The following is a 72,089-nucleotide window of genomic DNA, read 5'->3' as shown; positions in this document are numbered from 1 at the left end:
GATGTAATAGATCCTTCCTAAATAGCACCTCCTTAAATACAAAAAGTGATTTTCCCCTTGTTTTCATTGAGGGCATATGTAGGAATAAATTTGGACTCAAATGATTTGAATGAGAGTATATAAAGATTTATTTAAGAAGTCATGTGTTGTGGTAGAGAGCACACTGACTTTATAGTCAGGAAGACGTAGCTTCATAACGGCCTTTTGATATTTCCTATTTGTGTAAGTGTGAACAAACAATTTCCTGTTATAGGATCATAGATTTTATATTGTGTGTGAGGAGGGTGGGCTGAGACTCAGAAAGAGCTTGTGAATTGTCTAAGGTCACATAAGTAGTAACTGATGAAGTCAGGATTTGAACCCAGGATCTGATTCACTAGATCCAGTACTTTTTCATTCTAATGTGCTGCCTTCCTCTTTAAGCCTCAGTCTCCTTAGCTATAAACTGGGTCCTGTAATGCATACTTCACAGGTCTATTGTAGGTTCAAATGAGCCCTCACAAGGGGCTGAAATGAGATAGCCTTTGGAGAGTATTGCACAAATCTTAAAATGCTACATAAATTTCAGTTATTAGTAGTAGTTGTGTGATCTTGGATGGGTCTCCAAATTCTGGAGCCTCAATTTGCTCATCTGCAAAATGGCGATGATGTAATTTACAGTATCTATTCCACAGGATTGCAATGAAGAAACTCCTTGGTACATCATAAAGAGCTTGTGTATATGAAAGCTCTCATCCTCTTCCTCTTTCTCTTCTCCTCATTGTTATCATCACTAATTCTCTCTACCATACCAAATATAAAGGGGCTCTGCTTCATAATATATCCATTTCTCCCCATGCCCAAAATGAAACTCTTCTTACCTCTTTTTACCAGTGAAGTTCATTAAAATATTACATGCAATTTGCTCTATATCAAGTACAAAATTCGAGTTAATGATTAGTGTCTCTGGATCAGAGCTGTGCCCAAGGTTAAGGAATGTGAGTACTCTACTAAGGAATAATACATGGGAGAGGGGCATAATGAGGGTCATTTAAAAATGTTCCTTTTTCTAAATAAATACAAATATTTAATACTATGAAAACAGAATTTTAAAGCTTCCTGGTTATTTTCTGTCTGTTAAGTTACCTCTTATATAATACAGTGGAATATCAAAGGCTGTGATGGACAGAAGCACACAGAAGGATACAGTTTTTAGACCTTGCCTAAAACCTTCATATGCTTCCCCTTGGCTCTGCTATATTTTCTACTTCCTACAATGTGTCATTTTCTAATCTTCTTTCATTTTTACCCTCTATCAGATATCTGGCAAAACAGCAGACATCCAAAATATTGCCACATATTAAGACTAGGTGAACAACAATTTCCAGACCCTTTGTCAAACTGGTCACCATACTCTAGGAGCTTTGCAACTTATAAAATTTCTCATATGGCACCAGATAAGAGTTTAATAATTGCTTGTTGATTGATTGATGAGAAGTCAAAGGCAACACTTCAAGCAGTTTATAGCTCAGTGGAAGTTTTTCCTCTTTAACCCTGCATATTTGGTCAGTCTTAACCCACAATCACATTAGTTTGGGGGGGTTGTCCTATTGAATATTTGACACATAGCAAGATTTCATTCCAGTAATAATCCTAGATCTTTTTTCAGATGTATTTATATCAAGCCATACTTCTTCAATTTTATACTTTTAAAACTGATTTCTTTAACTCACATATACAGTCCTCACCATCCGCAATGATATGAAGTAGGTAATTCAGGTATTATTAAACCTATTTTTCATAAATGAAGAAAATAATTTGTGAAATATTAGTAGCTTTGTCTTGAATACCAGAAATAATGTTTCTGAAATGGGAAATGAACATAGATTTCTTGATTTCAAGTCCAACTCTTTAAACCCCCACTCTTTCATGTTGTTTCTTAGAAAGAAAAAGAGTTGGACTTGAAATCAAGAAATCTATGTTCATTTCCCATTTCAGAAACAGTATTTCTGGTATTCAAGACAAAGCTACTAATATTTCACAAATTATTTTCTTCATTTATGAAAAATAGGTTTAATAATACCTGAATTACCTACTTCATATCATTGCGGATTTTGAGGATTTCAGGACTATAATGGTTAACCAACGTATGCATTCAGTATCCCATCTATGACTTGGTGGCTGGACCAAAACATACATTGCCCTACAGACACCTCATTGATGGACATTTGAAAATATGGCTTCTCTAGTCCTCAGATAATAGACATGCATTTGATTCCTGGATCTGTACTTGAATTCTTTCTAGTTAAAGAGTATCTTAAAAGGTATGTTTTCCATTGGCATAACCCTCAAGAGTCCAAGGTTTCATAAAAGGTTGGCTATAGTTAATGGTCAGGGGTAGCTAGGAGGTGCAGTGGATAAAACAATGGCCCTGGAGTCAGGAGGACCTGAGTTCAAATCTCACCTCAGACACTTACTAGCTGTATGAACCTGGGCAAGTCACAACCCCAATTGCCTTAAACATTCAGGGTTATTTCCAGTTATCCTGATGCATATCTTGCCACTGGACTCAAATGACTCTGGAGGAGAGAGTGAGGCTGGTGACCTTGCACAGCCCTCCTTCACTTAAATCCAATTCATTGCAAGCCATGACATCATCTCCTGGACATCATAATGTCCTCTTCTGGAATGAAGGACAAATTAGTGGCTATCACCCAAACTATAAAGCGTTAGGATATTTCGCTGACTCATCAGGGCACAAATAGTAGGAAACCAGCCTCTGCTCACTAGAAACAAAATGTCTCATGAGCAGGGTGTGAGTATTGGGAGGATAGAAGAAAATGAAGTGAAATCAGGATATGATTAGCTATTTAGTGCAAGTATGTAAGAGTAGCAGTTCTGGAAGTTAGTAGGATGTCAGTGGTCAATGGGATGAGAGTCGGTGTGAGAAAGAAAGGTCTCTTCCTGCATGAAGCACAGAGCAATATGAGAATGTCCTTCAAGTTATCAGAGATGGGTTACCAGAGGATTTAAATTGTTCCATCATACCAAGTTCTGTTTAGGGAATAAGGTGGGTAGGAAAGAATGTGTGAATCAGAAGGCAACACATAATAAATCCTGAGCCTTCACCTTCATCTTGAGGTTATATTGATGTATTATCATTAACATTTACTTTTTAGGTATAGATAAAAGATTTGAATTTGTATATTCTTTGTTCTACATTCAATATTCAAGTTATTGTTACATGGAGCCCTGACAGGATCTTAGGTCTTATTGCTGATCCCCATGATTCAATTCAGTATTTTGAAGTCAGTCACAATGAATCCTTAGAAGGCAGAGATATCTGATTGGCATGACTCTGAGCCTTCCAGTGGTCCATGTATAGAAAAACTTTATTACCCAAGGTAATGCAAGATGACTCAGAGCCAAATACGGGATTCTTTATATATGAGTGGGGCTGTTACTATTTCCTTCTGCTCTTTCTCTGTAAACAATAGAATAGTGAAGGGAAAATATTTCAATTTAGAGATAAAATAACCTGTCTTCAAATCCTGGCTCTGTCACTTAATTTCTCTGACTAGGAATTTACTACACCATTCTGAGTCTGTAAAATGAAGGGGGAAGTGAACTACATAAGAGCTGAAGTCCCTTCTGAGTAAGAATATATAATGCTATGAATTTTTACCATTGGAGCCAGTGAAGACCACAGTTCCCCTGGCCCTTACTAGTTGTGTAACTGGTTTAGACACAACTTTTTCAGTCTTCAGTCTCCTCATTTGCAAGATAGGAATAATAATATCTATTGTATCCAGCTTATAAGATTGTTTCAGGGATCAAAGCAATCAATGCATGATTAGAACATTATAAACTTAAAGTATAATACAAATGTTAACTCTCCTTTCCAATGTTTCTCATTATTTGAAATCCAATGCCAATTACCATCATCTCCATGAGTCCTTGCTTGACCTTCTCTACCTCAGTCATGTTTTGGAATAGAATTCAATGAAATAAACAACCAAAAATATCACCTGTGAGCATCATCGTAATAACCACAAATAGCCAAAAGGAAAGGAAATATTTCAAACCTTTTTGCATAAAAACACAATTACTTTCTCTTCAATGCTCAGCCTTCATTTTTCACAGACATCCCCAAAGGATATATTCACAACCTATTATTGAGTACCTGTATTGTAGGTCTTCTGCTAGATGATGTGGGAGATGCTGAAATAAGGAAGCTTCAGGCCCTGATGTAAAGAACAATCAGAGTGAATACACTGAAAAGCAATATGTTGTGCATACTTTTTGAATAACAGTAATAATCAATCTTATAAGAATACAGGGACAGCAGAGTTCTCTTACACTTAGTTAAACTCATGGGAGCTGATGAGGTCAATAAGAGAAAGAGTGCAAAGAAATAAGGGAAGAGCATCCAGAAGAGATCTTTGAGGAATATCCACAGTTGTGATTATGATAGTCAACAAAGGAAATTAGAAAGGAGAAATCAGGAAAGCAAGAGAAAAACCAGGAGAACATCTTGGAGGCAAATAGTTTTGAGGTGGATTTTGAAGGTAAGGTAGGATTTTTAGAGATTGGAATGGAAGTAAAGGGAGTCTAGAAGAGAAACAGCACAAAAGAAAGTATGGAGGACTGATCTGTAATTAACAATTTTGGGAAACTGGGCAAGTAGCATCACATGTTCCTGAGAAAAAATGGTGTTAAAAAAGTTGACTAAGCCTGGGAGTACCACAGAAAAAGGACAGGGAATGCATCCCCCCTCACCCAGAGTGCACCAAATGGAAGTTTTTTTAAAAAATTATTATTATTATTATCATCATCATTATTATTATTATTATACATATCCAAAAATTGTGTTAAACTAAATTTTGGAACACTGGGGAAAAAGCTAGCCACCTTAACCTGGTTAAAGTTCTGTTAGAGACAAATCGTGAATTAAAGACTAACAATAATAAATACCATTTATAGTATGTTTAGTGTTTCTGAATGTTTCCCCTGTTGCATCATGTGATCTGCACAACACTATGAGACATTTATTTACATGCATTATAATTCCCTTTTCATAGAATAAGAAACTGAATCTCATAGAACTTCAGCGTATGTAGTCCCCCAGCTAATGTGTCAGAAACAGAATTTCAATCCAGGTCTTCTTACCTCTAAATCCATTCCTATGTTCACTATGTCATGGTTCTCTGGTTAGATTTGAAGATAGTAGAGATGGAAAAGAGATCACAAAGGATAGGCTGAGGAAACCTTTGAGCTTTGCAGTTCCTTTCAGTTTGTTTGGGCCAAACTAAAGTTGAGCTCTTCACAAGAACACATCGAGCAAGACAAACCTAAGAGCAGTGATCAATGAATGCATGATCCTCCCTATTTCCTTTGGTATGTCTCAAAGGGAAATACTTAGACTAGTCTTTTGGGAACAGCTACTTAACCATAAACTCTCCGGATTGCACTAGGTTGGATCTTGTGCTCCCCAAATGAGCGCGTGTGTTTTGAATATGACATCAATTTTTGTCATTAGTCATGGATCTTTCTGCAGAGTATCTCCATTCAAAGATAATTGAAAGATGGATTTCCTCTCTCTAGGAAGGCTGAAATACTAGCAGGTTGCCTTTAACAGAAATTAATATTCACCTTAGCATGGTCAAAAATACATTTTTAGGGGCAGCTAGATGGCGCAGTGGTAAAGCACCGGCCCTGGATTCAGGAGTACCTGAGTTCAAATCCGGCTTCAGACACTTGACACTTACTAGCTGTGTGACCCTGGGCAAGTCACTTAACCCTCATTGCCCTGCAAAAAACCAAAAAACCAAAACAAAACAAAATACATTTTTACCTGAAAACTTACTGAAATATGTGCACTCCTTGTAAGCCAGTAGTATCAATTTTTTAAATTTTTATTTAATTTTTTTAACTTTTTTTTTAGCAACAAACATTTATTTTATTTTCTAGTTACATGTAAGGGTAGTCTTCAACATTCATTTTCATAAGATTTAGAGTTCCAACTTTTTCTCCCTCCCTCCCTCCCTTTCCTACCCCCTCCACAAGATCACGACCACGTTATATATGTACAATCCACAAGTGTTCTTTTTATCAGTTCTTTCTATAGGGGTGCATAGTAAGCTTCCTCATTATTTCCTTGGGATTGTCTTGGATCATTGCACTGCTGAGAGTAGGTAAGTCATTCACAATTGCTCATTGAACAATACTGCTGTCACTACATACAATGTCCTCCCAGTTCTTCTCACTTCACTATACATCGATGTTCATTCGTCTTTCCAGGTTTTTCAGGGATCATCCTGTTTGTCATTTCCTGTAGCACAAGTCCATTCCACTACAATCATATAACACAGCTTTTTCCATCATTCCTCAATTGATGGACATTCCCTTGATTCTCAATTCTTAGCCTCCACCAAGAGTTGCTATAAATATTTTTTGTACAATTTTCCCCCCCTTTTCTCTTTTTCATGATTACTATTGTTACCTGTTTCCCTTCCATCCTATTCCCTTCCCCATGATATTTATTCTATTGTCCATCTTCTTTCATCCTATCACTCTTCAAAAGGTATTTGCTTCTGTCTGTCCCCTCTCCCACTCTACCCTTCCTTCTTTTGCCCCTCTCTCTTTATCCCCTTCCCCTCCTATTTTCCTGCAGGGTTAGAGAGATTACTCCATCCAATTGAGTGTGTACATTATTCCCTCCTTGAGCCAATTCTAATGAGATTGAGGTCTTTGAGCCAATTTTGATGAGTGTTAGGCTCATTTACTGCCCAGATTAAATAGATTACTCCACTCAGCTGGGTGTGTCTATTAGTCCCTCTTTGAGGCAGCTCTGATGAGTTTAAGATCTTTGAGCCTTTTCTAATGAGTGTAAAACTCATTTATTGCCCTGCTCCTCTCCCATCTCTTCCCCCACTCCATAAGCCTTTTCCTGTTACTTTGATATAGGATTTCACTTCTGCCCTTCCCCCTCCCCCAATGAATTCCCTTCACCCCTCAATTTAAGCCTAAAGATGTTATCATCTAGCTAAGTGACACAGTGGACAAATCATCACCCCTGGACCCAGGGGGATCCTAGCCAAAACCTGGCCTCAGACACAAGACAGTCACCCACTGTACGACCCCAGGTATGTCCCCCAGCTCCATTTTTTTTTTATGGTTCTCTAGGGTCTTGTATTTGAAAGTCACATTTGCCATTCAGTTCAGGTCTTTTCATCACAAATATCTGAAAGTCTTCCTTTTCATTAAAGTCCCATTTTTTCTGCTGAAAGATTATGCTGAATTTTGCTGGGTAGGTGATTCTTGGTTGTAATCCCATTTCCTTTGCCCTCTGGAATATCATATCCCATGCCCTCCAGTCCTTTAATGTATAAGCTGCTAGATCTTGTGCTATCCTGACTGGGACTCCACAGTACTTGAATTCTTTCTTTTTGGCAGCTTGCAGTATTTTTCTCCTTGACCTGAGAGCTCTGGAATTTGGCTATAATATTCCTAGGAGTTTTCCTTTTGGGATCTCTCTCTGGAGTATCATTGCAGGAGGTGAGGAGGAAAAGGAAAGGGACAGCAAGAAAGAGTAGGGAAGAATTGAGATGGAAATTGAAAGAAAAGAGTTTTCTGAGAACCTGAGGAAAAGTTTCTAAGTTGAATATATCTTCCCATTCTTTTCCTTCTCAAAGTCCCTGCACTTCCTGAAATTAATATTTCACTGTTTGATTCTTTGTAACCTCAATGTTATCTGGGCAAAGTTGAGATTCCCAAAATATTCATCAACATTCATGGACATGGGCATCAGAATATCTGTAAAATGATGGAGGATTATTCCCCCACAGTTTCAACTGCTAATGTTGGGGCTCAGTTTGAGTTCAGGGTTTTGATTATATTTATGGTTTAGAATTAAACTTGTGTTTATGCTAGATCTAAAGATGCGATCGGGAATTTAGTACTGAAAGAGATCTTTGTGATTAGGTCCTTCAGTATATGAATTTTAGTTGTGAGGAAGTGAAAGTGACACACAGTTGGCTATGCCATACATATCTGAGTTAGGATTCAAACGCGGGCTTTTCTGACTCCAATTTTAGGGCACTTTTCATTCCTCCACCGAACTTTTTTTGTATGGTATTTTTTTTCAATCCTCGCAACAAAGTTATGAGTTATTATCCACATTTTAAAAATAAGGAAACTGAGGCTCAGAGAAATTAAGCATGTTGTGTAGATCCAAGCAACTAAGAAATATGAAAGACACAATTTGGACCCAGGTTTTCTACTTTCAGCACTTGAACAACGATACCATCAATGGACTAGAGATTAAATTTTGGTATAAGGTTACTTTAAAAGCAATACTATTCTCTCCTGGTTCTTCTCCTTCCTGTTTGACCACTCTTTTTAAGTTTACTTTGTTAACTAATCATCCATAGTATGTCGTTTGAGTGTGAGTATTATCCCAGGTTCTGTCCTGGGCCTCATTTCATCTTTCTCTGAAGTTTTCCTCTTGATAAGTCAATCAACTCCCATGAATTTAATTATCATCTCGATATGGATGATCCAGATATCTATATCTCAAATCTTAGTATCTTGAGCTCTAATCCTATGTCACCAGTGTTGTATTGTACTCCTCTAGTTGAATGTCTACAAGATATCTCAAATTCAACATCTCCAAACAGAATTGATTAACTTATTTTCTCAAACTCATCATTCTTCTACACTTTCTTATTTCTGAACTACATTAGGATAATCCCTAAGCTTCCCTGGGGCTCAGTTTGTGAAATGGAGTGATTTTAGTAGATGGCCACTAAAGTTCTTTCCAACTCTCAATATGTAAGCCTATATATTGTTTTCAGTGATCTTTCCTACCTACTGTAGGCTTCTGTGTGTCTTCTAGTTTCCTGATGACGAACGCCCTTCATAAATGTGACTCAGCATGTCCTTCTTCTTCTTCTTCTTCTTCTTCTTCTTCTTCTTCTTCTTCTTCTTCTTCTTCTTCTTCTTCTTCTTCTTCTTCTTTTTGGTGGGGCAATGAGGGTTAAGTGACTTGCCCAGGGTCACACAGCTAGTAAATGTCAAGTGTCTGAGGCCAGATTTGAACTCATGTACTCCTGATTCCAGGGCTGGTGCTCTATCCACTGTGCCACCTTGCTGCCCCCTGCATATCCTTCTTAACTCTTGGTCTTAGAGGGTTGCCTAGTACAAAGTAGGTGCTTTGTTATACTCATTAATTAATTGATTAATGTTAGGTTGAAGGTTATGCCTATCCCAGAATGAGACTTCTTCATGCATTTTGTTTCCCCAAGAGGGTAAATAATAGGGGGATTTCAACTCTGCAAGTGTTTAACTGTTTATTCAAATAGACAAATATTTATTTGACTTTTAAAAAATAAATACAGACCTTTGCCAGGTGACATAGAGCACATCAGAGAATTAATAGATGTTGTATAATCACGGAACTTTAGCAATTTATGTTTTACATGTTAAACTCTTTCCCCAATCTCCTTATGAGAAAAACAGTATATACAGGAAGCTAAACAAGATATAGATAGATAGATAGATAGGTAGATAGATAGATAGATAGATAGATAGATAGATAGATAGATAGATAGATAGATAGATAAATAAGTAGATAGATGATAAATTTGCTTATACACACATATTAGAACTATATTTTCTATATTAATTAAATTAAATCGATATAAAATCTAGCCATATATCTATAAATTGTATGTGTGTAAGCACACAAAAAATAATATGTCATTTAAGGATAAAAATTGAAGAAGAGTAAGCTAGTGAAAATGGAAAAGATATGGAAAGATTACCATAAAAACTACTTTCTTTATGAGTGACAAGAGAGTCATCTCATTTGGCCTGTAAAATCATAGTCTCAGATAAGCTTTGTAAAAAGGGGAAATATAAACAAAGAAAACAAAGCTACAGAAAACAATTAGTTGGAATAGATCAAGTATTCATAGAAATATATGCCAGAGGTCATACATTTTAAAGGTGGTCGAGGAATTGATTCTCAATCTGAAAGAGTAGAAAAGTCTAAGGGTTCGGGAAGGATATGGATGTTGTATTTATAGAAAAAAATGATCAAGAAAACATCAGTAACTACTGAGTTGCATATCTATTTTCTTATCTCTACAAAATATTAATGAGAATAAGTTGCACACATAACAATTGCTATCTTGATACAGGTATGATCACTGAGCACATCAGCTTTGGAAAATAATATTTGATAGCAAAACATAATTTTTGTTATGTTTTGTTTTTGTTTGTTTCTGCGGGGCAATGAGGGTTAAGTGACTTGCCCAGGGTCACATAGCTAGTAAGTGTCAAGTGTCTGAGGCCAGATTTGAACTCAGGTCCTCCTGAATCCAGGGCCAGTGACTAATCCATTGCTCCACCTAGCTGCCCGAAGCAAAACATATTTTAAAGTTACAAAATTGACTGAAAGGTTTAAAGAATATAATAACTCACTGTACTTATTGTTTGTTGACTCTTAAGAAAAAAATTTCGGTAGAACAAAACTCTGCCTTAGAGGCTCTTCTCCACTGAAGCATATATATACTTTATTGTATGTGTTTCTTTGAAAGATAGAACAACAGAGATAGTATCATTTGATGGTCGCCAATTATTAATACCAACATTTCCCTTTTTTATGAGGGACATACAGTACTGAGGCTAAAAAGAATGATTCCTTATCAGAGAAATAAGAAGAAGAAAATAAGTCCTTCAGATTCAAGTTTTATGGAAGTCATTGTGTTGATCTCATTAAGCCCTGGAATACAGCAGTGTCTAGTCCTGTTGAAAGTAGTTTGGCTTCACTAGCCATGTAGGAAAAAAAATGTATGGGTAATGAATGTTAGCCACATTATGATTAGTTAATAGATAGGTGGACAAAGAACAAAGAATAGCTACTATGATTGGACCCTGAACTGAACCCAAAATTAGGTAGTAGGAGAAAAGCAAAATACATTGTCTTAAGGAACATATGCAGCACTTTTAATTACCCTGAACATCAACCTAAAACAATGCCATAATTTTTAAACTCCAATATGTTTTAAGCCATTTTGCATAATCTTAAGTAATGGGATACTGAAATCAACTAAGAAATAAATCTGTACATTTCCTAAAGGGCATCAGAGTGATGTATGGTAGATATATGTGTAGACTGCAGATTACCCATAAAGTAAAATGGAGTAGCATAAAATATATCATGAGAGACATCCACCCTTTCAAAAGGTGACAATACACTGAAATAATAACAGTGAGGTCGAAGACGGATACCTTACATACCTCTTTGGTAACCTTGCACTGACAAAAAGTCTAGAGGGAGATCTCCAATATATTGGATGGATCTCTGTGTAAGAGATCATCATCAAATAGAGTTGAATAAAATGAAAAGATGTAAATAGGTTGTGATTTACATCCTTCTTCCAATATTTATGTGATTATATCCATTGAAATACTTTCTCTCTAAAAGTCTTTCTCTTATGGACTTTTCATTGTAATTTTTGAAGGCTCTGCAAGTGAAGTATATCCATGGATCAGTGTTTCATACTTTTAGCCAAAGACAAATATTACTTACTAATGAAGGCCAATTAAATTTTGTTTCAACTATTTTTTCATTTCCTGTTAAGCTTGCTTACTAATTTTGATAAAATATAATGCTACCTTTTAATTTTTTCCCCTGGTTTTGGAGAAAGCTCAATCAGAATAGGAAAGAGCCAAAATTGAGATCATTTACCACTGAAGTTGAAATGTCAAGGAGACTTGTGGGAAGACACTGATAGAGGTAATTATACCTTTAATGTAACATGCTCTTCAGAAAGAAAATCAATCTCTGTGTTGACTGAGAGCTGACAAACTTCTACCAAAATCGTATAGAAATCAATAGTACTTGATTGATGGTAACCAAGAAGATATGTATTTAGTGATCTCTCTCTCTCTCTCTCTCTCTCTCTCTCTCTCTCTCTCTCTCTCTCTCTCTCTCTCTCTCTCTCTCTCTCTCTGTCTCTCTTTCTGTGTCAAGTGATCACCAGGATAATACACTATGACCAGGTGGGATTTATACCAGGAATGCAGGGCTGCTTCAACATTAGGAAAACTATCAAGATAATCAACCACATCAATAAGAAAACTAACCAAAATCATATGATTATCTCAACAGATGCAGAGAAAGCTTTTGACAAAATACAGCACCCATTCCTAATAAAAACACTAGAAAGATTAGGAATAGATGGAGCTTTCCTTTAAATAATATGCAGTATCTACCAAAATGATCAACAAGCATTATATACAGTGGCAATAAGTTAGAGGCCTTCCCAATAAGATCAAGAATGAAACAGGGATGTCCATTATCACCTCTTTTATTTAATATTGTACTAGAAATGTTAGCTTTAACAATCAGAGAAGAAAAGGGAATTAAAGGAATTAGGATAGACAAGGAGGAAACAAAACTATCACTCTTTGCAGATGATATGATGGTATACTTAGAGAATCCTAGAGAATCAACTAAAAAATTATTTGAAACAATTAACAACTTCAGCAAAGTAGAAGAATGTAAAATAAATCCACATAAATCATCAGCATTTCTATCTATACATGACCAACATAGTACAGCCTCAAGAGATGGAAAGAGAAATTCCATTTAAAGTAATGGCAGACAAAATAAAATACTTGAGAGTCTACTTGCCAAGGCAAACCCAGGAACTCTATGAACATAATTACAAAACACATTTAACACAAATCAAATTTGATCTAAATAATTGGAAAAATATCAATTGCTTATGGGTAGGCCAAGCTAATATAATAAAAATGGCAATTCTACCTAAATTAATTTACTTATTCAGTGTCATACCAATTAGACTACCTAAAATTTATTTTATAGAGCTATAAAAATAATAACAAAATTCACCTGGAAAAACAAAAGGTCAAGAATATCTAGGGAAGGGGCAGCTAGGTGGTGCAGTGGATAAAGCACCAGCCCTGGATTCAGGAGTACCTGAGTTCAAATCCAGTCTCAGACACTTGACACTTACTAGCTGTGTGACCCTGGGCAAGTCACTTAACCCCAATTGCCTCACCAAAAAAAAAAAAAAAAAGAATATCTAGGGAACTAATGAAAAAAATGCATAGGAAGGTGGTCTAGCTGTACCAAATTTGAAGCTTTACTATAAAGCAGCAATCATCAAAACTATTTAGTACTGGCTTAGAAATAGAGTGAAGGATCAATGTAATAGGCTAGGCACAGGAGACACAGTAATGTACTGTTTTATAAACCCTAAGACTCCAGCTTTTTTAACAAAATTTTAAATCTTAATTTTAACTTGGCCCAGGTCACGATTAGCAGCAGCACACGCTTGACACGGTCTCTCTCTCTCCCCAAAGGTGGCCTTGGGTTTTGGTGAGTTTTCTACGGAATATAGACTAAGCTTAGACTTAAGACTATTTGTTTTGTATTTCTATTTTCCTATCCCTCTAATCAACATCACCTGGTAACTACCATACAATAAAAGCTCTAACTAGAAAACCAGAAGCTTCTTCCATTTACTAGTCTGGGAGATAAATTAAGGGAAAGGTTAAAGAGGGGAGATTTATCATCTAATATCCAATTTTAAATCTCACAGTTTTAATTTTAACAAAAAATGCTGGGAAAATTGGAAGATGGTATGGCAAAAACTAGGAATATCCAGTGATGCTAATCTTGAACTGTCTCAGCTAGATTATGCTCATCTGACAGTGCTCATTTTTCAAACTCACAGTCAGAGAAGTAGCCTGTTGACCCCCTGCTTATTTCACACAATAAGCAGTCTTAGTTCCTTGTTGGGAGGTGGTAATTAAGTGTTGGCACCCTAAAAGTTGTCAGTTCTTTGTGTGTTCAGAAAGGCCCAACCTTTGTTAGGAATTAGACCTGGTCCAGGTGAATGGCTTCACATATTTCTGATGATGCAATTCTGCTAATAACAGGCTTCTCAAAAAAAAAAGAAAGAAAGAAAGAAAGAAAGAAAGAAAGAAAGAAAGAAAGAAAGAAAGAAAGAAAGAAAGAAAGAAAGAAAGAAAGAAAGAAAGAAAGAAAGAAAAAAGAAACTAGGCATAGACCAACATCAACCTTATACTTATATAACAACCTTATAATAAAATAAGGTCAAAATGGATACATGATTTAGACATAAAAGGTGATACCATAGGTAAATTAGGAGAGGAAGGAATAGTTTACCTCTCAGATCTTTGGAAAGGAGAAAAGTTTATGACCAAACAAGAGATAGAGAATATTATGAAATGCAAATTGGATGATTTTGATTACATTAAATTAATGTTTTTTTTACAAACAGAAGCAATGCATCCAAAATTAGAAGGGAGGCAGAAAGCTGGGAAACATTTCTTATAGCTAGTATTTCTGATAAAGGCCTCATTTCTAAGTGTGTCAAGTGTCTGAGGCCAGATTTGAACTCAGGTCCTCCTGAATACAGGGCTGGTGCTTTACCCACTGCACCACCCAGCTGCCTGCAAAGGCCTCATTTCTAAAATAGATTGGGAACTAAGTCATATTTATAAGAATCCAAGTCATTCCCCGATTGAGAAATGATCAAAGGATATGAACAGGGAGTTTTCTGATGAAGAAATCAAGCTATCTATTGCTATCATAAAAAATGCTTTAAACCACTATTAATTAGAGAAAGGCAAATTAAAACAAACCTGAAGTGCCACCTAACCCCTATCAGATTGGGTAATATGACAAAAAAGGAAAATAATAAATGTTGCAGAAGCTGTGGAAAAATTGGAACACTAATGCATTGTTGGTGGAGCTATGAACTGATCCAACCATTCTGGAAAGCAATTTGGAACTATGCCCAAAGGGCTATAAGCATGTGCATACCCTTTGATCCAGCAATATCACTATTAATTCTTTTTCCCAAAGAGATCATAAAAAAGGGAAAATGGTCCACAGGTACAAAAATATTTATAGCTGTTCTTTTTGTGGTAGTAAGGAATTGGAAATTTAGGGGATACCCATCAAATGGGGAATGGCTGAACAAGTTGTGGTATATGAATTTAATGGAATACTATTGTGCTGTAAGAAAAGATGAGCAGGCAAATGTTAGAGAAGCCTGGAAGGACTTACATGAACTGATGCTGAGTGAGATGAGCAGAACCAGAACATTATACACAGTATCAATATTACATGTTGATCAACTGTGATAGACTTGATTCTTCTCAGCAATGAAATGGTCTAAGATACTTCCAAAGGACTCTGATGGAAAATGCTCTCCAAATCCAGAAGAAAAAGAAAAAAAAGTGGAATTTAGATACAGATTGAACCATACTATTTCTATTGTTTTTGTTCTTGTTCTTGTTTTTCTTTTTTGAGGTTTTTCCTTTTTGCTCTGATTCTTCTTTCATAGCATGACTACTGCAGAAATATGTTTAATGTGATTGTACATATATAACCTATATATGATTACTTGCTCTTTTGGGGAGGCAAGAGGGAGGGGAGGTAGGGAAAAAACAATTGAAACTAGAAATTTTATAAAAACAAATGTTGAAAATTATGTCTTCATGTAACTGGAAAAAAATACTTTTATGGGAAGAAGAGGCATATACTCAGAAAAAAAAGAAAGAGAAATGAGAGTGATACAGGAGGGTCATGAAAAAAACCTTAATACCTTGAAATGACAAATTGGCCAAATGGAAAGAAAAGGAAGTACAAAAGCTCTCTGAAGAAAATAATTGCTTAAAAATTAGGGCTGAGCAAATAGAAGCTAATGAGTTTATGAGAAATCAACATACAATAAAGCAAATCCAAATGAATTTAAAAATAAAAGGCAATGTGAAATATCTCCTTGGAAAAGTAGCTGACCTGGGAAATAGATCCAGGGGGAGATAATTTGAGAATTATTGGACTACCTGAAAATCATGATCAAAAAAAGAGCTTAGACATCATATTCCAAGATATTATCAGGGAAATTTGCCCTCTTATTCTAGAAGCAGAGGGGAAAATAGAAATTGAAAGACGCTGCCAATCACGTCCTTGAAGAGATCCCAAAATGAAAACTTTCCAGAGTATTATAGCCAAATTCCAGAGATCCCACATCAAGCACGAAATATTGCATGCAGCTAGAAAAAAGGAATTCAAAGACTTTGGAACCACAGTCAGGATAACACAAGATCTAGCAGCTTCTACATTAAAGGACCAGAGGACATAGAATATGATATCCCGGAGGGCAAAGAAAATGGGACTACAACATAAAATCACCTACCCAGCAAAACTGAATGTAATCTTTCAGGGGGGAAATGGGACTTAAATGAAAAAGAGGACTTTTAGGCATTTGTGATGAAAAGACCTGAACTGCATAGAAAATTTTACTTTCAAATACAAGACCCCAGAGAAGCATAAAAAGAAAAACAGGAAAAAGAAGTCATTAGGGATGTTAAAAGGTTAAACTGTTTACATTCCTACATGGGAAGATGATACTACTAACTCATAAGAACTTTCTCAGTATTAGGGAAGCTGAAAGGAATATATTTAGACAGAGGACCCAGGTGTGAATTGCATATGAAGGGATGATAGCTGTAAAGCATTTATTTTTTGTATTTCCCTTGATTGGTGGGGCAATCAGGGAGGGGTGGCTTATTTTTGGAGCTGGGTTTGGGCTCAAGGCCTCCTGGATCCAGGGCTGGTGCTGTGTCCACTGTGTCAGTTATCTGTGTCACCATGATGACATCTTTAAAATAAAATTAAGGAGAGAGAGGAATGAACTGGAAAAAAGGGAAAGGGAAAGGTGCAATGGAGTAAAGTAGCTCACATAAAAGTAATGAGGAAAAAGCTTATGGCATGGAGGAAAAGATGGGGAAGGAGCTGGGGAGGGAACTCTCATCAGAATTCACTCAAAGATGGAATAACCTACTCACTCTCGTGTTTATAGTAATATATCTTGCCCTATGGGAAAATAGGAGGGGAAGGGGATAAGGGGGAGAAATGAAGGAAGGGAGGGCAGACTAGGGGAGAGGGAAGTAAGAAGGAAAACACTTTTGAGGAGGGATAGGATGAAAGGAGATTAAAAAATAGAGTAAATATGAAGGGGAAGGAATAGGATGGAGGGTAATACAGTTAGCCCTATTAACTGTGAAAGAAATGATGAGCAGGATGCTATCAGAAGGACTTATTAAAAATGCAGTTCATCGGGGGCAGCTAGGTGGTGCAGTGGATAGAGCACTGGCCCTGGAGTCAGGAGTACCTGAGTTCAAATCTGGCCTCAGACACCTAACACTTACTAGTTGTGTGACCCTGGGCAAGTCACTTAACCCCAATTGCCTCACTAAAAAAAAAAAAACAACAAAAAAACAAAAAAACAGAAACAAACAAACAAACAAACAAAACTGCATCAAGGCTTTGGGGCAGCTAGGTGGCACAGTGGATAGAGCACCGGCCTTGGATTCAGGAGTACCTGAGTTCAAATCCAGCCTCAGACACTTAACACTTACTAGCTGTGTGACCCTGGGCAAGTCACTTAACCCCAATTGCCTCACTAAAAAAAAAAAATGCAGTTCATCTATAGAGAAAGAAGTGATGGTATCTGAATACAGATTGAAGTATAATATTTTTGCTAGTTCCTCTTTCTAAAGTTATTTTGTCTGTTTTCTTTTACATCCTGTCTAATAAATATGTTTTTCATGAGTACACATGAATAACTTATATTGAATTGCTTGATTTGTTAGGGAGGGTTGGGGAGGGAGGGAGGAAGAGAATTTGGAACATAAAGTTTTAAGAAATCAATATGAAAATTTGTTTTTACATGTAACTTGGGGAAAATTCTAAATAAATAGATTTATTATTAAGCAAAAAATAAAACACCAAATGGGGTCAGAAATAGTTAGACTTGTCTGAATAACAACAATTCATAAGAATAAATTTGGCAACCTTATACAATCATAGCCCACAGTCTTTGTGACCCTTTTCCAACAATCACTTTTTCTTTTCTTTTCTTTATTTTTTCGGGGCAATGAGGGTTAAGTGACTTGCCCAGGGTCACACAGCTAGTAAATGTCAAGTGTCTGAGACTGGATTTGAACTCAGGTCCTACTGAATCCAGGGCCAGTGCTTTATCCACTGCGCCACCTAGCTGCCCCTGTGGTCCTTTTCTATGTGCACAACTTCACTGGGTCTACTACTCTAGGTCAAAACATACAAAGCTATCCAAATTATTTTTATAATAGAATAGATTGTGTATGGAAGATAAGAGAAGTGTTAGTATTATTTTGGGAAATGTCACTCAAAATTTTAAGAAATGTTAATACATGGCATTACTATTGGGCCCAGAGTTGGAAATTCTTTGACACAAAGCTACATGGATTTCTCAGTCTACAAAAAGAGAGAGACAGAGAGACACAAAGAGTTAGTGACAGACAGAAAGGCATAGACAAAAACAGAGAGACAGAGACTGTGAAAAAGAAAGAGAGAGAAAAACTAACTCATGTTAGCCATGTTTCAGGCACTCCAAAGAGAGAAGGTAAAAACTGTGGTGTTTCCTGCTACTTTGACTTATGGTAGAAAAAAAGAGGAAAACTAAGGACATGGTTTCTTTTGCATAAAAGAAGAAAAAGGATGCAGAAGAAAGAGAATCCCTAGTTACATCTCTGTATTCACTCCAGTTCTGTTTCTGTCTGTGCTATGGAAAGAAAGAGTAATCAATATTCAACAAGTGTGTCCTGAGTATGGAAAAGGATTAGTTTCATTGATCCTCTGTCCATATAAATGGGATACAATACCTGTCAGAAATTTGGATGCAGGAATGAAGCAAGGGGCAGCTAGATCGCACAGTGGTTAGAGCACCAGCCCTGAATTCAGGAGGACCTGAGTTCAAATCCAGCCTCAGACACTACTTGACACTTAGTAGCTATGTGACCCTGGGCAAGTCACTTAACCCTCATTGCCCCACCAAAACCAAAAAAGAATGAAGCAGAAGCACATACAAGCCAGAAGTGAGTGATCTGGCCAATAGGCAGATACAATGGTTTATAAGTATCCCAAGAAGCTATATTAGATCACCTTCTGATCTAAATCCATATTTTTGCTGAGGAGAGAGTTGTGGTTCAGAGAAAAGTTTAAGGAATAAGATAGTTGACTATAGGACAGTTTTTTCCTCTATTTCTTTGATGGAGAGTCAGTCATATTCCACTCCATTTGAAAATTACAAAGAACAACCTACCTGCAATCAATCACTCAACAAGCATTTAAAAGTTTTTAATGTTAGCACTGGGAATATGATAAAAGCCAAAATATTTCTGAACTCAAGGAGTTTACCTTTTATGAAAGGAGCCAGCTTATCTGTCTTATCTATCAACAAAATATAAATATGTGCCTCATGGGGAGGACACTAGAATTTGTCATTCATAAAATGTTTCATATAGGTGTAAGCTAAGCAGGAACCTGATATCCTAAGACCTTTATGTACCAGCCATTTGTTGCTTCATTTCTCACCTACCCTTATTTACTGAAGGGGCATTGCCTCAGACAAACTGAGAACTGGGAAAGACCTTAGCTTAAAAGGCCAAGATCTGATCCTGGGGACATTTCTGGGCATCCTGATCTATATCTTGCCAGAGGACCTTGATGTCTCTGGAGGAGAGAGTGAAGTTCACGACTTTGCATAGCCTCATCTCACTTAAATCCAGTTCACTTGCAAGACATGACATCACATTTCTTATGTCACAGTCTTCTTTAAAAATGAAGGACACGGGGGCAGCTAGGTGGCGCAGTGGATAAAGCACTGGCCTTGGATTCAGGAGGACCTGAGTTCAAATCCGGCCTCAGACACTTGACATTTACTAGCTGTGTGACCCTGGGCAAGTCACTTAACCCTCATTGCCCAGCCAAAAAAAAAAAATAAAAGAATGAAGGAAAGGGGCAGCTAGATGGAGCAGTGGTTAGAGCACCGGCCCTGGATTCAGGAGTACCTGAGTTCAAATCCGGCCTCAGACACTTGACACTTACTAGCTGTGTGACCCTGGGCAAGTCACTTAACCCCCATTGCCCCGCAAAAAAAAAAAAAAAAAAAAAAAAAAAAAAAGAATGAAGGAAAAACAAGAGGGGCACCACCCTTCTAGGGAATCAGACTTGGATTTTATGGGAAATGAGTGATATATTCTGGGGAAAACTTCGCATCACCCACTTTAAAAGGCTAAATCTCTGAAGGAGGACAGAGGAATGTATTTCCCAGTGCCTCTAATGTGACCCATCCAAAAAGAATGTGGTTTTAAATGAAAACAAAGCCTGAGAAAAACCATACAATTTCACTGTAGACAATTTTAAAGCAGTTAAACCTAACTACAATTAAATTACCAGGCAATAGAAATGGACCAAGGAAATCTATTTAAACCTTTGGGGTTCATCTTTGTTTCCTATAAGCAATGAAACATTATTCATCCTCCAACTTTCAGGGAGGCAAGAGCATAGCTAGAGGCATCTAGGGATTGCCTCCCCAAGAAGACTCATCCATCTCTTTCTTCATTTTCTGGCTTCTTCCCTTGAAGACACACAAACAAAATTCAAAACTATTGTGATTCAAGCACATAATATACCGTGCAATTATTGCAAATCCATTCATGAAGCAAAATGTTCCTCTTATGCCTCATTCTTGCTAATGAGAGGGAGGAAATAAGAGGAAAGTGTTTCAAAGAAAACAATTTGGACTTCAACATAGTATTGAGAACTTCCCTGAAGAGTGGAGGGCACTGCATGGAGGTATCTAATGATGGACAAAACCTTGAAACTAAGGCTTCTAGATGTTGAAGATGGAAGGGATTGTTCCCTCTATTTTACTGATATTAAGGTATGAAACAAAGTGGTAGCATGTAGCATGAGTAGAAGGGAGAGAGGAAAGGAGGGAGAGGGAGAGGGAGAAAGAGAGGGAGAGGGAGAGAGAAAGGGAGAGAGAGAGAGAAAGGGAGAGAGAGAGAGAAGAAGAGAGAGAGAGAGAGAGAGAGAGAGAGAGAGAGAGAGAGAGAGAGAGAGAGAGAGAGAGAGAGAGAGAGATTAATTTGAAATCAGGGAGACCTATGTGAATAGCTCTGTGCAGTAGTATGGCCTGGAGCAAGTGTTCCAGGAAGTTCTCTAAGACTAAATTTTTCAGGATTGGTATTAATTGGTATTGATGGAGGGGGTTTTCTTCACAGAGTTACCTTTACCATTGAAGCCACTTGTTAAGGCTGGGGGTGGGGGTGGAAGAAGGCTACTTTTTTTGTTTTTTTTGAGCCTCACCTAAATTTTGTTATGTTAGCACAAAAATGCATTATTATACCCATTCTATAGCAGAAAAAACAACAACAGAGACTCAAATTAAATGTATTATACATGGTCATATGTGATCATAGCAATCAGTCTACCAAATGTATTTATTAAATGCCTACTATATGCCAGATACAGTGCTAAGCACTAGGGAAATAAGTACAAATAATGATGCCTATTTTCAAGAAGCTTACGTTCTAATGGAAAAGACAAGTACATATATGGCATATACAGTATAAATATAAAATATACAAAGTACTTAAATACAAGGTAGCTTTAAGGGGGAGGTCACTAGCAGTTAATGTCACAAGGAAGGCTTCACTTAGAGGATATTCAGCTCTATCTTAAAGTAAGGAAGAGATACTAAAGGTGCAGTGAATTAAAGGAATATGTAAAGTCCAGTACAATGGCTCAGCAATAGAATGAGGTATGCCATATGTAAGGAAAAAAAGGAGATGAGTTTGGTGGATCATAGAATGAAGATCACATATAGTCTCTAGTGTTAGAGGTAGGATTTGAATCCAGGACTTCCTAATCCCAAACATAACTCCTTCTCCTCCATGCCACATTTTTCTACAGGTGAGGAGTAAAGAAATCCCCCTAGGATTATTTTTGGGAATACTTGATGCCAAGCCTAGAATTTTACCCCCTATTCAATGAGGAAGCTGAAATTTAGAAAGGTTAAATTACTTGCACAAGGTCATGAGAATAAGTTGCAGAGCCAGTATTTCAATTTGGGCCTTTTGACACTAAATCCAGTGATATTTCCAATAAAGCATGATCAAGTTTAAAACCATTATAAATACAAGTTTATTTCCTATGTTCATTTTATTGTCTTTTTTTATAAATGGAAACTTCATGGGCTTAAAATAAATCATACTTATTAAGGAGCATATGAACAGTGCCTAAGTGCCATTGTCACTATATATCTTTTCTGATTTTCATTCTTCAGAGTTTAACTTCATAAGATACTATGATTCTTCTCTTAAAGTCTTGGCAATGCTTTTCTTATCTATACAAAGTATAAGAGAGAGGGGTCAATTTCCTGTTAAGATCCTCATTTTTCTACTACAGCTACTATAATCGTATAAGCATAACACTAAACTGTACCCAACAAACAAAAATGTCTAATTTGTTTAATAAATAAAGGAAAGAATGAAAGAAAGAAATGAAGGAACTAACTCAAATAGAATTTTACATTGGGACTGACTTAATAGTCCTCCCTTTTCACTTAATATTTTAGAGTTTGAGGAAATTTTAGAAATCATCTGGTTCAATACCCTTATTTTACAAAGTGTCTTACATGTGACCACATGTGTAGTAAATGTCAGAGTCAGTTTTATAAACTTGGTCTTCTGTCTCAAAATTTGAAAGAGTCATATTAACTCAATTTTAGTCAGTAATTGCATATATGCCTTCAGATTTTGGAGGTAGCTAGGTAGCTCAATGGGCACAGTGCTGAGCCTGGAGTCAGGAAGATCTAAGTATAAATCCAGCCGCTGGCACTTACTAGTTGTATGACCCTAGGGAAGTCAACCTCTGTTTGCTGTAATCCACTGGAGAATGAAATAGCAAACCACTCAAATACCTTTGCCAAGAAATCCCCCTGGACTATGGTCTACTTGATAATGAAAAATTAGACATGATTAAACAACTGAACAGAGCTTTAGCTTTTTGTCAGAGCATAGATTTAGACATGGAAGATATCTCAGAAGACCTCTAGTCCAGTATGATAAAGGAACTGAAGCTCAGGGGCATTGCAGGGTGTGGGCAGCTAAAATTAGCCTCAGTGCACAGAACAGAGCTGCCTCTCCCCCTCCATTTCAGCTGCAGGGACCTTGGCGCCAAGCTAAACAGTGCAGATGAAAACCCTGGGCCCCATGAGTGGGGTGTGGTGGCCCGTGTGAAGGCCCCGGGGGCGCAGCAGGGGGGGTATAGCTCCCTTGAGCCCTGAGTGTGGTACTCATGGCTCCCTTGAGCCTGAGCCCTCCTGGCCACAGCCCTAGGGCTGCCAACCAATTAGATTGGCGTGCATGGGCGGCCAGGCCAGAGGCTTCTGAGAGGAAGAAGGGTTATATAGCCTGGGGGGTAGGGAGGTACTGAGGATATAGGAAAAGGTGGGAGTCAGTTGGTAGTGAAAGCTGGCTCGGTAGGAGAAGAAGCAGAGGAGCAGTGCAGTGAAAAGAGAGGACTGAGAAAGAGGACTAAAAGGAGGCTACAGAGAGCAGACATGGCTAACAGTGAAAGGGAGCTACTGGGAGAGGGAGACGTGGCTGCAGTGGTGGTAGTGGCAAATGGCCACAGGTGAGAGATGAAGGAGGAAAAATTCTGTCCAGAGAGAATGTTAAAATGCAGTCAGGTCTGGGGGGCAGCTAGGTGGTGCAGTGGATAAAGCACCAGCCCTGGATTCAGGAGGACCTGACTTCAAATCCTACCTCAGACACTTGACACTTACTAGCTGTGTGACCCTGGGCAAGTCAATTAACCCTCATTGCCCCACAAAAAAAAAACAAAAACAAAAAACAAAAACCACCACCACCACCACCAACAAAAAAACAACACAGTCAGGTCGAACTTTTTCTTTGTCTTTTTCCCTAAGTTTATTCACCTCAATAAATCCTTTTGCTTTAATTGAAAAGGAGCCTGTTTAATCTTTTTTCTTTTTTTCTTTTCTTTCCTTTTTTTTTTTTTTTGCAGGGCAGTGAGGGTTAAGTGACTTGCCCAGGGTCACACAGCTAGTAAGTGTCAAGTGTCTGAGGCAGGATTTGAACTCGGGTTCTCCTGAATCCAGAACCAGTGCTTTAACCACTGTGCCACCTAGCTGCCCCAAATCTTTTTTTTTTTCTTATCAGGATGGGAGAGACAATGGGAGAGGGAGAGCCTCCCAAGTGGCTCTTCCCATATTAAATTAAAAGCAATCAGATAGCCAGCCAAGAGTTCACAGATTAGGACCAATTAAAATAACTTTTAACATTGAATGGCAACCATAATGGGACTTATGAGCCAGATATAATTTTTCAGATGCTAACAAAGTTATAATTTTTCAGATAGCTTACAGTTATAAGTTAGCAGATTAATTATAGTTAATTTTTTACAAGGGTAAAGCAGATGGTAAGAATCAGAAATCAGATTTGAAGCCAGCTCTTCAAACTCTAAAGTGAATGAACTTTTCACTGTACCATGCTGAGCCCAGAAGCTGAATCCAAAGCTTTGGAGAGAGTTTATACCATCTTGTAGTCTTGCCTGAAGGAAGCTGTCACACTTCCCTTCTTCCACTGTTCTCCCTCCTCCATTTATTTAGTCTAATTATTTCCAAGCCACCTTGGTCATTTTGGAGAGTAGCTGCTGAAGCTGAAAAGATAAAGAATCCTAGGCATCATTTTTATCACTTTCAAGTCAAATGCATGTGCCTTTGGATCATGGGCCTTGTGTTCTGTTTTCAGTCACAGGAAATTAGAGACACTGAAGTTGAGAGAGAAATAACAACTGCTTTTATTGAAAGGCCTTACAAGAACTAAACTTAAATCAAAATGCCACTGGCATTGAAGAGGGGGTTGGGCTCATTCCTCTGAAATCCTTTGACCATCATATAGCCATTCCCAAGAAAATGAGAGGCTAGAAATGTCTAACAGAATAACTTCAGCACCAGTCAGCTCTCCCATATTAATTTAAGGCTTCTAGGCTTACACATATTTCAACTTCACTTTTTTTTGAGAGGCAATTGGGGTTAAGTGAGTTGCCCAGGGTCACACAGCTAGTAAGTGTCAAGTGTGTAAGGTTGGATTTGAACTCAGGTCTTCCTGACTCCAAGGCCAGTGCTATATCCACTGCACCACCTAGCTGCCCTTCAACCTTACTCTTATGATAGTGTAGTACTATTGAGTCCAGTGTTCCTTAGATATCAAATTAGAATCAATCCTCCCTCTAAAAGAGGGCTGACCCCCTGAACTAGTATCTAACTTTTCCATATCTCACAACTCTACAGTTTAAAAATCAACCAAGTATTCTTATAGCTCAGTTAAATGGTGTTAGCAAATTACTTCAAAGACCTGTGGTTTCACAGGTGTAAGTATTCTTCCATTGTCTTCAATTACAATCTAATCTCCCTTCACACCTTAGCAGACAACCTTTGCAAATATTCCTGAAAAAACAATCCATTACTCTATTGCCAGCCTTCTGAGGAATAAGCCTTGTCATAAATACTTAGCCTAATCCTCAGGTAACTGAGTTCAGCAGAGCTGTAATCTAATGCTTTCCAGCTACCTGGGCTTCTCGACTTTTGGCTAAACTGCTACAGGATTGAGAACCTATGTTTACTTCTATGAATGAATGAATGATCACATAGTTGGATAAATGAATGAACTAATGAATGTATTGTGTCTGCTATATGACAAGTACTATGCTAAGGAATAAGGATACAAATTCAAAATTAGTTTCTCCCATCAAAGATTCAACATTAAAATAGGGATAGAAAAAACATAACAGAAGAGTAGACAGCAAAATGTTTTGGTCTTGGGAGTCACAGAAATGATGGGTAGATTCATAGACCAGTTGCTTATATGGCCCATTCTAAAATGAATTTGATATTAATTGATGAGTGTTCCTAGAGAAAAAAAAATGAATAGTGTGGAGGACAGATAAACACAGCAGCAGGACAGACAGAAAAAAGGAGAAGATATACAGAGTGAATAGATGACTGACATGATAAGGGCCTGGGTGATTGGGAAGATAGTAATGCCCTTGATATAGTGACTAGGTGAATTTACATGCCTTCATTCTCAAATCAGTAATCAGAATAGTTAGCCAAATGGCAGGAGTCCCAAATCAGAAGTAAATAACTCAGTGTTCCAAGGCTAGTCTCTGGAAGTCTGGCACCGAAACTGCTGTTCTATATGAGGAAAAACATAGCAGTGACAGAGAAAATGGTGATAGTAGATGAATGGATGGAACATCAAGCATCATCTGGTCTTGGCCAACATAGAAATAGGGAATTAATTGAATTTGTGCTCATTTACTCCCTGGTCTAGACTTCTCAGACCCAATACATTCATAGTGAGTCATCAGGATAGGATTTGGTGAAAGTTAAACTGTTATTACCTTTCATTTCCTTATAAGGAAACTGGGTATCATTGAAAGCAAGGGCTAGGTCTTTGTTGTCTTTCTTTCATAGTACAATAATTTTCAAAGTAGCAACTTATTAAATACGCTTAATACAAGGGAATAGAAAATATAGCCTTCTTCCTGAGATAAGGAAGGACTTTGTAGGTATTGATAGTTGCAGAAAACCAGTTCTTTTGGAAAATTATCTCCTAATAAATTATATCTCACCATAGGGTATCCTCATTATTCTTTTGCATGAGTGACCAGTTGTCAAGCTTATACAAGTATTTTGGACAGACTTCCAAGACCAATCTTCTTTTTTTACACCCACCCCCACACACACACACACAAACACACATACACACCCAGATATCATCCAGATATAGGACACAAACTATGTTAAATACATAAACTTATCTGGTAAGTTATTCTTGCAAAACACACATACACACTTGAACACCCTCACATACACATAAATGAGTATATAGAGGAAAAATGATTAGACACTGTTAATCCTATTTTATCTCATAAAACTCATTTGAATCACGTGTCTTCTGTGCTCCTCATAGTCAGTTTTATAAAGTGAGTAGATGGAGGGCTAAAAGGCAATTAGAAGCAAGCACAAGGATAAATGTATACAGGAAGATATATCTGCAAATTCCAGTTCTATGTGGCTCCCCATGAGCCACATATTTATATTTTGGTGATAGATGATAGATAAGATAGATAAGTTGTCTCCTTTCATAGAAGAAAGAAAAATCAGCTCCCCTTCCCTGGAAAAAGAGGATTATATTATTAGAACAAGAACAAAGGATGTGTGTCTATCAGTGATAATTTAATCATCAGTCTGTTCTATAAAATTGAGATCACACTTTCTAGTTTTTATTTTTGGGGTATGAGTATGGTTTGATTAACTAATATCTACCCGAAGCACTAGAGGAGACAGTCCAGGAATTGATGACACTGGGTATGAATGGTTACTTAAACACTGTAAGATTTGTGATCCTATTGAGATGGGTATACCTTCCAAAGATCAATCAACCAAAATGTAATTATTAAAGGCTCATTGTGTGCCAAGCTGGGCTAACTACTAATACAAATAGATACCAAAGAAAAGAAAACAATCACTTTCTTTCACAATTCGCATGATAATGAAAGAGATGCCATGTAAATAACTAAAGACATAGAAGATACATACAGATTAGATGGATGATGAGGTGATAAAAAAGGAAAAGCAATGAACAGCTAGATGAAGAAGGAAAAAGCTGCCTGCAAAGGATTGGATTTAACCTGAGTTTGGAAGAAAGCCAGGGCAACTAAGAGGTGCAACTGAAGGGGGAAACATCTTAGAAATTGAGGGCAACCTATGGAAAGACATGGAGAGAGGAGATGAAGTGTCATGTGAAGACAACAAAACATGTAAGTTTAGCTAAACAATAGTGATTGTGTAGAGGAGGAAAGTGTGATAGATGGAAAAATAGCAAGAGATCAGGTTATGAAGATCTTCAGTTGCCAGATACAGGATTTTATAGTTGATACTTGAGGTAATTGCGTGTCACTAGATTTTATTGAATAGGGTCGTGACATGTTTAGACCTATGCTTTAAGAAAAGCATTTTGGCAGGTGAAGTATAGGCTGGAGTAGGAAAAGTCTTGAGGCTGGGAAAACAGTTCAAAGGCTACTATAATATTTCTAGTGTGAGATGGTGAGAACCCATACTGAGGTGGTGACAACATGAGTAAAGAGAAGGGGATGCATGAGAAACATTGTGAAAGTGGCAATGACAAGACTTGACAACATATTAGATTGTAAGGTGGGGGTGCAAATTAGAATGAAGGATAGAGGGTGAAACTGGGTTTACCAGCCTTTGTAACTGGGGAAAAAGTAATGCCTTTGAAATCACAAGAAAATTTGTAAGAGGGCAGCATTTGAGGAAAAGACACTGATTTCTGTTTTAAACACAATTAATATGAGATGACTAAAGGATATCAAATTAAAGCTTTCCAAAAGGCAATTGGTGATGTAGGGTTATAGCTCAGGGGAGAAACTAAGAGTGGATAAATAGAATTGAGCATCATCTATACTTTGTTGTTCAGTCGTTTTTCAGTCATGTCCAACTCTTCATGATGCCATTTGAAATTTTTTGGCAAATACACTGGAGTGATTTGCCATTCCCTTCACCAGCTTATTTTACAAATGAGCAAACTGATGCAAATAGGATCACACAGCTAGTAAGTGTCTGAGGGTGGATTTGAACTAAAGATGTCTTCCTGACTCCAGGGCTAGTACTCTACTGTGGCACCAAGCTACTCCTATGTTCTTCATAAATATGATAGTTTTTTTAACCTTTTTTTTTGCAGGGCAATAGGGGTTAAGTGACTTGCCCAGGGTCACACAACTAGTAAGTGTTAAGTGTCTGAGGTTGGATTTGAACTCAGGTACTCCTGAATCCAGGGCTCGTGCTTTATCCACTGCACCACCTAGCTGCCCCATAAACATGATAGTTTAACCCATGAAAATTGATTACTAAGTATAGAATAAAAACAGAAGGGAGCCAAGGAAAAAAGCTTGAGTCTGCATTTTTAGTAGTTTATGACTATCCTAGAAGAAAAATGAACAAAAGAGACTGAAAAGTGAAAAATATGGGAGGCAACCAGAAGAAGGCAGTATCATAAGAAACTAGAATGGAGAGAGTATCTTAGAACAAACAGTGATATATAGTGCCAAATGCTGCAGACAGGGAAAAAGATGGGAATTGATGGAAATTCCACTAAATTGTCAACTAAGAGAGCAGAAGTTACTTTGGAGAGCACAATTTCAGGTGAATGATAAGACCAGACTCCAGTTAGGGAGTAGGGCTTGAAATAATGGAAGTACCCCCCAAAACTCTTGTTATCTAATGCCAGAAAGCCTGAAGTAAAGCTTATAGGGGAATAAAATTTAGCTGGCCTATATACTTCCTCAAAATGAAGGTCCCAGGAGTAACTTATCAAAGGAAAAAAAGGTCCAGAGTGGTGACAGAGGAAAGTTTTAGGTTGACAAAGTAGAAAGGGGTGATGGGTATGCCAGAGTGAAGAGCTCCCAGGTGATGATACAGCTGAGGCATAATCCACAGCATTAAAAGCAGAATCAGGAGTGAAGTGGAGAATATTGAGCCTGTGTCCCTAGTTAAATTGGACGTCTTGGAAAGAAATGATTATAGGATCATTTTCCAAGAAATTCAAGCAAGAATAAGAAAAAGGAGGAGGAGGATGAGGAGGGGGAGGAGAAGGAGGAGGGGGAGAGAGAGAGAGAGAGAGAGAGAGAGAGAGAGAGAGAGAGAGGGAGAGAGAGAGAGAGAGAAGATTCATGCTAGTTGCAATCTTTTGGATAAGGCTTCTTCTGATGGAATCAAGAATGCATGCAGATGAGTTTACATTTTTAAAAAGATGAATTTACCTTTCAAGGTCAGAATGAAAGAAGAGATAGCAATAGATATCTGAGTGATATGAGAGGAGAAGGAATGAAGAAAAGGGAGGTCTTAGCAAATGGTCACAATTTGTTTTGGTGCAAATGAGGTGAAGGTGACGGTAGAGAGATCATCATGGAAGCCTTGATGATATAGAGGAATATTCTAAATATCCATAATAGAGAAAAGAATAGAGCATTTATTAAGTAGGAGTAAGTAGTGCATTTATTAAGTAGGAGTAAAATTATTTTCTTTATATAGTGATTCCCAGTGAAGAATCAATAATACATTTTTCAGCATTGAAGGATGGAAAATCAGCCAAGACACAGCATCAGTGTAGGAAGCATCGGGACAGAAAGAGATCCCTGGATTTGACTGGTTGCAGGAAATAAGAGCCATCTGGCATCTCTGTCATCCACTACCCAGTTGTAGCTCCTAGATATAGGATGGAGAGAGTGTTTGTGAGTGTCAGCCCTACCTGTATGGTAGGTTCTCTAAGCAAATAGTAACTATATCACTCTGGTCCTAGGATATAGCATCTCAGACCAAAGGAGTTACTGAAATTCTGTTGATTTGAACTTGTAGATTCCTAGAAGCAGGCAGAAGGATAGAAGAAATGACTAGATTGAGGAGTGTCAAAAATTAAATATAGTTTTATTGCTTGTCTCCTAAAAATTAATAAACAGACCAGAGAAATTAATTTTATAATATCTCCTACAATTTGTTTCCATACCTGTCCTCCTACCAAAAAAAAATCCCCAAAACAAAAATAAAAACAGATCAGAGAACATAATATAAACAGATTAGAGACAGACAGGAGAAGCATAGTACCAGTTTATTTGTTCCAAGAAGAAAGAAACGTGATCATGTGGAGGCCCCTTCCAAAAGGGTCTCAGAGACTCCCTCGTTCTGAGGGTATATAAGGGTTTTTTTGTTCACTGGTGATAGGGTGTTGTCAATTTCATTCGCATGATATAAATCACCTCAAAAGTAAATACTATAACAAGAATGGAGGTAATGCAAAGCAGTTTTAACATTTTCAGTTATAACAAGTATGGAGGAAATAGATACTCACTATGATAATATTACAGGATTCCAAAAAGGAGTTCGGCAAGGACGAGCGCCCAGATGTCCCCATAAGATAGGGACTTACTATCCTAAGGAAAGGAGTCACCAGGTAGGAACTTCTATCTTCTATTTATCTAGGTTCAATCTGGAGTTCATATGAAGGAAATGTTGTTCCCATTAACCCAGGTTTTCATAAAAATACTTTTGGATAATAAGGCACCTCCATCCAGGTGATCCCTACATTAACAGGAGTCTACTGAAACTCCCAACTAGAAACAAACTGATAGAACCAAACCTCGGTGAGGAATTGCAAATTTCAGACTGGAGGGTCATAAATAGATCTCTCCAAGGATCATACAACTTTCACAGCACTGAAAGCCTGAGGTCTCCAGCTGGAGCTGTGAAAGCACCAGAAGGATATAAGAGGGTAGAAGTACAGGTCAGACAGTCATGCCATAAGTATGCAGAGACCAGCATTAATATAATGTCCAAAGTCAAGAAGTAATCTGGAAGGGGTAGCTAAGTGGTGCAGTGGATAGAGCACCGGCCCTGGATTCGGGAGGACCTGAGTTCAAATCCTGCCTCAGACACTTAACATTTACTAGCTGTGTGACCCTGGGCAAGTCACTTAACCTCAATTGCCTCAAAAAAAAAGTAGTCTGGAAGAATTAGCAAACAAAAAAGGAATCTGACATTGAAGTGATATTGTGCTGATGGGGAAGCTCAGGAAATAAATACAGAAGAAAGGAATGACTTGAAAACATCTACAAACAAAGCCTCAAATGAAAAAAATCCCAAAATGAACCCACGGGGTCACAAAAAAGTCATACACAACTGAAGAACTCAACAACATCCATATATACTTTTGTGCGTTCGTGTTGTCTCCCCCTATATAATCCAAGCTCCTTGAGGTCAGAGACTTTCATTTTTGCTACTATTTCCCAGGACCCAAGTAGAGTGCCTTCCTCATGGTAGGAAGTAAATCAATGTATATTTGTTTGATCCCTCAATCTTGTCACATAACCATTTCTTTTTCAGGCCATATTTCTTTCTGATTATGCCTTTATATCTCTTTTGGTGATCAGTTACAGCCTGCTCCTATTGGTCATTACCTCCCGCCATTGTTCTTAATGTGACATCAACTTTAGTTTTTCAGAGGATTTGGGTGACCTGGAGTCATACAATATTACCAAAGAGGAAAAATATTTATAATTGGATGCACAATTCATAGGGCTGGTCTATAAATACATATATGTTAGAAAGACACTGCATATATACAATTAGGTTGAGTCCAGAATCACACATTAGGAAAATGTGATGATAGGTTGCATGTGTGAAATTGTTCAGAGCTTTTAATGACCTCCAGCTTCTCGCTGAAACATAGTCCCCTCCTAAAACAACAAAAACTTCTATTAATACATACTAATAAAATCAAAATCTCTCCTTCTTTATGAACCTGTAAATACAATAATAACATAGTCTGTGCCTAAATTTATTTTTTTCTATTCCCATGGTAAGCCCAAATGGTCTTCCCTCATCTGTACAATTTCATGAAATATCTCCTTCTCCATAACTACCCATAGGAGAACATGAAGAATCCTTTAGGTCTGTGCTGGTCATATGATATACAACAGGCATCATCTCTCTGGGTTGAAGGAAGGAGGAGTAAGTAGTGTGGAGGTGCTGCTCTGTGAGGACAATTCCAGGAACTCACATTCTAAGAGATTTGACAGATATTGCCTCCTTCCTCCCTTCTTTACTAGTGCTTTGGACAGCTCCACTGAGCAAGTATAGGACACAGGAAATGAGCTTTAGAGAGAAATGAGTCCTTTTGTTCCTGGAAAACAATTAGAAAACTTCCTGATTAAGTGTCAAGGTCATTTAGTTAGGCACACATAGTATGTTTTGGAACAGGGGAAAAAAAAAATAAATAAATAACATAATGCTGCTTGCCCAGCCACAGAAAATGCATTTCCATTTCCATTGAGCATTGCTGCCTCAAGCAAAACCCAACCCACATCCCAATTACCTGAGCTCTTAGGATTATTATTATTTCCTTCTGGAAGAGATGATATATACCTAATTTCACTTTCTTTTATGCAAGACATACTCTAAATGAGGTGTATCAATTGATTTTCGCAACTGGTAATTTGTACCACCATTCAGATTTCTCTAACACCTTCCTCTGGCTTTTATTGTTCCCTTCTTAGTTGACCCCTACTGCCCAGGCAGAAGGGAAATTTTTTGTTTGTATCCCTCTTTTTAAACAGGCTCTGGATATTGCTTTTAAATTTTTGCTTTCTCTTTAGCTTGAAATACCACATAAACTCTAGGTTAGAGGGAGTGTGGAAAGTTGTCATAAGGCACAAAAATATTCCTAGCCCCATTCTGTTTGCATTGCTCTCTCACTGACCTTGTAGAAGTTGGAGGGATGATTCATGGGTGCTGTTTTGTTTTGTTTTGTTGTTGTTGTTGTTGTTGTTGTTGTTGTTTTAGTTTGGGTGGAGTAGGTGGGGTTTGTAAGACATTAAGACAGGATCTCAAATTTGTCAATTTGTGCAAAGTCTCAAGTTTACTTGGTGAATATCCTCTTTTACTAATTTACCAATTGACTAGGGATGAGGTTGAGTGCAGCTTCAGAATATTTTGGCACCAGCCACTAGGAGTAGAGTGAATACTTCCCATCTGAGTTTAATTTTGAGATTGGTCATTAATGATTCATTTTCAGACAGTGCCTAGCATAATTGGCAGGCTCCAATTCATAGATGAAGCTAGCATAAAGACTGAATTATCTCCCTTGTTCTGCATTAATTTGGAAAAGAAATCCTATTTATATAATAATTAAATTGTAGCACTAAAGTAGAGGTTCAGACCTTCAATCCCTGTGCCTCTACCTTGGGGCAATTTTGGGTTTCCCAAATCAAAGTGATGTTCATTCATTTTGGAAATCATCTAATAACATTGAGGAATGAAAATGTTTCACTGAATTTGATTATTTTGTCTCTCTAGGCTTCATTTTCCTCATCTGTGAAAAGTACCATCCAATATATCAATTAATTGTTTATTAAATGATTGATATGTCATAAAAAATGTGCAAAGCATTGGGGATACAAATAAGGACAAAAAAACCCAACAACAACCTGTCTTTGATTCTTCCCTCAATAAGCTTATATTCCAATATGGGAGAAAACATGTAAACATGTGCATGCAAGATGCAAACTTAATAAATGAAATCTCTAAAAAGAAGGCACTACCAGCCAAGGGAATAAGAAAAGGTCTCTTGCTGAAGGTGAGATTTTAAGTGAAACTTTCATGAAACCAGAGAAGTTAAGATGTTGAGATGAGGAGTGTAAACATTTTGGACTTAGTGGAGGTCAACCAGTTCAAACCATGATGGAATTTCCTGTGAGAACAATAAGGCTATTATTGCCCAGAATTGGCAGATGATTGGCTTGGAGAAGTATCAAGGAGGCCATTGTCTCTGGATGATAGAATACATAGACGGGAATAAATTGTAAAAATACTGAAAATGGACCCTGGGCAAGTCACTTAACCCTGATTGTCCCACCAAAATACTGAAAATGTAGGAAGGTATCATATTGTAAAAAACTTTAAATTCTAAACAGATAAAAGAGACAGTCTTTGCTTTCAAGGAGTTCACAATATAATGGGGTATAGAATATGCAAATAACCATGGCCTAATTAGATATAAAATAGATAATAAGGTTAAGGATAAAGAGATCATCAAAGTGGAGCCAAGATGGCAGAGAAAAGGCAGCAACTTGCCTGAGCTGTCCCCCAAACCCCTCCAAAATACATATAAATAATGCCATAAAATTAGTCCTAGAGCAGTGGAACCCATAAAAGGATGGTGTGAAAATATTTTCCAGCCAAAGACACCTTAGTTGACAGGAAAGGTTTGTTGTCAAAATCTGGTGAGAGTGGAGTACAGTCTAGTGCAGGCCATATCTGCACAAATCAGGCACCAGCAAACCAGGAGCAGGCCTTGGGAACCACTGAATCAGCAACAGGAGCTGCTTCCAGAGCTCTCAGCCCACAGACAGTAGGGGGCTGAGCAACTGCTCAGAAGGAGTTTATAGGCATCTTTTTGCTAGCACTGAGGTAAGACTCTGTTGCTTTACCAATGCTTGGATCTAGGTCACAGTCCCAGGTAGAAGTCTCAGGACAAGGAAGAACAGCAGCACATCAGAGTTTACAGCCACAGTGTATCAGGGACCCTCATAACAGTTCCATGTTACAAATAGTATATATAATAACAGAAGGGAAAACAAAACAAAACAAAACTGTTCATTTAAAGTCTTTGAAAGTCTTTTCTCAGATGATTGTTGGTATGTCCTCTGGGTGTAGTCATGAAATGAAAGTCTTTTCAGGGGTTGATGTGTGGATGCTGGTAATCAGGCAGGAAACTTTCCTAAAAAATTTAGCTTATCACACCTTTAAAATAGCTTTGTCAATAAACAAATCAAACAATGAAAGTTCTTAAAAACATGTCTAAGGGAATTCAGAATCTTAGTTGTTACACATGAAACATATAATAAAACAAAAACTGAAACATTCTCTAAAACTTAATGTTACTGCACTCCTCTAAAACATAATATTACTGCAATCCCCTAAAACTTAATATTACTACAGTCCCCTCTTGTGCAGGGTAAATTGAGAAGACAATTGCAATATTAATTTAAAAAACAATTTTTATCTTTGTTTCATCACTTTTTGCATCGTCTGCCTAATTATCCTCATGCCATTATGAGAAATTTTAAAATCTGATATAATTGGTAATGGGTGTCAAGGCCAAATTCAACACCGTATTTATCATGACACCTTAGATAAATATGGGGGTTACCATAAAAGAACAGAGAAATGATGGTATATGAGCATTCCCATACTTGAGCTATATATACTGCCCATGTGGTATGCCAGGCTTAAAATAGGTGGGTGAGATATATGTCCATTCCACTGAACATATTGGAGGAAACTGAGTCAGACTTAATCAGATGTGTGGGATTAAGACATCCATGGCATCAGGCATATAGGAGGGGGCATAGAAGCCAGGTGTAGAATGAGATGGGTGGGATGAAAATTTCCAGCCACCTGTACAATATTGTGGCGAAAAAATTAAACCAAGGGAAACCAACCTCAACATTTGTCAAAAGCCATTGCCTCAGCCATACCTTGACTTCATACATGTCTCCCCTCAAGTAACAGTTCAATGTCTGCTCTTGCATGTATTCTTCTTGTGATCAGATGGCATCCTGGCCAACTGGCATCTGATAACTCAGAATGAAGGCAATTAATGTCTTAAATGATAAATACCCATAATCCAAGTCTCATATGGATTTAAAAATTGAGGATAATAATGATTGCAAAAAATGTGAATGTACCTTGACTCAGAACAGAATATACAATTATGCAATAATTTCAAATAATACCTCTTTTTTTTACTAAGTATGACTTTTGTGAAAAATCAGAACATATTTAAATACAAGTTAAAACAACACAATCTAGGGGGCAGCTAGGTGGCGCAGTGGATAAAGCACTGGCCTTGGATTCAGGAGGACTTGAGTTCAAATCCAGCCTCAGACACTTGACACTTACTAGCTGTGTGACCCTGGGCAAGTCACTTAACCCCCACTGCCCTGCAAAAAAAAAAAATTAAAAAAACAAACAAAAAAAAAAACAACACAATCTTAAGGAAAATTTTTTTTGAAAAAAGAAAACTTTTACAAATATTCCCCTCTTTTTTTTAATATGCTGATCAGAAATAATACTTCTAGAATCAATTTATATTTGCCATGGCAACCAATTTGCCAGGGAAATACTTTATAAAGTTTGATAAAATAAGCATTTGACAGATAAAAATAACAAAAACAAACAACTCAGAATATGGGCACACAATACTCCCAGAATTAACATTGTATTATGAAATCAAAACCATCTTGCATAGTTTGAAAAATAGAGATAAATAAATACAACAAAATACACATGGAACAATGAAAGAATGAAATTCAAACTAGGGAAATCTAAATGAATATAAACTTAACATCAATAAGAGTATTACAAAATATAAATTTGACCACAGAAATATAAAACACTTTTTATTCTCCCTTTAAAAAAAAAATCTCAAAAGCATGAAAATCTCTATGAAAATAAATCCATACTGTTAATTTCAAAATGTAGATTTAATAGCATAGAAATCTTTATGTAACCTCTGAACTGACATTATTTCTCAGAGTGAATTTAGAACACTTTTGATTCCCAACATCTAAAATCGCCATACTCATATCAATACCTTGCTGTTTACTTCTACATTTCTGCAAAGTATGTCTCCTTGAAATATGATGATGATTGTCATTTTTATTCAGCTTAAGTTTGTCTTCTTTAACCCCTCTATTTTCTGTCATTTCTTTCATAATATAAATGCTTTACAAGGTTACTAATTAAAGACAAAATTAGGTTAACAAAATTATCAACAAAATGAGCGTATCTGGAATTTAATAGGTTTTCTCAGGTTGGTTTGGGAGAACCACAGCAGGTCACATCAGAATCACAGCTTAGCTGGGAGAGGGTTAAGGCTGTTTGCTCTTGTAACAGAGTAGAAGCTGGAAATGCAGGTAGAGAAAGCTGCACATGCTCAAGCTCAGGACCTGAGGAGGGTGGATTATATCTCTGGAGTATCAAGGGGCTTGGCCATGGGAGAAGTAGGAGGTATCACCAGAGTAGGAGGAGGGGGTGGGGTCCTAAGAGGAAGGGAGGAAATAGGGCAATTTGAATCAGGCTTGGTTTTATTTTTTGTTTTGAATATAATTTTATTTTCCAAAATATATGTAAAAACAAATTTTAACATCAATTTTTTAAATTTTGTGTTCCAACTTCTCTTCCCCCCTCCATTCCCACCCCCCACCCACAAGAACTCAAGCAATTCAGAATAAGTTATACATGAGTAGTCATGGAAAAATTTCCATATTAGCTAGCTGTGAGAGAAAACAGTCAAAAAAACCCCAAAACTTCAGATTAAGGAATTGTCAAAGAGGGAAAGAAAAGAAAAAAAAATTAATGTGTTTCAGATACTATGAATTATTTCTCTACAGATGGGTTGCAATCTTCATACATCCTTCAGGGTTATATTAGATCATTGCCTTGCTGAAAATAACCACAGATCATCCCCCACTATTGCTGCTATTTTGTATACAGTACATTTCACTCTGCTTCAGTTCATGTAGGTCTTTCCAGGTTTTTCTGATAGTATCCTGTTCATCATAAACTGTATATAGTACCTTAAGCTTGACAGAGAATTTTCTTCATAATAGCCCAGCAAAGTAGGTACTATACTCAGGCTTGAGTTCCCCTTCTCCCACTGCTGGGGGAATAAAGGCTTCTAGAGGCTGGGTCATTGCCTGCAGGCATGCAAAATTAGAGCAACACTTAGTGTTAGAATTTGAAAAAAGTGCAGAAGGTTTCTCTGAAAAGGCATGGTTGGGAGGGGGGGGGGATATTTGTATTCCCTTGTGTGAGCACCTTTCTTGCTCTTCTAACAAAAATAAAAATAGAAAGTTCACAAAAACAAAGCATTAACATGATCTTATCCCCAACCTGCTGGAGAGTTACTGTAGGAAAGCTCTGCCATGAGGAAAAGGTGTCTGAGGGCAAGCCATGCAGCTTTTCTTTGGCATTCAGGAAGTGAAGTTTGCTCGTGGGTACTGTCTATCAATGGGATGTTCCCAGTTTCAGAAGAGGCTTGTGGGATGAAGAAGGGGTGGTTCTCTCTCTTTTGTCAAGACTCTTATGGAGAGCAGAGCAGGAGATGCTGGCTCCCCAAGACAGACAGCTGAATCTAGGCCTTTCTCTCTCTTTTTACCAAATTCTTATTCCCCTTAATAAATGCTTAAAAGTCTAAAGTCTTGCTAAAGCTTCTAATTTAATGGTGACCACTCATTAGATATTTTAGACAGTATAGTTAGAATTTTTAGCAACTTTGCAGAACAAAAAGCTCACTGAAAAAAAAAAAAACTCCTTAAAATTAGGATTGAGCAAATGGAAATAAATGAGATATCAAGAAACAACAAAACAAAACCAAAAGAATGAAAAAAGTAGAAGACAATATAAAATATTTCATTTAAAAAAACAGACATGGAAAATAGATCCAGGAGAGGTAATTTAAGAATTATTGAACTATCTGAAAGCCACGATCAAAAAAAAAAAAAAAGAGCCTAAGAGCCTGGACATCATCTTTCAAGAAATCAATGAAAACCTCCTGATATTTTAGAACAAGAGCATAAAATGTAAATTGAAAGGATCCATCTCTTATATCCTGCAAGAGAACACAAAATGAAAACTCCCAGGAACATTAGAGCCAAATTCCAGAGCTTCCAGGTCATTAAGAGAATGTTGCAAGCAGCCATGAAGAAAGAATTCAAGTATTATGGAATCACAGTCAGTATAATATAAGATTTAGCAGCTTCTACATTCAAGGATCAGAGGACTTGTAATATGATATTCTGGAGAGCTTTGGAGGTAGGATTACAAGTAAGAATTACCTATCTAGAAAACCTGAGTATAGGCCTTCTGAGGGAAAACTGATATTGAATGAAATAGAGGACTTTCAAGCATTATTAATGAAAAGATAAGAGCTGAATAGAAAATTTGACTTTCAAATATAAGACTCATGAAAAGAATAAAAAGGTAAACAGGAAAGGAACATTACATGGATTTAAAAGGTTAAACTGTTTCCATTCCTACATAGGACATTTACACTTCTTAGAAGGAGTACATAAAGACAAAAGGCACACTTATGAGCTGAATATGAAGGAATTCTATCAAAAAAAAAAAACAGGGGTGAGAGAGGAATTCACTGGGAGAAAGGGAAAGAAGAAATAGAAGGGAATAAATTATCTCACATAAAAGAGGGAACAAAAACTTTTACAGTGGGGTGGAGCCAAGATGTCAGAGGAAAGGCAGTGACTTGCCTTAGCTCTCTCAAGACCCCACCAAATATGCTTAACTATTGTCCTGAGACAATTCATATAGAGAACAGAGTCAAATTTATAAAAATTAGAGTTATTCCCCAATTGATAAATTATCAAGTGATATGAACAGTTTTCAGAAGAAGTAACCAAAGCTATCTATATCCATATAAAAAAAAATGCTCTAACTTACTATTGATTGGAGAAGTGCAAATGAAAAGAATTCTGAAGTACTACCTCATGCCTATTGGATTGGATAATAGGATAGCAGAGGAAAATGGCAAATGTTTGAGGGGATGTGGGGAAGACATTAATGCACTGTTGGTGGAATTGTACACTGATTTAACCATTCTGAAGAGCAACTTGGAACTATGCTTAAAGAGCTACAAAACGATATATAGCTAGATGGCACAGTGGATAGAGCACTGGCCCTGGATTCAGGAATACCTGAGTTCAAATCCGGCCTCAGACATTTAACACTAGCTGTATGACCCTGGGCAAGTTACTTAACCCCAATTGCCTCACCAAAAAAACAAAACAAGACAAAACAAAACAACAACAAAAAAACGATATATAGACTTAGCTATACAACTACTAGGTCTGTATCCAAAAACAGATAAAAAATCAGAAATGAAAAGAACCTATATATACAAATATTTATAGCGTCTCTTTTCTGGTGGCAAAGAATTAGAAATTATAGGGGATACCTATCAATTGGATAATGACTGAACAAATTGTTGTGATTATGATGGAATACTATTATGCTAAAAGGAATGAGGAGGAGGATGCTCTCAGAAAAATCTGGAAAGACTTACATGAGCAGATACAAAGTGAAATGTACTATGCACAAAGCAAAAGCAATATTGTAAGATGGTCAACTGTGAATGACATGGCTAATCTCCACAATTCAATGATACGAGACAACTCTGAAGGACTTCTGAGGGAAAATGTTATCCATCCTCAAAGAAAGAATTATGGTGTCTGAATACAATTTGAAGCATATTTTTTTTACTTTATTTTTGTTGTTTTTGTCCATTTTCTTTCACAGTATGACAAATATGAAAATGTTTTACATGACTACACATGTATAACTGATGTCAAATTGCTTGTCTTCTCAATGATAAAAGAAAAGAGAGGATTTAGAACTCAAAGTTCTAAACATGACAGTTTAAAATTGTTTTTGTACGTTATTGGGAAAATAAAACACTAAATAATTTTTAACAGATCTTTGTTGCTAATGTTCTAATAAGAGGAAAAGAAAGAAATGTCTCTTTGGAGCCTTAATTTCCTCAGTCAGTCAATAAGTATCTATTAATTATCTTTAATTCATCTGCCACTCTGCTTAATTTACGGGATACAAAGAAAGGCAAAAGATGGGCCCTATTCTCAAGGAGATCACAATGTAATGGAAGAAGAAAATACAGAACAGAAAGTGAAAGGGGCAAAGGGAGGAGGAAGGCAGGAAAAGAATGAGGGTATTAGGCTCAGTGGCAAGATGCATTCCTATAGGCTGATGGGAAATAATGAGACGTCTACCCTGGACCCTATCCTTAAATGAAGGATTTGGGAGGAACTCTCCTATCTTCATGTTGCATCCACAAAAATCAGAGGGAAAAAGAGGTAGGAAGTACTGAGGAGGTAAGTTTCAGAGTTGAGATGATCTTGTGGGTACATGGGTTTCTCAAAAGAATGATGATGTGCAAGAGAGTAGATAGGTGGGAAATGAGATATTTATTCTAGGCCCTCTCCTTAAGTGAAGGGTTGGGGAAGAGCTCTCCATTGTTCACCATTCCCTCCTTGACATGATGAACCATACCACCTGCCTCTTTATACAGTTGTGATGAATATAAGATGAAAAAAGTAACATAAATTTTTGGACATGGCCACTGCATAAATTAATTTTTGCTTGACTATGCTTATTGTTATAAGAATTTTCTAATTTTTTTTCCTTTCAGTAAATTGGTAGATTTGGAGAAAGAGTTAAAAATACTGATGCCAAAAGGGGGAACATTGAAACTACTTTTTTTTAAAATTGCAACAATATGTCAAAAAGATTATACAGTATGACTAGGTACAATTTATACCAGGAATGCAGGAGTGGTTCAATATTATGAAAACTATAAGCAAAATTGACTATGTGAATACCAAAAAGAAAGAAAGAAAGAAAGAAAGGAAGAAAGGAAGAAAGAAAGAAAGAAAATAATCTCACATATGATTATCTCAATACATGGAGAAAAAAATCTTTTGATAAAATACAACACACCAGAACACAGAGGAATCAATGGAGCCTTTCTTAAAATAATAAGTTGTATCTATCTAAAACTGAGAGTAAGCACTATGGGTAATGGGGATAAACCAGAAGCTTTCTAAGTAAGATTGGGGTGAAGCCAGGATGTCCATTATCACCATGCTTGTTCAGTTCTATATTAGAAATGCTAGCTATGGAAAGAAGACAAGAAAAATAAATTGAAGGAATAAAAGAGGCAATGAAGGAATGAAGATAGCACTCTCTGTAGATGATATGATGGACTAAGAAAATACTAGAGAATGAACTAAAATGTGTTGAAGCAATTAACAACTTTATCAACGTTGCAGAATAAAAAATAAACCCACATAAATCATAAGCATTTCTATTTATTACCAACAAAATCCAGTAGGAAGAGATAGAGAGATTCAATTTAAAATAACTGCAGACAATATAAAATATTTGGGAGTCTACTTGCCAAGATAAAACATGGACCATATGAATACAATTACTAAATACTTTCTACACAAATGAAGGCAGATCTAAACACCTTGAGAAATATTAATTGCTCATGAGTAGGATTAACCAATGTAATAAAAAGGACAATTCCACCTAAGTTAATATATTTATTGAGTGACATAGCAATCAAACTACTGTTATGAGGAATTTGATGTACCTGACTTATTATCCAAGAGGATTTTTATGAAACTCTGGATTAATAGCAGCAAAATGCCCTTTGACTGAACTTCAAACTGAACCCAGATAGTTAGCAGATAAGTCCCTAGATGCTGACTTCTTTCCCCAAGATACTAAGTCCCTGTCTTGTAAAAATATCTGGGCATCCTCTTTCTTGCCAAACCTTTTTTGGGAATCATCTAATCTTATCATAGCGTTTCTGTTAAGTTGAACTGTAACTCAAATTGTTAAAATGTCCTTTCTTGTCATAGTATTTGCTTTTATCATATTAATGAAACTGATAGCACCATGTAACCAATGAAGAAAGAAACCTTATATACGCTCAGAAAGAGGGAGTCTTCAAGCTCCTGCTTTGGAAAGGATCTCCACATGATTCATATTTCCCTGTTCTTGGGACAAATAAACTGGCATTATGTCTTTCCTGTCTGTCTCTGATATGTTTTTTCATGTAGGAGACATTATGAAAATAATTTCTCTGATCTTTTTTATCTGTAGGAAACAGGCATAAAAACAAAAATTGACACTACCAATAAATTATTTTTTAGAGCTAGAAAAAATATCAAAATTTATCTAGAATAATAAAAGTTCAAGAATATCAAGGGAATCAATGAAAAATGTAAAGGAAGGTAGCCTAGTTGTACGAGATTTCAAACTACATTACAATGAAGTAATCATGAAAATAAACTGAATAGACTAATGTGATGAAATAATGGGATTTAGCAGATACTCAAAGACCCACCTGGTGATCAATCTATACTGATTGAATCAAGTGAGAGTGATTGACTGCTGATTAAGCCTACTTCAAGTTAATTGGATTGTAATCACACCTGGCTATCCCTGAAGAAGGTATTGTTCTCAGAAGCTAGACTGTGAACTCAATTTGAGAACACCTTCAAAACCAATGGATTTGGATGATGCCAACCAATCAGCTTGAAGCAGTGTGTGAGGACTGCCTCTGTTCCAGACCTATAAAAAGCTTCCACAATCAGCTTGCTGGAGAGTTCCTGATTAAAGCAGGCTTGTGGAAGAGGACTTCAGGAAGAACCCAACCAGGCTGGAACTCTAGGCTAGGTAGGACTTTTTTTCTTCTGAACTCCTTGTGAATACCTGTATGCTTTAATAAATTTTTAATGCCCAAAGTCTGGTGCTGAAGCTTCTAATTTAAGGTGACCACAATTTATATTTTAAACATCACACTAAGAAATAGAATGGTGGATCATTGGAATAGATTAGATACACAATATATAGTAGTAAATGACCAAAGTAACTTAATGTTTGAGAAATCAAAAGATTCAAATTTTGGGGAGTAAAAACTCACCATTTGACAAAAATTGCTGAGAGTATTGGGAAGTAGTGTGGCATAAATTAGGCATAGACTAACATCTCACATTGTATACCAAACTAAGTTCAAAATGGAGAAATGATTTAGACATAAAAGAATACAATATAAGTAAATTAAGGGAGTATGCAAAAAATATACCTGTCAGACTTTTGGATAAGAGAAACATGTTATAAATAAACAAGAGATATAGAGGATCACTATGAGTAAAATGGGTAATTTTATTTACATGAAATAAAAAAAATTCACAAATAAATCTAATATAGCCAAAGTTAGAAGGAAAGCAGGAAATTATTTGGAAAGTTTTACAAGTTTCTCTGATAAATATCTTATTTCACAAATATATAAGGAAATTAACCAAATTTATTTAAAAAAAAAAAGAGTTATCGCCAGGTGATAAATGGTCAAAGAGTATGAACATCAACTTTCCAGAAGAAATCAAAACTATTAATAGCCATATAAAAATACTTTAAATTATTACTGATTAGAGAAATGCAAATTAAAACAACACTGAGATATCACCTCACATCCATCAAATAGGCTAACATGATAGAGAAGGATAATTTCAAATGTTAGAAAGGGTATGGGAAAATTGAGACACTGATGCATTGTTGGCAGGGTAGTAAACTGGTCCAATTTCTCTGGAGAACAATTTGGAACTAAATCTGAAGGCCTATAAAAATTACTTGTGTGTCCCCTTTGACCCAGAATTACCACTACTAAGTCTGTATCCCAATGATATCAAAGAAAAGGGGAAAGGGTCTATATGGACACACACACACACACTATTTATAATCATTCATTTTGTGGTGGCAAAGTAATGGAAATCAAAGAAATGCTCATGAATTGGGGAATAGATGAACAAATCATGGTGTACGGTTGTGATGGAATACTATAGAAATAATAATAATCATAAGAAATGATGAATAGATGGTTTCAGAAAAACTTGGGAAGGCTTATATGGACTTATGCAAAGTGAAATGAGCAGAACCAAGAAAACGTACACAGTGACAGCAATATTGTAAGGATGATCAACTGTGAAAGACTTATTTACTCTGATCAAGACAATTATCCAAGAAAATTTCAAAGGCTTCATGATGAAAAATTATATATATATATATATATATATATATATATATATATATATACATACATATAATAAGAAAGACAATTTCTGCCCTTGAAGATTTTACAATAATGGGGTAAAACAATTTTACAATCATAAAAATGATATCAAAAAAGAAAAAGAAAAAATAGCCTCTGACCTTGAGGATTTTATGATAAATTTGGTAACAGCAAAGGAGGCAGGAAATGGAAAAGGGGCACACCAGATGGTATGTGGCATGTGAGCATCTTATACTATGGAATTGAAACCAGGCAGAGCAACAAAGGCCAAGCTGAATAAATCCAAAAGTCCAGTTTCTGCCACTTATAAATGAAAATGTGTCCCCTCTCCCACCCTCCAATCAAAATGGAAGGGAGACTGAGAGAAGTAATATCAGTCAAGGCTTGAATTAGCAGCATGGTGATCAGATGAGAAGTGATGGGCTTAACCTAGGGGGCATGTGGTTCCATGGACTTGAAACAGCATATATATAATTCCATACATATAATTCTATTTGTAACACTAGCACCTCAAACCATTTCTTATCACTCTGTAATGCACTTACATAAATTTGGTATAATACTTATTTGCATTTATTTCTTATGCACTGTACTAAACTATCAACTCCATGAGGGCAGAAATCCTACTTTTCCCCCCCCTAATATTTGGATTCTTTTTGGTGTCTAGTACTGTGATGCATACATATAGTAGGTCCCTAATAAATTCTCTTTAGTGATGTTTACTACTTCTTCTAATAAGTAATTAACAAATTAATTAAAACAGGCAATCAGGACAGATCTTATAAACAGAAAGAAGAGAAATTGGGAGAATTAACTCTAAGCACTTTTTAGTGACAAATTTTTATCTGATACCTACTCCCAGAGATGCTGAGTCCCTCCAAGCATCCCTGGCTTTGCATAAAGAGCTCCACATTAATGTCATTTCCTGTGCAGGAGCATAGGAATGTTCTTCTCTCTCTCTCTCTCTCTCTCTCTCTCTGACTTCTGTCTCTCTTTTTCTGTGATTCTGGTATCGTTTCAGAGTTTTACAGAAATGATAGATACCTCTTTTCCCATCATGCATAGCACTCTCCACTGCTGACTCCTTTCCCTTTCCTAGACACTCGAAAAGTGTTGGTTACTCTCCTTCCTCCTCTTCTTTCTCCATTCTTCTAGTGTTTCAAATATTGCTCCTAACTTCCAAGCTCTAGGCTTCTACCTGTGGTTCTAACCTGATGCTGTTACCTCTTGGTACCTTACCTTAAGCTTCATCCATATGATAAGAACCTGAATGGAACTATAAGTTCTTCATCCTGGGGATGGTGTCATTGCTTGTGCCTGACAAGCTTTATGAGCTTTTAAAGGGCTCTATAAATAATAAATAATAACATGCTGCCAGATGATTATAATATGACTGCTGCTATGATGAGCCATTCATGGGGAAGTAATAACTATGAGCAAAAGAAGGCAGCAGACAAAGGGACAATTTGTTGTGCTGATCCTAAAAATAAATCTGAGGGGAAAAAAAGCGGACAGATTCATCAGAGCCAGGAATGTCATGCTGAATAGGCCCACAGGGATAATAGGTGTATTTGAGCTTTGCTTCCAGCCCCCTGTCTCACAGCACCAGTCAGGCACTTGTTCTCCCCAGCACCCACTGGCATTCTGGAGAATGGCTTGAGAATTATGAAGTCATGGGGAGGGAGGCAGTGGGAGGAAAACATTAACTTGTTGTTAAACAGTGAGGAATGTCAGTGCCCAGTAAGAGACTTGCATGATATCTATATTTCTGGGAAAGCCCTTTTACCCTAAATGCTAAATGTAGGCTGTCTTGTCTTGTAGTGCCCAGGTAGAGATGAGAAATGATGTTTCCATCTTTGGATAAATTCAGAAGGAGATCCCACAGTCTCATTCTAGGAACCAGTACCCATGTCTAATTTGAGACTAACCAGCTGTAAAGGGAATGTATTTCTCCTGGCATAGCTTTCTCATTGCCTTCTTTTAAAATTAATTTTGTTTTCTGTTAACAAGCATTTATTTTTCCTCCTCCACAACAAACTCGGGGAAAAACAAACAAACAACCCTTGAAATGAATATGCATAATTTGAGAAAATTATTATTAATAATTTCTTTCTTGGGAGATCCAGAGATCAAATTCTCAGTGCTTCTCCACCCCCCACCCCCAGAAAGGCCAGTGCTCCTTGAGAAATTTTATCATATTTCATCTGACAGAACACGGATGTATTGATGGGATTAAACCACACCTGGATAATGGACTTTGCCTTGAGTAACTTCAGTGAGAGTATTTTGAATTCTTTTCCCTGATGTGATATCTAAAGTTAATTTTAATGTAGACCACTGTTAAATAATGTCAACCAAAGGAATACAATGATGCTAACCAATTAGCTTTGATCAATGCAGAATGCCCCACCTCTTTCAAAAGAGGATAACAACCCTTGGAAGATGCCATGAGGGACTGACAGTCTTCTGGGTATGCAGGATGTTCTGCATATTCTGGGGCTTTTCTCCTGCTCATACTAACTGGCTTGCTGAAGCTCTCCCTGCTTTCTCTACCACAAAACCTGAGACCATGAAAAATTAGGGAGGAATGTGGTCAATCCTTTACTGGTGTATATAATTTTAATTTATTTTTAATTTTAAAAAAATTCTAAATTTTATTATTTTCTAGTTACATGTAGAGATAGTTTTCAACATTTGTTTCTATAAGATTTCTAGTTTCAAATCTTTGTCCCTCCCTCCCTTTTCTTTCAAAGCATTAGTCTTTGAAAGAAAAATCAGAGCAAAAAGGAAATACCTCATAAAAGGAAAACAAAAAAAAGTAGAAATAGTATGGTTCGCTCTGCGTCCATATTCAACAGTTCTTTTTTGTTTTTTTTCCTCTGGATTTGGAGAACATTTTCCATCATGATTCCTTTGAAACTATCTTGGACCATTTTATTGCTGAGAAGAATCAAGTCTATCACAGTTATCAACACACAATATTGTTGATACTGTGTACAATGTTCTACTGGTTCTGCTCATCTCGCTCAGCATCAATTCATGTAAGCCCTTCCAGGTTTCTCTGAAATACACCTGCTCATTGTTTCTTCACATTGATTTTTTAAAAAACTTTGTGTTCTAAATTTTCTTCCTCCCTCACTCCTCAACCCTCCCAATGGAATCAAGCAATTCAACACGTCATACATGTGCAATTACGCAAAATATCTTCACATTACTCAAGCTGTGAAAGAAAATAGACAGAACAACTTTAGCAAGAGGAACTAAAAAATGAAATTATACTTCAATCTGTGTTCAAATACCATCAGTTCTTCCTCTGTTGATGGTTTGCATTTTTCATACCTACTTCTGATTGCATCTTGCTCATTTCTTTCACAGTTACTATTGCTTCATCCTATTCCCTCCCCTTGACATTTACTCTGTTTTCTATCTTCTTTCACCCTATGCTTCCTCAAAAGTGTTTTGTTTTTTACTGCCCCTTCCCCCAATCTTCCCTCCCTTACTTCACCTCTCCACCCCTCTTCCCCTTCCCCTCCCACTTTCCCCCAGGTCAAAATATATTACTATATCCACTTGAGTGTTTATGTTATTCCCTCTTTGAGCTAATTCAGATGAAATTAAGGCTCATTCACTCCCCTCTCCTTCCCCATTTTCTCCTCCACTCCACAAACATTTTCTTGTTACTTTTACTTGAGTTACTTTACACCCTTCCTCCTCTTCCTTTCCCTTTCTTCCAGTGTATTCCTCTTACCCTGTAACTTTATTTTGAAGATGTCATCATGGGTCAGCTAGGTGTCATAAGGGACAAAGCACCAGCCCTGGACTCATGAGGCCCTGAGCCCAAACTATACTGGCATATAAATAAATTAATAATAGACTTACCCAAAACTTGTACAAATAGCAAATGCCAATACAATTATTTATTTTTTTTAATTTTTGGTGAGGCAATTGGGGTTAAGTGACTTGCCCAGGGTCACACAGCTAGTAAGTGTTAAGTGTCTGAGGCCGGATTTGACCCCAGGTCCTCCTAACTCTAGGGCCGGTGCTCTATCCACTGCACCACCTAGCTGCCCCTACAATTAAATTTTTAAAAAACACAATAATCAAGCAAAGGAAATTCCAAGATTGGCCATATCTTTTGCTTTCTCTTTCATTTCCAATATCCTTAACCTCCAATAATTAATTTTAATTCAATTCAATTCAACACAAATATGTTGAAGGGTCCCAAAATACAGGTCCTTGAGTTATGACATATAGTAACATATTTATCTATCACCTATCTATCTATCTATCGATCTATCTATCGATCTATCTATCTATCTATCTATCTAATTGATCCATCAGATACAACCACTAAATTCAAGGAGCTTACAATTTAATTATCTGATATAACACACACACACACACACACACACAGAAAACCCCCACATAAACAAGAAAGCCATAATAACAATAACAAAACACTTTATAATATGATACCAGGTACTACAATGCTATAGTCATGACTCAGTCATTGCTCAATATATCTCTTAACTAGAAATTTGGGAATTCTGAAGTGAAATGCATAATTCTTGAGGGCAGGAACTGTTTTGGCTGTGTCTCCAAATTCTCACTGCTTTGCACAATGTCCTAGATACATTCAATACTTATTAAATGTTCATTGAGTATATTAAATGATATCTTCTGATGTTTGACTTATTATTAATGCTCTACAAAGTGCCATGGGACTTTAGAATGGGGTGAGGTCAAATCCAGTTTGGGACATCAGTGATGACTTCCTATAGAAGGTAACATTTGACCTGGACCTTAAGGGAAGGGTAGGGAGTTAATAGAGAACTTAGGTACTAAAGTGAATAAAGCATTGGGACTGGAACCAGGAAGACATCCTCAAGAGTTCAAATCTTGTCTCAGATATTTACTAGCTATATGATGCTGGACAAGTCATTTAATCCAGTTTGCCTCAGTTTCTTCATCTGTAACATGAGCTAGAGAAGGAAATGGCAAATCCCAGTACCTTTGCCCAGAAAACCCTAAATGGGATCACACAGAGTTAGAAATGACTGAAGAAACACTGAACAACAATAGAGACTTAACAAAGAAGTAGGTAATGTGGGTCATACTAGAGAGAAGAATGTAAGTAAATGACTCAGAAACTAGAAAGTGTCACATATATTCAAAGACAAATGAAGAAATGTTTGGCTGTAGATAATAGTAGCACATGGTACTAGATATTCAATTCAAAAAGGTATTTATTAAATCCCTGCTGTATGCAAGATATTGTAATAGACTGGAGGGTAGAAAGAAAAAAAAAATCAAGATCCTTACCCTGGAGGGGATTATTTTCTATTGCTCAGGGATAGAATGTATAGGCAGAAGAAAATGCAAAGTGATTTGAAGGAGAGTACACTCATAAGTGGAGTGAAAGGAAAAGGGTTCATATATGAGGTCACGCCTGACAATAGGCCTTAACATAAGCCGGTTACCATTCTCTGGGACTGGTTCCACAACTGAGCATTTTTAAGCTTTTCAGTTAGGTTTTAGGAGGATACTGAGAGTCTGCATTGCTAACACTATAGCTTATGTACCCTTACGGTGAACTTTCCTTTAATAATAAGCCAGTAGACAAAAGAAGAAGAAGAACAAGAACAAGAAGAACAAGAAGAACAAGAAGAAGAACAAGAACAAGAACAAGAACAAGAAGAACAAAAACAAGAAGAACAAGAATAAGAAGAACAAAAACAAGAAGAAGAAGAACAAGAAGAAGGCATGTTCTTAGATCACAAAGCAAGAAGAGCAGCTACAAAGCACCCTCTCCCTCCCCTAACCTTCCACAACAATAGTGCCAACAACAAACATAAAGTTCCATGATAGTGAGTCATAATAGGGAGTTTATGTCACAAAAGGGACTAATTCCTACAGAAACAAAAGGCCATTATGGTTCTTTCTCTTTTAAAGGTATCCTAATGCAGCTCTCCACTGGGTTCAGCATCCCTTCTGGGTAGAACACTCAGGTGGGCTTCCTCAGCCTGCACAACCTCATGGCCAATTCCCAAATACCAAGACTGATTTTCACTTAAATAATTGACAGTTTGCTCTCTTCTCTGCTGTCAAAAGTCACACTCCTTAAAGTGGAGTCCTGCCTTGAATTATGCTTCTCTGTGGGTAATTTCTGGGTGGAGTTTGTGTCTCCACTGTCTGCCTTGGACTGCTTAAGAATTTGAACTGCTTTCTGCTGGATATGCTATACTCTAGTGAGTGAGCAATCTAATTTGACATAGACAGGTCAAAAGCAGGGGAGGAATTCACAACCCAAATCCTGTTGCTATCTAATAGAGGCATGGCGGTCACTTTTCACATACCTTCACTCTCCCAGAAATGCTTAAAATTCTTTGTTTCCAGAAATGCAGGTTGATCTTCTTAAAGGCTTCCAAGGACATGATTAATCTTCTCTAAGCCAATGACCAAGCTGCCTTTCCATTAAAAAGAACTTTTTCATCCTTCATAAAGGGATAAATAAGGCATGGACAAGTCTTTGTACTTCATTAGCACATCAATACCTTGTTATATCTGTTATCTGATCTTTATCTGTGATTATAAGTGGCTATTTTAGGGAAACCAAAACTCCCCCACCCCACAAAAGGATTCTGAGAATTGAAGGTAAGGAGACAAAGTATTTTAGGTATAGGTATAGCTTGTATGAATGAACAGTGATGAAGGATAAAATGTCAAGTTTAGGGAACAGCTGGTAAGCCTCTTCTGATGATGAAGAAGAAAAGTTGGGTCCCTTGTTGTTTGTAGTGCACATGAGCACTCTAGGCCAGGATTTCAGCTAAGTTTGAAATTGGAGATTTTGAGATTATGGCTAAACATAAGAGCCACATTTAAAGAGCTTAAATTCTATTGTGAGAGGAGGGATATATACACAGAAAAAAAAAAAATATATATATATATATATATATATGGCAATTTCTACAATAGAAAGAAAAAAAATGTTGAGATCTCTCCTCTGGAGGACTAACAGCTGTTTAAAGTTGATGTGATTTTTGTTTTTGGTGAGGCAATTGGGGTTAAGTGACTTGCTCAGGGTCACACAGCTAGTAAGTGTTAAATGTCTGAGGCCGGAATTGAACTTAGGACTTCCTGAATCCAGGGCCGGTGCTCTATCCACTGTGCCACCTAGCTGCCCCAAGTTGGTGTGATTCTTACCACCCCTCCTACTTATCTGACACTATCTCTCTAAAACAGAGAGGGCCCACACAGCATTTAGGGCAGGTTTTTTTGTCTCAAGGATTGTCATGGCCAAATAATTCAACAGCAAGTGTGAAACATACTATTGAAGTGCTTTTCATGATATATCTCTTTTTTCCTCTGAATCCATTTAGAATATGCCATGCCTAATGACTCTCTTTGAGTATTATCATCTCCTTTTTGAAAAGCACACTCATATTCTAAGTAAAAGCTATACTCTGGTCTGCAGTACAGGAACGAATCAACTAAACATGGGTGAAGATGAAGCAAAGACCATTCCCTGCCAACTAATAGAAAATGATTAACACAATTTACTGAGAACTGACTGATCCTCACGTATTACCCATTCAATGGAAACCATGTTTGTTAATTCTAGACTCTTGATTCTCTTATGGATCTCCCATAAACAAACTATCCCCTCCCAAAGATTCCCTGGCATACTCTCTAGACTTTAGGTTATTATGCAAAAGGATCCATTTACAATAAGTAGTTTCTATTTAGTAGTTAAGTAGTTTCTGTACTTAACTCAAGGGTAGTCTCATAGCTCCCTTTGTTAAAGGTTCATTTACATTAAATAGTTAAGTAGTTTCTATGCTTAACTCAAGGGCAGTCTCATAGTTCCCTTTGTTCTGTTACCCCATATAAACCCTGTCCTCAGTCCCCATCTTTGGGTATTCCTAGCAGTCTTGCTTGGCAGTACTCTGAATTATAGCTCCTCTGCCCCCATTAAAGACCTTATTTATCTTATATTGATTGTTTCATTAATTTTCAGGTTCACAAAGAGAAAACATTTTAACTAATCACCAATGTGATGTTCTCCCTCCTCACCTGTAACTGCTGATCTCACTGGCTTCCTTTAAGGCCCAACTAAAATCCCATCTTTCACTGGAAGCCTTTGCAAGGCCACTAAATTCTAGTGCCTTCCCTTTGTTAATTATTTCCTTTTTGTCCTGTTTGTAACTTGCATTGTATATATTTGTTTGCATATTGCTTTCTGTATTCGATTGTCAGGGACTGCCTTTTGCCTCTTTTTGTATCTCCAGCCCTTAGCACAGTGCTTGGCACATAGTAGGTGCTTAATAAATATTGATTGATTGAGGTGCAGTTTCCTTGACAGTAGATAGAGTACCAGGCCTGGAGTAAGGAAGACTTATCTTGGTGAGTTCAAAGCCAGCTTCAGATACTTATTAGCTGTGTGACCTTGAGCAGCAAGTCACTTAACCCTATTTTCCTCATTTCCTCATCTGTAAAGTAAGCTGGAGAAGGAAATGGCAAATTGCTCCTGTGTTTTTGCCAAGAAAACCACAAATAGGGTCATGAAGAGTTGGACACAAGTGAATCAAGTGAGCAAAAACAACTCTTTCAAACTTTATGGCAATGGGAAGTTCAGGAGTGGAACTTGCAGTCTTCTTGTAAATGATGCTAATACTGAGTTTGCCTTCTTTGGAGTCAATGTTGATAATTTGGTCTATTTTGTTCAGTTTCTCTGACTCTACCTTAATGAAGCTGTGCTCAGTCATCATTCAGTTCTAGCCCTTAATTGCAAATTTGGGCATGCTCTGAATCAGGGGTGGGAAAACCCTAGTATATCTTAGGGTCATCAGTTTGCACTGAAAGCTGGTTTTGCTTGCTTTCATACCAGAGAAGATTGTTAAGAAGCAGTTCCAATTTGTTTCACTCTTCAAATTTTAAACCCATTTGCATCAAGGGGAAATCTAATCCCTTAGTATCTAATTCAATCATGTTAAATTCAACTTAAGTTCTTTGTATGTGAAAATCACACTGTCTCAGGTGTGATTTTTAAAAAAATTTCCTAGTTCTTTTAAAACATTGTTTACTTAAAAATTCAAATGTAAAATGTCTGTATAAAACACTTAATATATATAGAACACAAAGAGGCAAAACTACATTGGCCCTGTTAAGGGCTAAAATTCTAGCTAGTCTGTCTAAAATATCTAATGAGTGGTCGCCAATAAATTATAAGCTTCAGCAAGGGTTAGGCTTTTAAGCATTTATTAAGGAGAATAAGAATTTGGTAAAGAGAGAAGAAAAAGGCCTAGATTCCTATCTACTAAAGGGAGAGCGCATTTCTAGCTCCCTTCTCCAACAGCATCCCCAGGAAAGAGTGCAAGACAGAGTGCCAGTCTCTTCCTTCTTCCTCCCACTAGCCCATGTCACTTCCTGACGCCAAAGAAAAGACTCCTGGTCTTGCCCTCAAAGACCTTCACTTCATGGGCAGAAGTCTTCTATGGTAAGTCTCCAGCAGGTGGCGTCATTCCAATTGTTACAGCCCTCATTGATGTGACAAACTAATTGAAAGGCATCTATTGGCATGTAACACCTGAAAAGAAAAAAAATTAATTAATATTAATATTTTTCAACAATAACCACCAATGACTCATTCATGTCAATTAATCTTACTCCAAATCTACTCCCAAATCTTCCCCAATTCCTAAATCACATTCATTGACTCTTGTGAAAATACCCAATGCTAATCACAGCTTATCCATAGTTTGCTTGCTATTTTTTTTTTAGCGAGGCAATTGGGGTTGAGTGACTCACCCAGGGTCACACAGCTACTAAGTGTTAAGTGTCTGAGGCCAGATTTGAACTCAGCTACTCCTGACTCCAGGGCTGGTGCTCTATCCACTGTGCCACCTAGCTGCCCTGCTTGCTATATTTTAAGAAGTTCATTACCTGAAGAAATAAGTGGTTAGTTAAATGATATAAACAGGCTCACAGAGCTACAAGTGTCAGAGTTTTGAGCTAAGGTCTTCCTGATTTAAACATTTTTGCAATCCTGCCTGTCATTAGACAAATTAAATAATCAGATAGTTATGTCTACTCCAAAAAAGTTGTCATTAAATCTTGAGTTTGATGTATAGGCTTCATGTTTTCTCCTTTGTGAATGATTCTCCAAGAATCACAGAACCAGATGAGGGAAGGAATCAACCTCAAAGATCATTTAGGCCAACTCCCTCATTTCACAGATGAAGAAACTGAAACCCAGAGGTGTTAAGTGACATTGAGTTTGCAAACAATGGTAGCCTCTGAAATTAAATTACATGTCTAGGAAAATATTAGTGGCAATTTTCATGGCTAAGCTAGGCTGAGTTAAGTCTCTACTGTTCATGTCAGTCAGAGGTCTATGTCTGAGCTGAAAGAAACCTTTATTGTTTCATCAACCTTAACCTCTACCTGAAGAATGGATTTCCTCCTCTTCACCTAGCCTCTTCTAGAAAAATCCTCAGTAATGAGCCAGTCATCCATTCATGAGGCACAGCATTCAATTCTTAGACTTCTAATTATTAAGATGTTCTTCTTTGAACCGTGCCCCAAACTGCCTGTTTATAATTTGGACCCATTGGTCCTGATGCTGCCCTAAGAAAAATATTCTTAATAAAATCACAGGCATAGAAACATTAAAAGAAAGCTGTCATTACTCTCCTTCCCTCAGCTTCCATCGTGGTTCACTTGAGGGTAAACATCCCCAATTCATTCAATTGATTCTGAGATGCTATGATTTTAAGTCTTCTTGATGACATCTCACTGGATGAGCATTAACTTTTCAATATCCTTCTCCCCTAAAATATGCCACCTGAGACTAAGCTCTTTCTTCTGTTTGTGACTTGAGCAAGAAAGGCAAACAGTTCCTTCTATAGAAAGGGCAGAAACTGTTATTCTTCAAGTGTTTCTTTTAAAAATCATCTACCTTTCCTCCTCCCATGAAGGACTGGTGCTATTTATTTATTTATTTATTTGTTTGTTTGTTTATTTGTTTATTCATTTATTTATTTATTCGTTCATTCATTCATTCATTTCTTTATTTATTTATTTGTTCATTCATTCATTCATTCATTTCTTTATTTCTTTATTCATTCATTCATTTGTTTGTTTGTTTATTTATTTATTTATTTCATTTTGACACGGCAATGAGGGTTAAGTGACTTGCCCAGGGTCACACAGCTAGTTAGTGTCACATGTCTGAGACTGGATTTGAGGTCATGTCCTCCTGAATCTGAGGCCAGTGCTTTATCCACTGTGCCACCTAACTACCCTGAATATTTAATACTTAAGTGGGTCTGTGATCTTCTCAATTAGGACATTCCCTCCAATAATGCAGATTGTAACCCATTCATGCCTTCCTTTTTTTTTTTGTCAGGACAATGAGAGTTAAGTGACTTGCCCAGGGTCACACAGCTAGTATGTGTCAAGTGTCTGAGGCCAGATTTGAACTCAGGTCCTCCTGAATCCAGAGTCAGTGCTTTATCCACTGTACCACTTAGCTGCCTCGGTGATATTTTTCAAATATCAGTGTACCACCATCAGAGAGCCCCAAATGTCATTACTATGAGAGGCTGCTGCTTTCCTCCATTGATATCCTAGACCACTGGAATAAATAATAGGAGCCATCATATTCAGAAAATCAGACACTCAAGAAAAATATAAGCTTATAAAGATTAGATATCTGAACTCAGATCATAGGTTGTATTTATCAAAATTATATGATATTATGATGTCATATATAATATTATTACATTAAATTATGTGTTGCATTTATACAACATCCTTAGTTTTCCATAGATTTAGGTCTTACTATTTCAATACCCACTAAATCAGGGACTGTGGTCTATCTTAATGAAATCCTCATCTATTCTTATGATTCTATTCTAGGCCAGTTCAGGGTATGCACCAACATCAGTTTTTGCTCAGTCAGAGAAGTATGGATTTGAAAAGAGTAAGGAAAATCCTGAGTCATATAATAAGGGTCAATAGTATATGGCTCCTTGGAAGGTAGAGTCCACACTGGCATAATGCAGCTCCGTATCAGTGAAAGACACGGTATTTCCCTGTTTCTATGAGACGCCACTGCTACTTTATTCCATGTATCAGTGATTGATGAAAGTTCTTGTTGACTAAGCTCACTCAGATGCACCCTACTCTCCCCTGCTTTCTGCACATCTACTTCCCCTCAATCCCCTAGACTTTCCTTTCCTAGCTTTGGATACAATAATCAAAGCCACCATATTATTCTTAAAAAAAGAGCATGATAATCAAATGTTTTATAACTCCTTACATATGTTGCTTTCCCATTATTAGAATGTAACCTCTTTTGGGTCAGGGATGTCTTTTTCTATTCATATCCTCTACATGTAGTACACTGTCTAGCACATAGCCAACACTTACTAATTGCTTTTTAATTCTTTGACTTGTTCATTTGTCCTAGGTTTTGTTTTTTTTCTGAGAATGTCTCTCACTGAGCTGATAACCTGACCCAAGGTTTTCTAGTGGACACTAGAAGTAGGAGACACATTCTCAAACCACAAGAATGTAGAACAGTTTCATAACATATGACAGTTTTACTAACATTAAATTCACTGGGTGTTTTTGTTAATAATTCAATTTAATAATTACTTATGCTCCCAGAAAACACAAGTCTCTTAACTCAGTTCAGAACTCCCCCACTACACAATTCTGTTCTCTCTCTCTGAATGAATTCTTAACATCTTTAGAGTATTTTGCTTACCTAGGATACTTTTGTCATTTAAATGGAATCCACTCTGAGTCAGGCAGAGGAAAAGGAATTGCTTCATACAATAGTCCTCATGCCCAATCATGATGGGTTTAGCTTTCACAAATATTTTGAGAAGGTAAAGTACAAATTATTCAGGTATTGATTCATGGTATAACATCAGGAAATACTTAACAGGTTAGCTCAGCTGGTCAGAGGATGATGCTGAGGCCAACATCTTGTCTTTGATCCCCATAAGGACCAATTAGCCTCACGCAGAGAACAATTACCATCCACAGTCACAGACTGTGTGCCTCATTCCTGCCAGATGGTTTGCAAATGTCTGCTCTTCTGCTTCAAAGAGGGTCACAAGGGGACTGGATTGAGAATGCAGATAGATGGTTAGAAACTATGCTCTTGCTTAAGAACTCAACTCCCATCACATACCAAAATTTAAATCCATAAACATTTATTAAGCACCCATCATGTCCAAGTCACAATATTCAATACTGGAGATAGTCAATTCTGTCCTCCAATGCATCTGTCTATCCATCAGTGAGCTCACCAATGTGGGTGTTCACACCAGTGATGTATTTGATCCTGCGCTGCTTTTTTTCCCATGACCTCTCATAAATCCTCTACAATCTATTTTTTTTAGTTTATTTATTTATTTATTTATTTATTTATTTATTTATTTTAGTGAGGCAATTGGGGTTAAGTGACTTGCCCAGGGTCACACAGCTAGTGTGTGTTAAGTGTCTGAGACCGGATTTGAACTCAGGTACTCCTGACTCCAGGGCCGGTGCTCTATCCACTGCGCCACCTAGCTGCCCCTCTACAATCTATTCAATGTGCTCATAGCTTTCCTTCTGTGCTCTTCATGCTATGTGAATAGCAGTGGAGCATGAGACAGGCAATGTAATATAGTGGAAGGAGTTCTAGAGTATAAGGGGGAGGTCTACTCCCAGTGCTTTTGTCATCTTAGCAAGTAATGTCACTTCACTGGGCTTCAGTTTGTTCATCTATTAAATGAGTAGGGTTGGATTAAATAACCTGCAAGGTCCCTTCAAGCTCTGCATCTGTGATCTATAATCCAATGATTATGTGTGAGTTCTTAATTAGTTATCCTCAACTCTATGAAAATGACCAGGACATTTTTTTTCTTTCTTCTTTCCAGCCATATATTTCTTTTATGATATCATTTGAACCGGTTCTCTAGCGCAATCCTTCATTTTTAATATATTACAACTTACTCATCCCTGTGCCTTTTCAGTGCCCTTTAGGCGACCCTCAAATTTAATTCTCCAGAGATTTTATTACATAACTCAGAGTCACATGGAATCACTAGGAGAATGTTGGGGGGGAAAAGACAGTCTTTAGTTTTTAAGAGAGAAGCTTAGGTTCATTAAAAGGATTAAGCCATGAGGATGCAAAGAAATGACCATTTCCTATTCTAAGGAAAAGGCCAAAATTCATAAACTGCATTAGAATTCTCAGTCAAGGATGATGATGTGGTGACTTAGTCACACAAATAGAAAGTATAAGTCCATGTATTTATTTTTGTTGGTTTTTTTCTCAGTTAGAATAATAATGGTAATCATAGCAGATCTAGTTCTCATTTTCATTAGAATAATAATAGCAGTTGTTATTTTGCAATGCTGACATGGCCCTTCTTAGTAGGTTTTCCTGAAGATCTTTGTCCAGAATACTTGGGCATTATTCTATCAATTGCACTCTAATGAAAAGTTTGTATTGGGGCTGAAATTTTAATCACAGTCTCTTGACACAAAGTCTAGCACATGATAAACATGAATTTCCACAATATGTCACATTAAATGGTCACTATTGGCATAGATTCACAAGATGTTAGATGCCTTTAAGGGGATCATTCATTATTCTCAGACTATGAGCCTAGGTAGTGTCTGTGATGAAGACATTTTTATCAGAACTTTAACTAAGATCAGAATCAGAAGGGTTTTTACCTGGGGTACTGTGAGAAAATAATTATTAATACTAAGTTTCTTGGGGGGACCCAAATCAATTTCAGTCCCTTTCTCTTCTCCCTTACCCCAGAAAGTTCAATTCTTAGGAGGAAGTTTTAATCCTGTTCAAGGCCAGCCCAGGGGTACAATAGAAATGGAAATTGATTCTTTTGTATAGCTCAGAGAACTGATGGTATTAAACCCACTGAAGACTGGACTTCACCCTTTGCCTAAGGGTCCCATTGGATCATTACATAATGATGTCATCATACAGATCATTTTAATTTGGACCACCCTCAAGTCACATCAACCAATGGAATTGAATGATGGTAACCAATTAGCTTTGATCAGTGTATAATGACCCTCTTCTATCAAAAGAGGATAAAAGCCTCAACCATGTAAGGGTTGCCATCTTCTTGGCTTCCTGGACCCACTCCCTTGGCCCAGAGTGCTGTTGCTTGGTGCTTGTTCTCTTCCTAGGACAGTGTAAGTTTGTAGGCTTTTGAACTCTCCTTTAGGTCATGTGCTCTCTCTCTTTCTCTCTCTCAGAGACAACATAGTGCTAGGACTTTCTTCCTGTTGATGTTAACTGCAATATGGTCAATTCTTTACTGGTATATATGTTATTAATTAATAAATGCTTACTGCCAAAAACAGGTTCAATAACCATTATTATAAAAATAGCTATTAATATATAAGTAGAAATAATTTATAAAGTACAATAGCCAACAATAACTTAAAAAACAAAGTGCCCACATTTTGTGGTGCATTATGGAAAGAGAATTAAAAGCTTGGTAAAAGAGACACAAATATGTTAAAGTAAATAACTCTTTAAGTGTTAGAATTGTTTAAATAGTAAAAGATATGCAATGCCTCATGACTGATCCTTTCACATATTCTCTCTTCCTATTTATTAAGTGTATATCTTCAATGTAGTATGACTCTATATGGTGGAGGTGATAGTGTTGCATCATTACTTTTCTTACTGTGATTTTCATTTCCTTTTCTGTGCCTTTGCTTTTAACTGCATCCTAGACAATTGAAAAAATATACATGATAAGATAAATCCCATTTAAAATAACTTCAGATAATACAAAATACTTGGGAGTCTACCTGCCAAGAAAAACCCAAGGATCATATGAGCAAAATTACAAAATGTTTTTCACAAAACAAAGATAGGTTTAAACAATTGGAGAATATTAATCATCCATAGGTAGGCTGAGCCAATATAATAAAAATAACAATTTTGCCTAAGTTAATTTACTTATTCCATGCCATACCAATAAAATGACCAAAGAATTATTCTATGGAGCTAGAAAATATAGAAACAAAATTAATCTGGAATAACAAACATTCAAAAGTATCCAATAAATCATTGAAAAAATGTAACTGAAGGTGAACTAGTAGTTCCAGATTTCAAACTATACTACAAAGCAGTATTCATGAAAAGAATCTGGTTCTAGCTAAGAAATAGAGTGGTGTATAAGTGGAATAGATAAGGTATATATTAGTCAGTAGTTAATGACCAAAGTAAACCGATTGTTTGATAAAATTAAAGATCCAAACTTCAGGGGATAAGATAAAAAATACTGGGAAAGCTGAGGGAAACAGCTTGTCGGAAAAAAGGCACAGAGCTCAAGTTGTATACCAAGATAAGATCAAAATGAATAAATGATTTTAACATAAAAAGTGATATAATATAATTAGGAAATTAGGGGAAAATGTACCTGTGAAATGTATGAATAACAGGAGTTTATGTCTAACCAAGTGAGAGGGTGGATTACAAGAAGTAAAACAGTTAATTCTGTTTATATGAAATTAAAAAGATTTTACACAAATAAAACTAATGAAACCAAAATTAGAAGGAAAACAGGAAACTGGGAAAATTATAGCAAGTCTTTTGTTTTTTGCTGAAAAAGGTCACATTTTTTCAATACATAGAAAACAGACAAATTTATATAAAAAATGTCATTGCAAATTGACAAATGGTTAAAGAATACTAACAAGGAGTTTTCAAAAGAAGAAATCAAAGCTATCACTAAATATATGGAAAAATATTCTCACTACCAATTAGAGAAATGCAAATTAAAACAATTTTAAGATACCACCCTATACCTATCAGATTGGCTAACAAGAGAGAAAAGGAAAATGACAAATTCTGCAGGGGATGTGGACAAATTGTAACTCTAATGCATTATTGGTGGAGTTATGAACTACTCTAGCCATTTTGGAGAACAATTTGGAATTACACCCAAAGGGGCATAAAACTGTACTTTCTCATTGACCAAGGAATGCCACTAAAAATCAATATTCCAAAGAGATCAAAGGAAAAGGAGGATTAAAACTAGTTGATTAAAACTAATTATAGTAACTCTTTCTCTCTCTCTTTTTTTTGTGGGGCAATGGGGGTTAAGTGACTTGCCCAGGGTCACACAGCTAGTAAGTGTCAAGTATCTGAGGACAGATTTGAAGTCAGGTCCTCCTGAATCCAGGGCCAGTGCTTTATCCACTGCTCCACCTAGCCGCCCTCTATAGTAACTCTCTTTGCCATGATAAATAATTTTAAATTGAGGGGATGTCCATCAACTGGGGAATTGCTGAACAAATTGTGATATATATTATAATGAAATACTATTGTGCTGTAAGAAATGATGGGTAGTATGGCTTCAGAAAAGCCTGTGAAGACATGTGACCTCATTCAAAGTGCAGTGAGGAGAACCAGGAGAACATTATCCATAGTACCAACAATATTGTAAGCATTCTTAATTGTGAAAGACTTAGCAAATATGATCAAGACAATAATCCAAGACAATTTCTTTTTTTTAATAAAGACAATTTGTTTTATTTGATAACATTGGATTTTTATGCCATGATGTCACAGGCTCCAACAACACCCTTAATTTTTTTTTCCCTTTGCTCTTCTGCTGAAGAACTTGGTTTTCACAATGACTGGCTGCCTGGGGAGTTTCCCTTTTCCTAGGACTTTGTAGTCCCCCAACCACACAACATAAAGGATAGGGGCAAGCCCTTCCTTTTTCTTGGCAGCATTAATCCTGGTCTGCTCACTGAACTGTGTCCACAGTTTATCAAGGTTGACAATTGGGCAGTAACTTTGGTTCTTCAAGTAGTAATGCCTCATACCCACTTTCCCAAAGTAAGCTGGATGATATTTGCCAAAGTTGATGTGATAGTGCATCCCTCCTTCTTTTCCTCTGCCTTCAGGATGTATCAGGTGCTTGCCAATGTATCAGAGACCATGGCTGACATTCTCAGAACTTCTACATCTTCCTTAGTGGGGAAAGCACATCACAAGCCACTGCAAATGACCAATCCAAGACAATTTCAAAGGACCTGTGATGAAAAATGCTACCTACCTCTAGAGAGAGAACTTTCTTTTTTTTTACAAATTTCTTTATTGTTTTATGTTGTTTGTATGTGTGTGTGTGGTGTTATTTTGCACCATGGATAATATGGAAATTGTTGTATGACTTCACCTGTATAATTAAAAGCAAATTGCTTGCCTTCTCAAGGAATGGGGTGAGTTGGGAGGGAGGGAGACAGAGAGAGAGAGAGAGAGAGAGAGAGAGAGAGAGAGAGAGAGAGAGAGAGAGAGAGAATTTTGAATTTAATTTAAAACTATATTATTATCACATTATTGGGAAATTTTTAAAAATTTAAATATTTAATTAAATAAATAAAACAAAAAGTTAAACCAATAGATAAATGTCATAAAGTATTCTATGCCCAAAATAATTTTTAAAAATACATAACTGGGGACAGCTAGGTGACACAAAGGATAAAGCACCAGTCCTGGATTCAGGAGGACGCGAGTTCAAATCCAGCCTCAGACACTTGACACTTACTAGCTGTGTGACCCTGGGCAAGTCACTTAATCCCCATTGCCTTGCAAACAAAAAAACAAAAACAAAAACAAAAACAAAAACAAAAACATAACTGGGGGTTTGAGAGCTATGGATTTAACTTGATATTGATGTGGATAAGTTGATTGACTATCTTAAATATAGTATAGAGGTAGGGCAACATAGAAGTTGGGCTCTAGGTGCGAAATTTGAAGATATGTCTCTCTTTACATCCTTATACATATTTATATCTTTTATCCTCATAGGATACCTAGATAGTGTCATCATCACTTCTGTATATCTCTGGGGTTTTTATTTTATTTCTTTTCTTCCTTTCTTATCAGGCTTCATTGAAATTCTTTGGTTAGACTTGTATTCTTTCCCAACCTTCTAGTTTAGAATTTCAAGATTTAGGATCATGTTGAAATTTTCCATGATATGTTTCAATTCCACCTTCCTACTGTCTAAGTTACACCTAACTGTATCAGATGTGTTTCTTTCTGGTTGTCATAAACTCTAAGATTACATGGTCCTTTGTTAAAGTTCCGATTATTTGTTCTTTGCCAATCAGTTCTTACTTGTTGGTCAGATTTGGACCCAGATTAAGAGTCCTTTTTGTCACTTCTTGTACTTTCGAAAAGATGGAGGTGTTAATAAGACAGGTCAAGAAATTGTATCTATTATGTGTTCTGCTTTTAGTAGAAAGAAATCTCTAACAGATGTCCAGATAAAAGGATTCCCAAAACATAATAATTTCTCTTTTTTGATGCCATTTTTTGACAGTTTCAGAAAGTCATTATCATAAAATTTCAGAGTTGGAGGAAACTTCAGAAGCTACAAAATTCAACTTATATCTAAATAAGTATCCTCTCTGCAATACCTCCCCCCCCCTTCCCCGCCAGCAACACTGCAATATATACACAAGCTCTATTAAGAAACTTCCATGGAGGGGGGCAGCTAGGTGGTGCAGTGGATAGCGCACCGGCCCTGGATTTAGGAGGACCTTAGTTCAAATCTGGCCTCAGACACTTGACACTTACTAGCTGTGTGACCCTGGGCAAGTCACTTAACCCCTATTGCCCCACAAAAAAATAAAGAAAGGAAAAGAAAAAGAAAAAGAAACTTCCATGGAAAGGAGATTATACTCTCAAAGGAAAAAAAAAATACTACATTTGGACAGCTCTATATATTATGAATTTCCCTATTATCTTAGACAAAAATATGCTTAGCTGCAAATCGACCCATTGCTCCTAAATCTGCCTCTAGGACCAAGTAAAATAAATGTAATTACTCATTCATATTACTGACCTTCAAATACTTAAAGACTACTATTATCACATAATTGAATGCCCACTCCCTCCACTACTTTTTCTTTCTTTCTAAAAGATATTTGAAATACAATCTTATCATCATAATTTAAACAAACAAAAATAATGGAAGTTTTAGTAAACAAAAATGATTCACCACTGGATATTATGGTATATCTGTAGCAGTCGTATTTGAAAATCAAAAAATATTTAATCATTTTCTAATTTTCTAATTAGTTAAAGGAGATAATAATGATAATCACCAACATTTTTAAAGCACCCAATATGTATCAGGCAGTGTGCTAAGTACTTTACAATCATTTTCTCATTTGATTCACACAACAACCTGTGATGTAGGTACTATTATTATCCACATTTTAGAATGGAGGAAACTGAGGCAGACAGAGGTCAAGTCACTTGTCAGGATTACATAGTTAGTCTGATTTGAGGTCATATTTGACCTTAGGGTCTCCCTACCTCCAGTCCCAGTGCTCTATCACCTGTAGCACCTAGTTGCCTCATAAAAATATTATACACACATAAATACATATATGTATATGTGCATAGTATATACTAGTGATCATACAATACTGCGAGTACTGGTTCCATGAAGATCTATAAAACCCCAGGACCATGCACAGCAAGAAACTCGAAGTTAGATCTTTTATACATTTTCAAGTAAGGGCTTTTTAAAGATAGAAGTTTTGGCTGAAATGTCAGCCATAGTATTGGAGATATTTCTTTCTGTGATGACCCTGGATCAAATAATATATTAACCTTATCTAAAAATTTTTAAAAAGTGTGGCAAGCCCTGTCCTTGATGAATCATCTGTAATATTTGTGATCAAAACTTACCATTCTTGTAGAAGATTGCCCACACATGATCTCTTCAATAATACATTTTATAATTTTTCCAGGAATTCAATTTCAGCTTAACAGTCCATAAACTATACATTCCAGGCTATTTGAACTAACATATGTGAAGGGCCTTACAAACCTCCAAGCACTATATAAATGCAAGCTATTATTTGAAAAATGGGATAGAATATTCTCAACTCTGTTCTCATAATACTGCTACTATTCATGATTTTTCCAAGAAGTCCAAAAGAACTTTAGCAATTACATCACCTTAAAAATGTCAAGTATCCTGGTATATAATTGACAATTTAGTCAAAGTAAGGCAAACATACTATGATACTTTACATTTTTGCAATATTTTATTCCATTCCTTGACTTTTCATTAAATGGAATAAGAACAGTTAAGGTCACCAGACAGAAATGCTATTCTTTTATTTTATTTTATTTTTGCTTTCCCCAAAACCTACATTTATAACTAGTGTGTTAAATTATTTCTGTGCAGTGCCTAATTTTTATAATTAGACTCTATTTACCTGAGGGTTTCCAAGAAAAAATTTACAGTTTACTTGATTAATTTCTGCTCAAATTAGTCCGTCTGGTGCTTTCTGTTGCTTATTTTCTCAGGTGTGAGCCATTCACAACAATCATCAAAATCAAGCATCCCACATGTCCTACTATATCTGAAAATCCCTCTCTATTTCAGTTCTCCTGTATAATTCTATTACTATTTATATTATATAGACTTTTTAAAATGTATTTTTATTTTGAAATTAAGAAGCACCAAATGCAATGGAGATTTTTATATATGTAGTTGAAGAGGAAAATGGATTGTACATGGAATTATGAATTGCTATAGTGAGAACCAGGGTGCCAAACCCTGCTGAGAAAGACGGGTACTGGCCCCTGATGAATAGCATGTGACTAGTGTCCTGGAAGTTTTCTGGCATCTGGAAGTTGCTTCTATTCATAGAACCACTTGTAAGTCATGTCAATCAATGCTACCAGTCAATTAGCTTGGAGCTATGTGTGGGGACTGCCCCTCCTCTGGTCGAGCAGGAAGCTCCCACTCTAAGGAACTGAGAAACTCTTTCATTCAGAAAGGACCTCGTGGTGGCAGAAGAAAGAGGAAGGTAGTAAGGTTTCCTAACTTTCAGAAATTCACTCTCTTGGATAGCTAAGTGAAGGTGGCTTTCTCTCTCTCTCTCTCTCTTTGCTAACCCCTATTATATTTTAATAAATGCTTAAAAGCTTAATCTGTTGCTGAATTTATAAATTAACCATATTTAATTCTCCACACACACACACACACACACACACACACACACACACACACACACACACGGGGGGGGGGGGCAGGTAAGGACATGCACATGAGAATTTTTTGTTTTTGTTTTTGTGAGGCAATTGGGGTTAAGTGACTTGCCCCGGGGTCACACAGCTAGTGAGTGTTAAGTGTCTGAGGCCAGTTTTGAACTTAGGTCCTCCTGACTCTAGGGCCAGTGCTCTGTCCACTGCGCCACCTAGCTGTTCCGCACACATTAGATTTTAAACATCACACTATGCATGATTCAAGAAACAACTTTCAAAGCTATCCTGCTTCTCTGCTTCTTTGTCTTTACCAAGCTTTGAAACAAAAGGAGGTTAGATATGCCTTAAGGACAAGTATGTCCTTGGTCTAAAGGTTGTATTATATATAGTCCCTTCTAACAATAGGATTCCACGTTCAAGAAGGTGTCAGAACTTAGCTGCAAAATACAGGGGAAATGCAAATTTTGGATGAATGTAATATCCTTGAAGCCAATGCTTCTATAGTCAAAGAAGTTGATGAGTTGGTGGAAGCAACTCTTTTTCCAGATTGTGTTTGCTTACAAGAATATGCACATCCAGGGGGCAGCTAGGTGGCACAATGGATAAAGCACGGGTCTTGGAGAGCACCTGAGTTCAAATCCAGCCTCAGGCATTTGACACTTACTAGTGTGACCCTGGGCAAGTCACTTAATCCTCATTGTCCTGCATATGTGTGTGTGTATGTGTGTGTGTGTGTGTGTGTGTGTGTGTGTGTGTGTGTGTGTATATATGCACATATAACGATAATGGTAAAAAACAATTTCCTTAGTATTCAATGTTTCTCTTTTGAAAATGTCAAAGAAATAGGCTGCAACCCACACCACTGTCTGGTAGAGCAAAGGGACATTTTAGAATTTCTGTCTACAGACATAGAAAACACACTAGCCACTTGAAAATAGGAACTACAAGCAGATGCTTGATTCAACAGTAGCACTAGGATGGAATCATTAAGAAATCAGGGCAGGGGCAGCTAGGTGGCTCAGTGGTGGCACCAGACCTGGATTCAGGAGGAGCTGAGTTAAATCTGGCCTCAGACACTTGACACTTACTAGCTGTGTGATCCTGGGCAAGTCACTTAACCCCCATTGCCCCACACAAAAAAAGAAAGAAATCAGGGTTTACTTTGGTCAATTCCTATGTTCTATATCCCCTTGTATGCTTCCTACTCCTTCAATTCATTATGAAATGAAAAGTAGAATATTGAAACTGCTTCCCTTTTCACTCATTTGACTTCATTCCCTTTTTGTCCTCTTTCAAGAGTAGGAGGTATGCTTCCAACAGTGTTTCATTTTGTGGATAACATATCAAACACATAATTCAAAGATGGAAACACTAACTTGGAAAGCTTGTCTTGCTTTTGGGCCTCAATATTCTCTTTTGGAAAATGAAGAAGTTAGATGAGAGAATCTCGAAGGTCCTTTCCAGTTCCCATATTCTACTTTCTACAAGGTCAAAGGAATCCAAGTCTGTGTCCAAAATTGTTTTGGCTTTGTGTATGTTCTATTTGATGAGGGTATTTAATTCTCATTTTCAAGTCAGTAGGATTACTCCTAGAGTCAAATAATAGTAACAATATAACAATATATTTCAGGCTGTCACAGATGAAAAAGCACTTTCCTTTACTTACATAAATAATACAAGTATTGTTATTATTAAGTACAATTTCACAGATGAAGAAACTGAGGCCCTGAGAAGTGAAATGATTTGTCCAGGATCAGCTAGTTAATTATAGAGCTGAGGGGGTACCCTATGTAGGGATATCTTCTTCTTCTTCCGAGTTGAAACCAAGCAGAGCAGTGGATGCAAAGTGGAGTGCTATGAGAGTATAGCTTCTGTCTTCTATAAAGGAAAGCGAAAGAAGAAGTTTGGAGTTTCATCCTGCAGCCTTAATTAGAACAGAGAAGTGGCTGAGGGAGGAGGTATCAATCAAGGCTGGAGCTAGCAGCACAGTGATGGGATTTGAAGTAATAATCCTGAGCTGGGAGGACCATCTTGTTCCATGGAGCTGAAATAAGATGGAACAGCCAATACAAATCCTTATGTATTGGGGCTGTGCTTTTCTAACCTATGACTCAAAGCATAGTACATTGTAACTGACTAAAGAACAATGGAAGGGAAAAAAAAAAACTTCACTGGCATTTGAGTAATTCCAATACACATCTATTAAGTTCCTTTTATGGGAAATGCACTGTGGTAGGTTAGTGGCATAAAAGGTGACATTTTCCCTTCCTTCAAGGAGCTTAGTATCATCCTGAGCCATAGGGTCGAGAAAGGGATGTGATATATCATTTATCCAAATGAACATGACACAAGGGGGATGGATTTTGAGTCGTAGGACTCATGTTGGAAAATATTTTCTCTTGTCCCACATCTGGAATGCTCGCCTGCCTCATTTCTTTCTCCAGGCATCCCTTCCTTCCTTCAAAGACTAGCCTATTTTACATGAAGTCTTTCCTGATCCCCACCCCCCCACCAGCTTGCTCCTTGAAAATATTCATTTGTACATGTTCTGTAAATACTAATATGTGCATCTAGATATGTTTCTCTTCACTAAAAGCCTCCAACATGCTATGTTCCACACTGAAATATAAAGCAACCCCTTAAGGATAGGAATTGCTATTCTTTTATGTTTATAGGTCCAGCACTTAATATGGTATCTTTTTGTTTGTTTGTTTTTTTGAGTGAGGCAATTGGGGTTAAGTGACTTGCCCAGGGTCACACAGCTAGTACACGTCAAGTGTCTGAGGCTGGATTTGAACTCAAGTCCTCCTGAATCCAGGGCCAGTGCTCTATCCACTGCACCATCTAGCTGCCCCACTTAATATGCTATCTTGTGCCAAGTAATAAACATTTGTTGAGTGATTAATTTTTCTACATGGAGGCAAATATGGCATAGTGGTAAAGAATGCAAGTGTAGGAATCAGGAGGGCTAGGGCCATGTCTTGGCTCTGTCTATTACTAGTATTGTGAATTTAGAGAAACTGCTTCAACTCTAAGGCCTCCAGTTTTTTTGTTATTGTTATTATTAATACTAGGGTCACGCAGCAGATTTGAGAAGGGACAAGAATTAGCACTCGGTTTCCAAAACTAGCATATTGGCTACCATAACAATGATCTAGGGAGGTAAAATATAAATAAAGCAGAACAAATATTAAAGAAATCAATAAATGAGTGAATAGGTAACTAAATGTTTGAATAAATGAATAACTAAATGAATGAATGGATGGATGGAAATATAAAAATTCATGAATTAATAAGTAGAGAGGTAGCTTTATAGGTGACAGAATAGATGGATGGATAGCTAGACATAGAAAGATACAGAAGTAGATAGATAGGCACAGACAGACAGAAATTTATGGGTTTGTATGTCTCTGAGTGTATTCTGTTTAGGCGTAATGGGGGCAGCCAGGCATACACCCCAGTGTGCTGAGACTCTGACTCTAGAAATCTTTTTTCAGCTGGCTTTTATGGCTCCAGGCTTCATCAAGGTCTATCCCTTGGGCTTTTTTATGCCCTAAGGTATTTTGGTGTCAGAAAATATTGTTTCTTGTCAATTTCATTAGAAAGTTATTTCAATTTCCATGTTGGCCACCTGTAAGGGTAGAGCATGCTGTGGATCAGGGTTCTTTCATCCCTGACCAATTTAAAGGGCTTATATCTTGGTTAGGGAAAACCAAACAGATTTTATACTGCAGGGCATCCTCTCTTCATGTAGTCTGGTTATTCCTCTCTAGGTGGGGACAAAAAATCACTGACAAACAAGAAATCTGAACATGAGGGTAATATATTGCCTTTAATTTATGTCTATTCTGGCATGTTTGTTCTGATGTAGTCAACTCCATCCTTTTCAAAAATTAGGAGGGAATGTTCTTTGCTTCCCTTCCCTAACACACACACACACACACACACACACCACATGGGGATCAAACAGAGCCTGTGTCTCTGAAAGATGTTGAATTTTTTCCTTTTTGTTGTCATAAGGTCGAAAGAGGTAAAGCAAGGTCATCTGTCTGGATAATGTAGGTCTTAGCCCCATCCATTTAACCAAAGAAAATTGGAGTATACCTGGAATAGTATAACCATCACCTAGCCTATAAATATCTATCAGTACCCTTTTTTTTCAGGGAAAGGTCATAACTCTGATTTGACCTACAATCAAGGTAGAGTCACTGGACATTTTCTCTAGGACAATTAATATAAACTGTACTGGTAGCATATATGATCCTTCCACAGTGTAGCAACTGAATTAATAATTAGTGAAACTAGGAATATATTAAGAGAACCAATTGAGATTCTGCCTGTCCCAGGCCTATACAATGTCTCTATGAGGAGACATCAATTTGTATTTCTCTCAATGGATTTCATCAAGGAAAATTCACTTTCAAGCTACAGTGGTTTCTGCACACTTCAAAGGCCTTTGGGAACCTTGGGAGGAAGTGATCTCTTCATTTTAGAATTTGCTGTAAAAGGAAAGGATAATTCAAAATGTTTTTTTTTTTCATTTTAGAGTATACTTTCCTTTTTTCTAAAGATTATTTTTCAAAGAGTTCAGAATAAGGATAGCTAGGAAATCTTGGAATCCCATAGGGAAAGAAAATTAACTGAGGACAAAATTGTTAATGAAATTTTGAAGGCACAAACACAAAAATGCCCTACTAATGACAACTAAAAAGGCATGTCTATGGAAAACAATGTGGATGCA

Source organism: Dromiciops gliroides, chromosome 2, assembly GCF_019393635.1.
Source record: "Dromiciops gliroides isolate mDroGli1 chromosome 2, mDroGli1.pri, whole genome shotgun sequence".
Classification (NCBI taxonomy): Eukaryota; Metazoa; Chordata; class Mammalia; order Microbiotheria; family Microbiotheriidae; genus Dromiciops; species Dromiciops gliroides.
The sequence above is the reverse complement of the archived record's forward strand: the minus strand, read 5'-3'. Positions refer to the sequence as shown.